The sequence below is a fragment of the Arachis stenosperma genome, chromosome 6 (genome assembly GCF_014773155.1).
Source record: "Arachis stenosperma cultivar V10309 chromosome 6, arast.V10309.gnm1.PFL2, whole genome shotgun sequence".
NCBI classification, from domain to species: domain Eukaryota; kingdom Viridiplantae; phylum Streptophyta; class Magnoliopsida; order Fabales; family Fabaceae; genus Arachis; species Arachis stenosperma.
In genome coordinates this window covers 31,666,917-31,739,005 of record NC_080382.1, presented here as the reverse complement: position 1 = coordinate 31,739,005, position 72,089 = coordinate 31,666,917, and the positions used below count along the sequence as shown (strand labels likewise).

Genomic DNA, 72,089 nt, shown 5'->3' with positions numbered 1-72,089 from the left:
CTATAGCCTGAGGCTGCGTCTACTAAGGCGTCGATGTTTGGTAGCGGATATGGATCTTTGGGGCAGGCTTTGTTGAGATCCGTGTAGTCGACGCACATCCTCCATTTTCCATTGGGCTTTTTTACCAGGACCACGTTTGCGAGCCATAGGGGGTATTTTACTTCCCTAATGAACCCTGCATCTAGTAGTGCTTGTACTTGTTCTTCTATTGCTTGCATGCGTTCGGGCCCGAGCTTCCTGCGTCTTTGTTGGACAGGTCGGGATCCCGGGTACACTGATAGCTTATGGCACATCAGATCGGGGCTTATGCCTGGCATGTCGGAGGCTTTCCAGGCGAAGAGGTCGGAATTCTCCCTTAAGAGGTTTATGAGTTCCTCTTTTAGGCCTGCCTCGAGATTTGCCCCTATGTTTGTTGTTTTTTCAGGTGTGCTCCCAATCTGGACTTTTTCGGTTTCTCCCTCTGGTTGTGGCCGAAGATCTTCTCGGGCTTGAACTCGTCCGAGTTCTATCGTGTTGATCTCTTTCCCTTTTAGGCTTAGGCTTTCGTTGTAGCATCGCCGTGCTAGTTTTTGGTCGCCCTTTAGGGTAGCGATTCCTTTTGTGGTAGGGAACTTCATACAGAGGTGTGGGGTCGAGACTATAGCTGCCAGTCTGTTTAAGGTTGGTCGCCCAATGAGGGCATTGTATGCTGAAGTGACGTCGACTACAATGTAGTCGATGCTTAATGTTTTAGATTGCTCGCCTCTTCCAAAGGTAGTGTGTAGCGAGATGTATCCTAAGGGATGGATCGGGGTGTCCCCTAGCCCAAATAGGTCGGTGGGATAGGCTTTTAGCTCTTTTTCTTCAAGTCCGAGCTTGTCGAAGGCCGCTTTGAACAGGATATCTGCTGAGCTTCCCTGGTCAATCAGGGTTCGATGTAAGTTGGCGTTTGCTAGAATAACGGTGATCACCATTGGATCGTCGTGCCCGGGTATTATCCCTTGAGCATCTTCTCGGGTAAATGAGATAGTGGGTAACTCGGGCAGGGGACTGTCTTCTCGGACATGATAGACTTCTTTGAGGTGTCTTTTTCGCGAGGATCTGGATGTTCCTCCGCCTGCAAAACCCCCGTTTATCATGTGTACGTGCCTTTCAGGGGTTCGCGGGGTTTGTTCGGTCCGATCTTCGTTATCTCCCCTCCTTCTCTTCTTGGTCTCTTCTCCTCTCTCTGCTATGTACCTGTCGAGTTTTCCTTCTCTGGCTAGCTTTTCTATAACATTCTTTAGGTCGTGGCAGTCGTTGGTAGAATGACCGTAGAGTTTGTGATATTCACAGTATTCGGACCGATCTCTCCCCGCTCTCTTGTGTTTTAGAGGTCGGGGTGGTGGGATCTTTTCGGTGTGGCATACTTCTCTGTAGATGTCTACCAGGGAGACTCGGGGGGGGGGGGGTGTAGTTGTGGTACTTCCGTGGCTTGTCCGAGTTGGGTTCTTCTTTCTTCTTCTGTTCCCGATCTCGATCTCGGAGTGGGTAGGTTGATTCCTTCCTAGAAGAGTCTCTTAGCTGGGAGGTTTCCTCCATATTGATATATTTTTCTGCCCGCTCTTGCACCTCGTATAGGGAGGTCGGGTATCGCTTGGATAGGGATTGGCTAAACGGTCCTTCCTTTAGGCCGTTTGCCAGTCCCATGATAGCTGCTTCAGTGGGCAAGTGTTGTATGTCCAGGCAGGCTTTGTTGAATCGCTCCATGTATTCTCGGAGAGTTTCTTGGTTACCTTGTTTGACCCCGAGTAGACTGGGGGCATGTTTTGTCTTGTCCTTTTGAATAGAGAACCTCGTTAGGAATTTTTTGGTTAGGTCTTCGAAGCTGGTGATTGATTTTGGTGGCAGGTTGTCGAACCACTTCATGGCTGACTTGGTGAGAGTGGTGGGGAAGGCTTTGCATCGAATCGCGTCGGAGGCGTCGACCAGGTACATTCTGCTTCTGAAGTTGCTGAGGTGGTGACTTGGATCGGTGGTGCCGTCGTAGAGATCCATATCGGGTGGTTTGAAGTTTCGCGGTACCTTCTCCTCCATGATCTCTTGCGTGAAGGGATCATGGTTGCCTTCGGGGGTGGTGCCGCGTTCCGTCCGGTCTTTCAGGTTGGCCTCTATTTTCCGTAGTTTTTCTTCTAATTCTCTGCGCTTGCGAGCCTCCCTTCTCAGATCTTGTTCAGTTTCTTTCTGCTTCTTTATGTCCTCTTCGAGTTGTTTCAGTCGATTCTGTTGTGCCCGGACTGCTTCTAGAATTTCCGAGCTCTTTTCTTTTTCGGGATTTTGTGGATCTTTGTTTGGGAGTGATGTCTTTGGGCGATTCTGTTTGTTTTCTCCTGGAGTGCGCGGTGATAGAGGGCTGTCCGGTCGTTCTCCGGTGTCAACTTCCTCCTCTTGTTCTGATGTAGCGTGGTCATTGTTGGGAGGGTCGTCCGCCATGGTAAAGGGATGACTTCCAGGTCCCCGGCAACGGCGCCAATGTTCCGAGGGTTACCTGAAACGTGGAGCTCGGTCGTCTGGCAAGACCCGAGGTGGGGGTTCCGTGACCCGAGCTTGGTGCGCTGAGCGGCGGGTGGTTGTACCTGCAATGACACTCCGATGCTTAAGTTAGCATGGGTCCAAGCAGATATGTGTAGAATGTAGAATGTGTCTCATACCTGGGTGCTCCAGTGTATTTATAGTAGTTGGCCGTGATCTTCCCTGGATAAGATATTCTTATCTTATCTTATCTTTTGGGAGTTTTATCTCTATCTTTGTGGAACCGCCTCTTCTAGGCCTTTTCGGCCTTTAGATTTTGGGCTGTGTTCCTTCTGATGGGCCTTCCTTGCATTATCGTCCGAGGTCCGACCTTTAGGCGTGGGCCTTAAGATGAGGTCGGACCTTTTATGATTTTGCCGAGCTGGAGGAGCTCGGTCAGGGTATGAACAGGTAGTATAACCAAGACCCGGCCGAATTCTTCTCAGCAATTCGTTGGATATCTTTTGCAAGGATTTCATGAACTTTGATCTCTCCTCCTACAATGATACAATGCAACATCACAGCTCTCTCCCTGTTAACTTCTGAGGTGTTCACTGTGCCCAGAATTGATCTTTTCATCAACTCATACCATCCTTTTGCTTCCGGGGTAAGGTTACATCTCTTCAAATACTTATATTTCTTCTTGCCATCTCCTTCCCACTCGGAGTTCTCCATACAAATATCTCTAGCAATCTCATCATAATCCTGATCTTCATTCAATCTTTGTTGGTATCCTGGTTCATTAAAGCGGACTGACTTTAGCCCCAAGACTTTCTTTATTGCATCCGAACTAAAGTCTACTTCCACTCCCCGCACATAGCTCTTGTATGTTGGTGGCTCACGCATGTCAAGCCTTGGGATATTGGCATAAAACTCCCTTACAATATTGGCATTGATTCGGGTGGCTGATGATGCAAGCTCCTCCCACCTCCTCTTTTGAATTTTGTTCTTCATTTCTTGGCACCCATCATCCGGCAGTAAGAATGGAATTTCAGGATATATCTTTTTATCGTTCATCCACTCCATTTGCATTTGATGGTATGAAGATTTGAATCTCCATCGGTCATATTCAGGGGTGCTCTCCTCCACCACAGGCTCTTTTCCTTTTCTCCGTTTGGTTCTTGAGGAGGAGGCCATGATCACTTGATCGATTGAGCTTCTTGAAGTTAGAAGGAGTGAAGTGTGTTGGAGATCTTTTGATGTGTGTATGGAGCAAGAGAAATTTTGAGGCTGAGCTTATGTTGAGAAGTGATGTAGGGAATGAAGCAAGAATTCGGTCATATGCATGGCTTGAAGGTGGTGTGTTATTTAAATACACAATGAAGGGCTAGGATGCAATTAGATACTATGTGAATCAAAGGTGTGCATGTAAGGATGGATGAAGACAAAACTTGCTTCTTCAATTGTCTTTGCTGTGATCATATCATGAAGTGGCAGATTCTCTTTTTGATGTGATGAGATTTTGTCCTCATGCTATGCTTTCCTTTGTCTTGTCTCTTTCATTGAAGATTCTTTGACTACCTAATCATCACAACAAGACAACATACATTAGCTTATTCAACCGTGGCTAGAGTGTCTCTTTTATTAACATTATACTAATCATCAATTCTTATATTCACTTAAACCGTGACTTTCCTTGGAGGACACCAAACTTAATGTTTGGTCAATAAGAAAGTTATGCCCCTTCCTCCAATTAGTGAAATCTCAATGTCACATTTAGTTACATGTTTATAAGAATTGTGGAGAAAGATTTTCTATTTATAAGATTTTGGAAAATAACAATTGTATGATTATTGATGCATGAATTTCCAATTTTCATGAACCTATGTGTACACCAAACTTAGTGTTTGGCCATATGCTTTGTCAAAACACTTTACGCATGTAAAACGGAATTATTCGTAACAGTGGTTCAGTGTGCTTGAAAGCACACCAAACTTAGAATTCCCAGCATGTGTTTCAAAATAGTGCATGCAATCAATGGATATGTTCATGAAAAGAGAAAAAAAAATTCATGCTCAAATGATCATAACTTATTGAATTTAAAATGATATGAATCTTAAATCATGGGTTGCCTCCCATGGAGCGCTCTTTTATTGTCATTAGCTTGACGTTGAGGCTTTCTTTCATGGTGGTTGGTGCTTGTAGAGCCTCAATTTGTTTCCCCTGACTGTGATCCTCTTCTTTGTTCTCTGGTGTTCAATTTCAGCATGCTCTGATGAAAGTATGTTGCTGACAGTGTAATAGTCCTCAAGTTGTTGGTTTGTCCTCAGCTGTTGATATATGAGTTGCACTTTGTCACCTTTGGAGAGCCCTTCTGTTGGAATCTTTCTGTTCTTCCAACCCCTTTTTGTTTTGTTTCTGCGTTTCATCTTTCCTTTTGTTGACCTTTCTTTTCTGGTTGTAGGCTTCCCTTGGGTATCTCTTTTCTCAGTGGCTAATACTCCAATGTCTTCTTGGGCTCCTTCATCAATCTGTACAACTCTTATCTTTGGGATGTTGCCTTGACTCTTCTTGTCATTTTCTTCCTTCATCTGTGATTCTTCCTTGTCAATTTTCATATAGTCTTTCTTCTCCTTGCTAAATTGTGCCTCTGGTAATACCTTCAGGGTGACACTCTGATCATGCATCCTGAGGGTTAATTCCCCTTCCTCTATGTCTATGATAGCTCTAGCAGTGGCCAAGAATGGCCTTCCCAATATAACAGAGTCACCATCATCCTCGTTTGAATCCAGAACCACAAAATCAGCAGGGTATATAAAACTGTCCACCTTGACCAAAAGATTTTCAATTACACCTCTGGGGTATACCATTGACTTATCTACCAGCTCCAGAGACATTTGTACTAGTTTGACTTCCTCTATATGCAGCTTTTTCACCAGGGAGGACGGTATCAAATTAATACTTGCTCCGAGATCGCACATTGCTTTAGTGATGGTCACTTCCCCAATGGTGCAAGGCAACAAGAAGCTCCCTGGGTCCTCAAGCTTGGGAGGAAGCCCCTTTTGAATCAAGGCCTTGCATTCTTCAGTGAATAAGACGGTTTCTTTCTCATCCCAGCTTCTTTTCTTATTGATAAGCTCCTTTAAAAATTTAGCATACAAAGGCATTTGCTCAAGCGCTTCACCTAAGGGGATATTGATTTCTAGCTTCTTGAAGGTCTCAAGGAATTTGTGGAAATGTTGGTCCTTAACTTCCTTGTTGAACCTCTGAGGATATGGCAGTGGAGAAGTGATGCTCTTTCCTATTTGCTGCTGTCCCTGAGTCATTTCCCTTGAACTCTGTGGCTGGTTGTCCTTCTCTTTGAATTTCTCAGTGCTTTTATTTGGCATCTCAAATTGCTCCTTAGCTTCATCTGCCTTTGTTTGCTTCTCATCCTCTGTTGGTCCTTTGATGCTCTCTGCTTGCTTTTTTGTAGTGTCATTATTGCTCATCAGTGTTCTCCCACTCCTTAATTGTATTGCCTTGCATTCCTCCTTGGGATTTGGGATTGTGTCACTGAGCAGTGAGCTTGAAGGTCTCTCAACAGAAATTTGCTTGGAGATTTGCCCGATCTGCCTCTCTAGGCTTTTTATTGATGCTTCATGGTTTTTGGTTGCCATTTCCTGGCATTTCATCATTTTGTCCATCAAGGTCTCCAGGTTCGTGAGTCTTTGGGATTCAGGTGGTGCTTGTGGTGGGTTGTGAGTTGTGGGTGGTGGATGGTGGGCATTTTGGTTAGTGGGTTGGTTATTGGATTGGTACTGGTTGAGGTTGGGGTAGTTGTTTTGAGGTTTTCTGTAAGTGTTTTGGTTGGTTTGATGCTGGTTGTAATTTTGGTTGTTTCTTGGGTTGTTTTGGTTTGAGTTCCTCTGCCATGGTTGTTGGTTTTGGTTGTGAGTGTCTCCCCATCTGAGGTTGGGGTGATTCTTCCAGGAGGGGTTGTAAGTATCACCATAGACTTCATTTGGATTAGAATGCATGTACTGGACTTGTTCTTGCTGTTGCTCTTCTTGAACTTCTTCATTTTGCCCCCATGTGGTTGATGGTTGGCTAGTGTTAACTGCTGCAACTTGGAGGCTATCAATCCTCTTGGTCATTTGCTCAAATTGTTGTTGAATTTGCTGCTGCATTAATTTGTTTTGAGCCAGGATTGAATCCACTCCTTCTAGCTCCATTACTCCTCTTCTTTGTGATGGTTGGCGGTTTCTTTGATGAGCAAAGAAATATTGGTTGTTAGCCACCATATCAATAAGTTCTTGAGCCTCCTCTGCAGTTTTCATGAGTTGCAAGGAACCTCCAGCTGAGTGATCCAAAGCTTCCTGGGATTTCAGTGTTAAGCCTTCATAGAAGTTTTGCAGCTTCTCCCATTCATTAAACATGGCAGGGGGCATTTTCTGACTAGAGCCTTGTACCTCTCTCATGCCTCATAAATGGGTTTAGCCTCCATTTGTGTGAATGTTTGTACCTCGGCCTTCAACCTTATAACCCTCTGTGGTGGATAAAACTTGGCGAGGAACTTGGTTACCAAATCATCCCAGTTGTTGATGCTGTCTCTTGGAAATGATTCCAACCATTGAGTGGCCTTGTCCCTGAGAAAGAATGGGAATAGCATCAGTTTGTAACTGTCAGGGGGCACACCATTAGTTTTGACAGTGTTACATATCCTCAAGAAGGTGGATAAGTGTTGGTGCGGGTCTTCAAGTGATCCTCCACCAAAAGAGCAATTGTTCTGAACCAAAGTGATGAGTTGTGGCTTAAGTTCAAAATTGTTTGCATTGACATTTGGAGCCAAGATGCTGCTTCCACAATGTCTAGGATTTGCAAAGGTATAGGAGGCCAAAACTCTCCTCTGGGGTGGATTGTTATTGTTGTTGTCTGCTCCCCCAAGTGGATTGGTTGAATGTTCCTCCATATCTTGGAATTCTTCTTCGGATTCCTCTTCTCCAACAATATTTTTCCCTCTTTCAGCTCTCCTTAACCTCCTGAGAGTTCTTTCATCCTGTTCGTGAACATTTAGTGTGTTTCTTCTTGTACCTGACATACAATCATAACATAAGAAAAACACACACCAATGTTACTTCAATCTACTGATGGATTGAAGTTTTAGTTAATTTAAGCAAAACTTCAAACAGTTAGTGGGTTAGTCAAAAATAAAGAGAAAGTGCTTGATCTAAACTTCCACCTTACTTACTCATTGTCAATCTAATCAATCCCCGGCAACGGCGCCAAAACTTGATTTGCGGAAAACGATCCAACACAAAACTCACCGGCAAGTGCACCGGGTCGCATCAAGTAATAAAAACTCACGGGAGTGAGGTCGATCCCACAGGGATTGAAGGATTGAGCAATTTTAGTTTAGTGGTTGATTTAGTCAAGCGAATCAAGATTTGGTTGAGTGATTTGTAATTTGCAGAATTTAAATTGCATGGAAAGTAAAGGAAATGGGTAAATTGCATGAAATTAAAGAGGAGAATTGAAATTTAAGGTGCTGAATCTTAAAGAGCAAGAAATTAAATGGCAGAAACTTAGAACACAAGAAATGTAAATTGCAGAATCTTGAATTGCAAGAAATGTAAATGGCTTGAATTGTAAAGGGAAATGGGAATTGGATTTGCAGAAATTTAAACAAGGAAAAGTAAATTGCATCAATTAGAGAAGTAGAAGAAGGTGTAGATGAAATCAGATCTTGGAGCAGAGAAGTAAATGAACATGGAAAGCAGTAAACAGAATGTAAATTGGGAATTTAGATCTCAGGACCCAGAGACTAGAAAACCAAGTCTAGATCTCAATGCCTTCCTAGATCCAACAAGAACAATTGCAAGGAAATTGTAAATTGCAAAGAAAGTAGATGAGATGCAAATAACAGAAATGGAAATTCAATTGCAGTGAAAATAAACAAGATCCAAGTTGAGATTGAAACAGAATTCCTTCAATTCTCCAACCCAAGATCCAAGGCAGTTGTAATTGAAATTGAAAGCAATAAAACTAAGAGAAAGAGAATGGAATTCTCCTTCCCCGAAACTAAGAAACTAAAATTCACTCAATACCCAAAGCTCTTCCGAAAACTATTATGAAAATTTAAAAGGAAAGCTCTATGAAAATTAAAAAAAAGAAGCTCCTCGAATAACTTGAATTATAGCCTATTTATACACTTTCTTCAAATGATCTTCAAGCCTTGAGTTGGGCCTTTGCTCTTGGTGGAATTGGGTTGAAAGAGGCCTTGGTTGATTGCTCTTGAAGTTTGGAGAGGAACCAAAGTGAACCAATTGAACCGGGTTGGAGTTTTGTAAAAGTTGGAGTAAAAGTTTGAGTCAAAGTTAGGGCTCTAACTTTGAGGCTAACTTTTCATATTAGCTAACAAAATTTGCTGATACCAACGTTGGTGCCAAAGTTAGGGGTCTAACTTTGGCTCCAACGTTGGCCATTCCTAATGCACCAATGGCGCCAACGTTAGCCCCAAAGTTAGGGGTCTAACGTTGGCGCAAACGTGGGTGGCCCTGGGAAAATTTTTTCATGCCAACGTTAGCCTCCAAGTTAGGGGGCTAACGTTGGCGCAAACGTTGGCTAGCCCTGGAACAAATTTTTCATGCCAACGTTAGCCTCCAAGTTAGGGGGCTAACGTTGGCGCAAACGTTGTGTAGCCCTGGGTGAATTTTTCAATTCCCACGTTAGCCTTCAAGTTAGGGGTCTAACTTTGAGGCTAACTTTTCACCCAAAAGTTTGTGCAAAAGTTTGAGGGCTAACTTCAAGTCCAACTTTATGCTTCCTGGTTCAATTTCACTTGTTTCATTGTCCTCTCTTTGCTTCTAGCCATTCCTTCTTACTTCAACCTTTCTCCAAGCTTTCTTCACCTATCATTAATCAACCAAACACATCAAAGCTATGCTCAAAATCATGAGATATTGAATCTATCATAATATGCAACAATTATAGCATAAAACCTCATGAATTTGCATTAATTCACATATGGTTGATTAAATCAATGGAAGCATGAAAGTCTACCCAATTGGCTTGCTTATGGCTCAAGAAAGTGCATAATTCAAGTGAAAACAAAAGAAAAAGACTAGTGAAACTAGGCTAAGATGACTTGTCATCAGTTGTGCGGGATTGCAAATGTGTGATTACAATTTCGTGCACCAAAATCCTAATCCTAAATCTTAAGAGAGATTAGAGAACCTCTCTCTCTAAAAACTACATCTAAAACCTAAAATTGTGAGTAATGATTGACTGATTGATTCTGCTCTACTTCCAGCCTCTAATCTGTGTTTTCTGGGCTGAGGACTGGATTGAAATGTGACCCAGAATCTCTGCCAGCGACTTTTTTAATTCTGCAAATCGCGCATGTCATGCGACCGCGTTGTCCACGCGTTCACGTCACTCAGCGTTTCTCATACCACGCGTGCGCGTCGACCACGCATTCGCGTCGTTCGTGCAGCTTCCAATCCGCGCGGTCGCGTCAAGAACGCGAGCGCGTCACTGTGATTTCTTCCATTTCATGCGGTCGCATGAGCCATGCGACTGCGTGACTTCTCGTTGGTCATCTCCTCAATTCCTTGTATTCCTTCCACTTTTGCACGCTTCCTCTTAATTCCTTATGCCATTCCTGCCCTATGAAGCCAAAAACACTTAACACACAGATCACGCCATCGAATGGTACGAAAGAAGTTAAAAATATACAACTAAAAGGTCTTTAAGAGAAGTTTTCAATCATAAAATATTTTTAGGAAGGAATTGTAAATACATGCAAATCATATGAATAAGTGGGTGAAAAGTTTGATAAAACCACTCAATCAAACACAAAATAAATCATAAAATAATGGTTTATCAGGTATAGTGTTATTGGATTGTGTGAAGAAGAGAGAAGTGGGGTAGGTGGGGATCCTGTGGGGTCCACAGATCCTGAGGTGATCCTGTGGGGTCCACAAATCTTGAGGTGTCAAGGATTTCTCATCCCTACACTTTTTAGGCGTGTAAAACGCCCTCTGTATGCAATCCTGGCGTTTAACGCCAGATTGATGCTTGTTTCTGGCGTTTAACGCCAGCCTGATGCTTGTTTCTGGCGTTAAACGCCAACTTGGTGCTTGTTTCTGGCGTTAAATGCCAGACAGATGCTTGTTTCTAGCGTTTAAACACCAGATAGCTCTTCCTCTAGGGTGTGCTTTTTCTTCTGCTGTTTTTGATTCTGTTTTTAATTTTTGCAATTGTTTTGTGACTCCACATGATCATAAACCTAATAAAATATAAAAGAACAATAGAAATATAGATAAATAAAAATTGGGTTGCCTCCCAATAAGAACTTCTTTAATGTCAATAGCTTGACAGTGAGCTCTCATGGAGCTTCACAGATGTTCAGAGCATTGTTGGGACCTCCCAACACCAAACTTAGAGTTTGACTGTGGGGGTTCAACACCAAACTTAGAGTTTGGTTGTGGCCTCCCAGCACCAAACTTAGAGTTTGATTGTGGGGGCTTTGTTTGACTCTGTATTGAGAGAAGCTTTTCATGCTTCCTCTCCTTGGTTGCAGAGGAAGATCCTTGAACTTTAAACATAAGGTAGTCTCCATTCAATTGAAGGACTAGCTCTTCTATGTCAACATCAATCACAGCTCCTGCTGTGGCTAGGAAGGGTCTTCCAAGGATGATGCATTCATCCTCATCCTTCCCAGTGTCTAGGATTATGAAATCAGCAGGGATGTAAAGGCCTTTAACCTTCACTAACACGTCCTCTACCAATCCATAAGCTTGTTTTATTGGCTTGTCTACCATCTCTAATGAGATTCTTGCAGCTTGTACCTCAAAGATCCCCAGTTTCTCCATTATAGAGAGTGGCATAAGATTTATACCTGACCCCAGGTCACACAGAGCCTTCTCAAAGGTCATGGTGTCTATGGTACAGGATATTAAGAATTTACCAGGATCTTATTTCTTTTGAGGTAAATTTTGCTGAACCCATGTATTTAGTTCACTAATGAGCAAGGGAGGTTCACCTTCCCAAGTCTCATTACCAAACAACTTGGCATTCAGCTTTATGATGGCTCCTAGATATTGAGCAACTTGCTCTTCAGTTACATCTTCATCCTCTTCAGAGGAAGAATAGTTCTCAGAGCTCATGAATGGCAGAAGGAAGTTTAATGGAATCTCTATGGTCTCTATATGAGCCTCAGATTCCTTTAGGTCCTCAATAGGGAACTCCTTTCTGTCTGGGGAACGTCCCATGAGGTCTTCCTCATTGGGATTCACGTCCTCCCCTTCCTCTTTGGATTCGGCCATTTTGATTATATCAATGGCCTTGCACTCTCTTTTTGGATTCTCTTCTGTATTGCTTGGGAGAGTACTAGGAGGAGTTTCAGTGAATTTTATACTCAGCTGACCCACTTGTGCCTCCAAGTTTCTAATGGAGGACCTTGTTTCATTCATGAAACTTAAAGTGGCCTTAGATAGATCAGAGACTATGTTTGCTAAGCTAGAGGGGCTCTGCTCAGAATTCTCTGTTTGTTACTGAGAAGATAATGGAAAAGGCTTGCTATTGCTAAGCCTATTTCTTCCACCATTATTAAAGCCTTGTTGAGGCTTTTGTTGATCCTTCCATGAGAAATTTGGATGATTTCTCCATGAAGAATTATAGGTGTTTCCATAGGCTTCACCCATGTAGTTCACCTCTACCATTGTAGGGTTCTCAGGATCATAAGCTTCTTCTTCAGAAGATGCTTCTTTAGTACTATTGGATGAATTTTGCAATCCATTCAGACTCTGAGAAATCATGTTGACTTGCTGAGTCAACATTTGTTCTGAGCCAATATGGCATTCAGAGCATCAATTTCAAGAACTCCCTTCTTCTGAGGCGTCCTGGTGTACGAAAATTACACTCTCACTATGTAATTTTGCACAACTAACCAGCAAGTGCACTGGGTCGTCCAAGTAATACCTTACGTTAGTAAGGGTCGATCTCACGGAGATTGCTGGCTTGAAGCAAGCTATGGTTATCTTATTATTCTTAGTCAGGATGCCAATAGGGTTCTTTAGCTTCAATTGTAAAAAGTGAAAGAGCATGAAATGAGTAATTGTTACGCAGTAATGGAGAGTGTGTTGGAGTTTTGGAGATGCTTTGTCTTCTGAATCTTTGCTTTCCTACTGTCATCTTCTTCACACACGCAAGGTTCCTTCCATGGCAAGCTGTGTATTGGTGGATCACTGTTGTCAATGGCTACCATTTGTCCTCTCAGTGAAAATGGTCCAAATGCACTGTCACCGCATGGCTAATAATCTGTTGGTTCTCGATCATGTCGGAATAAGATCCATTGATCCTTTTGCGTCTGTCACTACACCCAACAATCGCGAGTTTGAAGCTCGTCACAGTCATCCAATCCCTGAATCCTACTCGGAATACCACAGACAAGGTTTAGACTTTTCGGATTCTCAAAGATGCTGCCAATGGATTCTAGCTTATACCACGAAGACTCTGATTAAGGAATCCAAGAGATACTCATTCAATCGAAGTTAGAACGGAGGTGATTGTCAGGCACGCGTTCATAGGTTGAAAATGGTGATGAGTGTCACGGATCATCACCATCTTCATATTGAGGTGCGAATGAATATCTTAGATAGAAACAAGCGTGTTGAATAGAAAACAGAAATAATTACATTAATTCATCGAGACGCTGCAGAGCTCCTCACCCCCAACAATGGAGTTTAGAGACTCATGCCATCAGAGAATACAAAGTTCAGATCTAAAATGTCATGAGATCTAAAATAAGTCTCTAAAAGTTGTTTAAATACTAAACTAGTAACCTAGGTTTACAGAAAATGAGTAAACTAAGATGGATAATGCAGAAATCCACTTCTGGGGCCCACTTGGTGTGTGCTGGGGCTGAGACTTGAGCTTCTCACGTGTCTGGGCTGTTTCTGGAGTTAAACATCAGGTTGTAACCTGTTTCTGGCCTTTAACTCCAACTTGCAACCTGTTTCTGGCGTTCAACGACAGAATGCAACATAAAACTGGCATTATCATTTATCTTCACGCAAAGTATGGAATATTAAATACTGCTGGAAAGCCCTCGATGTATACTTTCCAACCCAATTGAGAGCGTGCCAATTGGGCTCCTGTAGATCCAAAAAATCCATTTTGAGTGCAAGGAGGTCAGAATCCAACAACATCAGCAGTCCTTTTTCTGCCTGAATCAGATTTTTGCTCAGCTCCCTCAATTTCAGCCAGAAAATACTTGAAATCACAAAAAAACACACAAACTCATAGTAAAGTTCAGAAATATGAATTTATCCTAAATACTAATAAAAATATACTAAAACTAACTAAAACATACTAAAAACTACATGAAATTACCCCCAAAAGTGTATAAAATATCCGCTCATCACAACACCAAACTTAAACTGTTGCTTGTCCTCAAGCAACTAGATAAATAAAATAGGATAAAAAGAAATCAAGAAGCAATAATATCTCAGAGTTTTAAGTGAAGCTCAGATTCTAATTAGATGAGCAGGACTAGTAGCTTTTTGCTTCCAAACAGTTTTGGCATCTCACTTTATCCTTTGAAATTCAGAATGATTGGCATCCATAGGAACTCAGAATTCAGATACTATTATTGATTCTCCTAGTTTAGTATGTTGATTATTGAACACAGCTACTTTATGAGTCTTGGCCGTGGCCTTAAGCATTTTGTTTTCCAGTATTACCACCGGATACATAAATGCCACAGACACATAACTGGGTGAACCTTTTCAGATTGTGACTTAGCTTTGCTAGAGTCCCCAATTAGAGGTGTCCAGAGTTCTTAAGCACACTCTTTTGCTTTGGATCATGACATTAACCACTCAGTCTCAAGCTTTTCACTTGGACTTGCATGCCACAAGCACATGGTTAAGGACAGCTTGACTTAGCCGCTTATGCTTGGATTTATTTCCTTGGGCCCTCCTATCCATTAATGATCAAAGCCTTGGATCCTTTTTACCCCTGCCTTTTGGTTTTAAGGGCTATTGGCTTTTTCTACTGCTCATTCTCTTCTTTTTTTTTACTGCTTTTTCTTGCTTCAAGAATCAAATTCATGATTTTTTAGATCAACAATAATATTTCTCTTGTTCATCATTCTTTCAAGAGACAACAATTTTAACATTCATAAATTTCAATATAAAAAATATGAACTGTTTAGGCATTCATTCAGAAGACAAAAAGTATTGCCACCACATATAAATAATTAGAATTTTCCTTATTAAAAACTTGAAAAAATATTGCCTCTTTATTCCAAAAAATCTACTATTTTATTCATGTTTGATGATGATGAGAAAAATAAATTATAGCTTAATTGGAGATAAAATCAAAATAGATATACTAATTACTACTACTCATATATAACTTCTAAGGTAAATTCCTAATAAGAACAATTATCACAGAGTTATGGCTAAGATTAGGACTCAACAACCTTTATTTTGGGAGGTGGATGCTCCTTTAATCTGTGGGGTGCTTGGCCCTTCAAGAGACAGCTTCTGACGCTTCAGTTGCTTTAGTTCACGCCCTTGCTCTTCTTGTTCCCTAAGCAGTTTGCAAAGCATGCTATTTTGATTTTTCTGTTCTTCCTTTAGTTACTCCATAGCTTCTTGCAACTTGGTGACATATGCTTCAAGACGCTCCCAGTATTCAATTTGAGGGATTTCCGGGAGGAACTCCTGTGCTTTCCCCTTGATGGGGTCGTCCTGCACTTGTTGTCCTTCCATTGACTTTTTTGTGATTGGTCGCTCAACTGAAATATACTCAGTCACTCCCATCTTCACCCCAGCATCTTTACATAGCATAGAGATTAAGCTTGGATAAGCCAATTTGGCATCTTTGGAGTTTTTGTTTGCAATTGTGTAAAGTTCACAAGAAATCAGCTGATGAACTTCCACTTCTTTTCCCATCATAATGCAATGGATCATTACTGCTTTTTTGATGGTGACTTCAGAGTGGTTGCTAGTGGGCAGTATAGAACGCCCAATGAAGTCCAGCCAACCTCTGGCGATTGGTTTGAGATCTTCTCTCTGAGTTGATTTGGGACACCCTTTGTGCTGGTTATCCACTTGGTTCCAGGGAGGCATATGTCCTCTAGAATTTCATACAAGCCCTTATTTGTTCTTATCATTCTCCTATTAAAGGAGTCTGGGTCATCTTTCAGCTGAGGTAGCTTAAAGATTTCCCTGATTTTGTCAGGGTGGAGGTGAACAATCTTCCTTCTAACCAAAGTCCGATAGTCATAGAAGGCGGGTCCAGCTATTCTCTACCTGTCTGTTTGCCACAGATTAGAGTAGAATTCCTGAACCATGTTTCTACCCACCTTTGTTTCAGGATTATCTAGGATTTCCCAGCTCCTATTTCGAATTTTTTCTTGAATCTCTGGATATTCATCTTCTTTCAGATCGAATTTAACTTCCGGGATCACTGACCTTAGACCTATTATTTTGTAGTAATGGTCTGAATGTTCTTTGGTTAAGAACTTCCCTTGATTTTAAAGTGGTTTTGGAGTATTCACTTTCTTGCCTCTTGGAGTGGTTTGTTTTCCCTTAGGAGCCATGATCTTAGTGAGTATTGGTTTAGTGATCACGGATAAACACACCAAACTTAGAGGGTTGCTTGTCCTCAAGCAAAAGAAAGGAAAGGAGAGGGATAGAAGGAGAGCCAATTTCGAATTGTGGAGGAGAGGAGGGAGGCCGAACGTGGATTTAAAGGGAAGAGGGGTGGGTTTTCGAAAATTTTGAAAAAGATAAGATAGAAGATATGATTTGTAAAAGATAAGTATGATAGGAAAAAGATGTAATTTAAATTGAAAAGTTATGAAAGATATTTGAAAAAGATAAATCTGAATTTTGAAAAGAAGATATGATGAGTTTAAAAAGATTTGAAAAGAATTTAAAAAAAGATAATTGAGTTTTGAAAAAGGTTTGAAAAGATTTTGAAGAAAAATTAAGAAACATGTTTAGGATTAAAAATTTTTGGAATTGAAGTGGAAAGATGAGAGTTTGTAACATGTTTATGCAAGAAATCATGAATTGAAACATGAAAAATGGAAAAAATTTGAAGTGAAAACGAATTTACCTCCTCCCCACAACCCTGGCGTTAAACGCCCAAACGCTGCTTGTTTTGGGTGTTTAACGCCCATTTGTAGCTTCTCCTGGGCGTTTAACGCCCAGCTGTAGCATCTGGCTGGCGTTAAACGCCAGAAAATCCTTTATCACTGGGCGTTTTTCTGAACGCCCAGGATGCTGCAAATCTGGCGTTAAATGCCCAGAAGTTGCTTCTTTCTGGCGTTTAACACATAGATGGCTATCTCTACTAGTGTTAAACGCCCAGTAGATGCTCCTTTTGGGCGATTAACGCCCAAAACAGCTCTTACTGGCTTTTCCGCAACAGTGAGCTTCTTTTTGCTGTTTTATCCTCTGAATCCTTCTGTAACTCTATGAACTCATGCAATTGCTATTTTACCTTGAAGATAATTAGTATGAACCTGTAAAATTCAATTAATTAACAAATAAGCTTTGTTAATGGCTGGGTTGCCTCCCAGCAAGCGCTTCTTTATTGTCTTTAGCTGGACTATTACTGAACTTTAATCAAGTCTCAGTTTTGAGCATTCTTGCTCAAAATTGCTTTCAAGATAATGTTTGACTCTCTATCCATTAACAGTGAACTTTTTGTTAGAATCATTATCCTGAAGCTCTACGTATCCATATGGTGACACACTTGTAATTACATATGGACCTCTCCACTGGGATTTCAATTTCCCGGGGAATAATCTGAGCCTAGAATTAAACAGCAGAACTTTTTGCCCTGGCTCAAAGACTCTGGATGACAGCTTCTTATCATGCCATCTTTTTGCTTTCTCTTTGTAAATTTTTGCATTTTCGAAAGCATTGAGTCTGAATTCCTCTAGCTCATTTAACTGGAGCAATCGTTTTTCTCCAGCTAACATGGCATCAAGGTTTAGGAATCTGGTTGCCCAATAGGCCTTATGTTCCAGTTCCGCTGGCAAGTGACAGGATTTTCCATACACAAGCTGGTATGGAGAGGTCCCTATAGGAGTCTTGAATGCTGTTCTATATGCCCATAGAGCATCATCCAAGCTTCTTGCCCAATCCCTTCTATGGTTAATCACAGTCCGTTCTAAGATTCTTTTAAGTTCTCTATTAGAGACTTCAGCTTGCCCATTTGTCTGTGGATGATATGGAGTTGCCACCCTGTGGCTGACTCCATATCGAACCATAGCAGAGTACAGCTATTTATTGCAGAAATTAGCGCCCCCATCACTGATTAGTACTCTAGGGACACCAAATTTGCTGAAGATATGTTTCTAGAGGAATTTCAGCACTGTCTTAGTATCATTAGTGGGTGTTGCAATAGCTTCCACCCATTTGGATACATAATCCACTGCCACCAAAATATAAGTGTTTGAGTATGATGGTAGGAAATGCCCATGAAGTCAATACCCCATACATCAAACAACTCAATCTCCAAGATCCCTTGTTGAGGCATGGCATAACTGTGAGGCAGATTGTCAGATCTTTGGCAACTGTCACAATTAAGTACAAACTCTCGGGAGTCTTTATGGAGAGTAGGCCAATAGAAGCCACATTGGAGGACTCTTGTGGCTGTTCGCTCACTTCCAAAATGTCCTCCATATTGTGATCCATGGCAATGCCATAGGATCTTCTGTGCATCTTCTTTAGGCACACATCTATGGATTACTCCGTCTGCACATCTCTTAAATAGATATGGTTCATCCCAAAGATAGTACTTTGCATCTGTGATCAATTTTTTTGATTGCTGCCTACTATACTCTTTGGGTATTATTTCGAGGGTTACCTGAAACTATAGGTCGATCTCAGTCGAGATCTTTTGCGTTGGCCAGAGCTGATGTGTATGGCGGGTATATAGTCGCCGGAGCTTATGTGTCCGACTTGTGACACTTGAAAGGGCTGTTGATCCTTCGTCCCCGGAGGGTGGGGGGTACCTGTAAGGAACTCCGATGCTTAAGTTAGCAAGGGTATTAAGCAGGTATTGAGTAGAATCAGAGTATGAGTTATACCTGGGTGCTCCAGTGTATTTATAATGGTGAGATGTGGCCTTTTGTGGATAAGATAAGATAAGTGTATTTATAACCAGCAAGTGCACTGGGTCGTCCAAATAATACCTTACGTGAGTAAGGGTCGATCCCACGGAAATTGTCGGCTTGAAGCAAGCTATGGTTATCTTGTAACTCTTAGTCAGGATATCAAAAATTATCAGGTTTAATTGTGAAAAGTAAAAGAACATGAAATAAGTACTTGTTTTGCAGTAATGAAAAACAGGTTCAGGTTTTGGAGATGCTCTATCTTCTGAATCTCTGCTTTCCTACTGTCTTCTTCTTCAAGCACGCAAGGCTCCTTCCATGGCAAGCTGTATGTAGGGTTTCACCATTGTCAATGGCTACCTCCCGTCCTCTCATTGAAAATGTTCAACGCGCTCTATTACAGCACGGCTAATCATCTGTCGGTTCTCAATCAGGTTGGAATAGAATCCAGTGATTCTTTTGCGTCTGTCACTAACGCCCAGCCCTCAAGAGTTTGAAGCTCGTCACAGTCATTCAATCCTTGAATCCTACTTAAAATACCACAGACAAGGTTTAGACCTTCCGGATACTCTTGAATGCCGCCATCAATTCTAGCTTATACCACGAAGATTCTGATTAAAGAATCCAAGAGATACAAACTCAATCGAAAGTAGAACGGAGGTGGTTGTCAGGTACACGTTCATAAGTGAGAATGATGATGAGTGTTACGGATCATCACATTCATTAGGTTGAAGAACAAGTGGTATCTTAGAATGAAAGCAAGCGTGATTGAATGAAAAACAGTAGTAATTGCATTAATTCATCAAGACACAGCAGAGCTCCTCACCCCCAACCATGGGGTTTAGAGACTCATGCCATAGAAGATACAATGTAAAACGTGTAAAGTGTCATCCGGTACAGATATAATATCAAAAAGTCCTATTAATAGTGAACTAGTAACCTAAGGTATACAGAAATGAGTAAATGACGTAAAAATCCACTTCCGGGATCCACTTGGTATGTGCTTGGGCTGAGCATTAAAGCTTTCATGTGTAGAGACTTTTTTCTGGAGTTAAATGCCAGCTTTTGTGCCAGTTTGGGCGTTTAACTCCAATTTTTATGCCAGTTCCGGCGTTTAACGCCGGGAATTCTGAAGCTGATTTGCAACGCCGGTTTGGGCCATCAAATCTCGGGCAAAGTATGGACTATTATACATTGATAGAAAGCCCAGGATGTCTACTTTTCAACGCAATTAAGAGCGCGCCAATTAGGTATCTGTAGCTCCAAAAAATCTACTTCGAGTGCAGGGAGGTCAAAATCCAACAGCATCTGCAGTCCTTTTCAGCTTCTAAATCAGATTTTTGCTCAGGTCCCTCAATTTCAGCCAGAAAATACCTGAAATCACAGAAAAATACACAAACTCATAGTAAAGCCCAGAAAAGTGAATTTTAACTAAAAACTAATAAAAATGTAATAAAAACTAACTAAAATATACTAAAAACATACTAAAAATAATGCCAAAAAGCGTATAAATTATCCGCTCATCACTAGTCATATGCTTGTGGTGTAAGTGTGTCAAGTAATCCTTAAGACAGAGCACTAAGAGTCAAGATCAAGTGCATTTAACAGAGTATGCCAAAGGCTTTGAGCACCACTGTTTGGGAGTAACTGAAAGAAAAAAATAGAACCAGAAGATAGTTCCCCAGTCAAGTGCTTGTGGTGTTTTTGTGTCAAGTGCAACTTGAGACAAAGCATTTAAGGTCACGGCTAGGCTCAAGGTGTAAAGTACCAAAGAAAAGAGAATGAAAGAAATTTTGCTGTATTCAAGGATTAAACCAAAGTATAAAGGCAAGAGAATTCATAATATTATCCGGACTATATTTCCAAATGACAGTGACATCCCTTAGATTCAAAGGAGAGTGAGACGCCAAAAATTTTTAGAACTACAGTGTATAAACCCCACTTTGAGAAGAGACAGAAGCTTAATTGAGCACTGACTTCTCATTCAAATTCACATCCTAAGTTTATATTAGTTTTGGTTGCTTGAGGACAAGCAACAATTCAAGTTTGGTGTTGTGATGTGTGAGCATCTTTTCTATCTTTTCCTAGTGAATTTGCATCTGAATTGTTAAGTTTAACCAAGATTTAAATATCTTTTAGCCACTATGAATGCTACATTGAGTTGTGTACAATTCTGTTTATTTCAAGTAGCATTTGGATGGATTTTTGACGGAGTTTCTGTAGAAAACGAGAAGAAAGTGAATGATGCTGTCAACTCTGACCTCCTTGCACTCCAATAGAAATAACTTGAGCTACAAATGTCCAATTGAAGTGATTTTAGTGGTATTGGAAAGCTAACTTCCAGAGCTTTCCAATGATGTATGATAGTATACACCTCTTCTCTAGCAATTCGACCATACTGGCCCCTAAATTCAAGTTTCTCAAGTTAGGCGCCAGAAGAAGGATGTATGTTGAACTAGGTGCTATATTGGTGGCGCCTAACTTGGGATTCTCCAAGTTAGGCACCAAGATCATAGAAGCATCCCAATTGCTCACTGCCCACTCCAAGTCTAACTTCAGAATCTTGAAGTTAGGTGCCAGCTTAATGAGAAGCAATGGTCCCTACACTCAATCAAGCAAGCAACGAAGATCCTATTTGATTTTGATTAAAACTTTAATTTATTTATAAATAGGAAAGGTTATTATTTAGTTTTATAAAATATTTTACATTTAATTAGGATTAGATATAAAAGGAAAAAGAATCAGCCTCTCGGATTTTTCTCCTCTCTTGGACCTCATTCCGTACTTTATAGTTTTTCAGAATCCTTATTTTTTCTCTGAACCATGAGCAACTAAACCTCCACTGTTAAGGTTAGGAGCTCTGTTTATTCTATGGATTAATACTATTACTTTTCTATTCTAATTCATGTATTGATTTCGATTTCAAGAATTATTTTCATTCTTCATCTTATGAATCTGGGTGGAACGGAAGTATGACCCTTATTCTAATTGAGTTCTTTTATACCTTGGAAAAGCTCTTTACCTGAACAACAGCTTGAAAACAAATTCTCCTAAATCACTAATTATCTGGACTTAACGGGATATGTGACATATAATACTCTTATATTTCGGTAGTTAGGGTTTCTGTGGCACATAAACTAGAATTAAACTTAACCCTTTAATCGGAATCAAGTGACCATGGAATTGGCGGTTGATGAAGGTTAGAGGAGACTAAAAAGGTCTAAAGAATTAGGGTTTAGTCACGTATAGTTTGTCATGAATTAAATCTTGCATGATTAAAATAGTTGGTAAGAAACGTTAATCCAGAAAATAAACATCTCTGAAATGTTAACTGTTTTACTCATATATTCTTCACATCAATTTACTGCTCGCTTTCAGATATTCTGAATTTACTGTTTAATGCAATTGAACTCTCAAAACACCATTTTCTATTTTTCTAACTAAGCCTATCACTCAATCATTATTGCTTGATCAATCAATCATCATGGGATCGACCTTCATTCATTTGAGGTACTACTTGGTACGACCCGGTGCACTTGCCGGTTAATCTGTGGGTTATAAATTCCGCACCGATAAACAAATAAAATCATCTTATAAAACTAATAAAGATATCTCAACTAAAAAAATTTTGAAACTTTTACATATTGATCTTTTTGGTCCAACTAAAACTCAAAGTTTGGGTAAAAAATCTTATGGTTTAGTTATTGTAGATGATTACAATAAATATGGTTGGAATTTCTTTCTTGCTCATAAAAAGTATGCTTTCAACACTTTTGAAAAACTCATCCAAAGAGTTCAAAATGAATAAGATTGCAAAATTATTTCTATTAGAAGTGACCATGGAAAGAAATTTGAAAAAACATCTTTTTAAAAACTTGCGATCAAAACAGAATATTACACAATTTTTCTTATCTAAGAACACCTTAACAAAATAGTATCCTGAAAAAGAGAAATACGAGTCTCCAAGAGATGGTTAAATCTATGCCTGTGAGAATGAAATTCCTAAATTTTGTGCATTGAAGCTGTTAACACAGCTTTCTATATTTTGAACCATACTATTATTAGAAAATTCTTGAAAAAGGCACCTTATTAGCTAAAGAAAGAAATTTCTCCGACTTTGCATTATTTTCATATTTTTGGAATAAATTTTTGTCTTAAACATCAAGGATAATATGAAAAAAATTTGATTCAAATTCATATGAAGGTGTAAAACACGGTCAAATCGTAATTAATTAAATAATAAACCAAATATGAGTAAATATGGTTAGAAAATTTTTAGCGATCGGAATTTGATGTATTAAATATGATATTTAGACTCAGTGGATTTTTCTGAGTCAGAAAACATAGTTTTCTACGTAAAAACACGCACTCGAAATTTGACTGACAGCACCAGCTGAGATCTGTCTGGTACTACAGTTGAGAAAAGTAATTATAAGTGAGAAAGGTTAGAAAGTTAAATATTTGTTGTTGGGGTGGAAAAAAAAATTAAAGTGCACATTAAAACTCTAATCTTAAAGGTTTTGACCCAAAATTGGGCCAACAGGCTAAATCAAGTGAATCGGGCCGAAGTGGACCCAAACCCACATATATAAGCCTTTACATTAAGCCATTTCAGCATCATTTCTTCCCCTTTTTTGTGTTTCACGGTGAGAGAGAAGAGAGAAAAGGGAAAATCAAAACCCTAACCCCCTTTGATCTTCAAATCACTAGAACTTTCTCTCCGAAGCTCCGATTGATGAGCTGTTTGCGGCCACCCATCGCCCTCGATGGTCTCTTGAAGTTTATCCAAGTATTATGGTGATTATTTTGCTCTCTTCTGCCTAGTTTTTGTTTTTCCTTTTAATTTGAAATTGGTTGTGGGTTTTGAGGAAATCTTGTGATTTTGGTTGTTTAGAAGTGCTCTAGTATGAGCCATTGGTGAGTTTCATCAACCAATTTCATATATTAAGGTAAAAAATTCTCTAACCCTTGTAATTTGTGAGATTTTGTGAGCCCTAAGTTGATGTATGTACGTAATGTGTGTATTAGAGTATTGGATATACTTTTGGAACTTCAATCTTGCTTGTGAAAGTGTTTGGTGGAGCTTGTAGCTGAGTTTTGGTGGAGACTACCAAGTGAGAGCTTTAATTTGACTTCCAAGAGATACGATTTAAGTTTTATTTAAGTACCGTGTGGTGTGATGAGACTTTCTAGGCTAGATGCCTCTAGAATTAGGTTTGAATTGTGTAAAATGGTTGGTATTAATATGTATAGTTGATATGTTATGTAAATTAATGATGGGGTTGAGAATTGTGTGAATTTGCATATTCGGTGTGTTAAGAAATTTGATAAATTAGATAATGATTATTGGTTTGTGGAATATGTATTGAATTGTGAATTTGGGCTGGAGGCCGTGGTTTTTGGGCCTGAGGCCGGAAAAAGATAAGGACGGTAAGTGATAATTAAAGTATGTGATAATGTATGAGATTGAATGAAGAATTGGTATGCAATGTATGAGAATGTGATTTATTGATGAAATAGTGGAAATGAGGTTTTTGAAATGAGGAATGGATGTATTTGAGTTGGAATGTGTAAAAGGAGTAGGTTTAGAATTGGTTGTGTGTGAGTGTGTAACATGAGTTGGTTTGTGTTCATTTTGTTGGTTGAAAATGATTGAGGCTAGTGAATCATTGAAAAATTTGTAAATGTGCATTTTGGGTAAAAATAGATTTTTGGCCAACTTTGGCAGGCCATAACTCGGTCCTTGAAGTTGGAAAAATTTCAAAATTAAATTTTTATGAAAATTCATTTATCGATCTTTCCAACGGTTCAAGAATGGTTGAAAACGAAATTTTGTGGAAAAAGTTATGAGGTTTGGAAAAGTGGACTAAAAAATTGGTTTCTGCAAAATATCAGATTTTCTATTTTCTGATATGCATGCGTACGTGGCCTTTGACATGCGTACGCAGGCATTGACCTTTGCCAAGGACCTCTGCGTACACGGATATCGCATGTGTATGCATCATGGTCCAAAATTGGGATCATGTGTACGCGACATCATGCATGCGTACGCGACTTACTAAATTTTCACATCATGCGTATGCGGACTTTTGCATGCGTATGTGGATCCCAAATTTTTTGTCTGTGCGTACGCCACATGTATGCGTACGCACACTTCCCAAAATATGAAAAAAATGTATTTTTATGGCTTTTAACCATTCTTTTGGTCTTTTAAACCTTTATGAACATTGATAAGAGTTTAGAGCCGGTGAAATTAAGTATAGAGGAGCTAAGAACAAGACCTAAAGAGTGAGTTAATAAATTGAAGTAAAAAGAAACTAAGTGTGAGTTGAAATTATGATGAGAATAACAAAAGTGGGGATCCTGATGAGATGAAGTTTGAGAAGTGTGATGGGCACTATATCTCAGGATGAATAGATGAGTCTGGATTGAGGATTTCTCTTAGTTATTGTGGTTATAAATAAAGAGATACAGTTTTAAAGCCTGCGAGATAAGAAAAGTGATAATGGAATTGTGAATAGTAGAACGATGATATGACAGGGTACTAACCTGCGAGGGATACAGGCTTGCGTCCCTGCAAGGTGTACAAAGCACTTAACTCTGCGAGATTCCCTCTTCTGTGAGGTGTACATGACACTCTCCCTGTGACATATATACAGAGTATTAACTCTGCGAGGAGTACAGGGCACTCACCCTGCGAGGCTATGCTATATAGCGAGTAAACAGCAGAGAGGACAATGTCCAGGTTAGCTACCAGATGTGTCACGTTCTGGCAAATAACTGACACGTGAGCTTATGGCCAGTAGGATAGGCATACATTATATGCATATGTTTGACTTTTTTGGATTTGCCTAATTGTTTTGGATTGCTAAATCATATATGCTATGTTACCTGATTATATGCTACTTGTTCTACTTGTACCTTAACTGTGTATTACTTATCTGTATTGCTTGTGTTTGTACAATTGAGAGGTCCCTCATGCTGGTGTCAGTTGACGCTGAGGGCTGTTCTTGTCTAAATGAAATAATGAGATGATTAATTTAAAATGATAATTATTGAATGAGGTAACTTGAGCTCCCTGGGTAGACACAGTGAAGAGATTTCACTTGCTCCAGGTAGAGAATGAGATAGTTGATATTTAAACGATTAATTCGAATTTACTAGCTATAGTTTGGTTCGGAATTGAGTGTTAAGGGGTTTGGAAAGACGGGAAAGATGAAGAGTTGACTAAATTTAGTATCCCCTAGAACAGTTGCATAATTCATGGATTAGTGAGAACCTAAGACGAATAAATGAATAAAGAAAGTTTAGGATGCTTAGTGAGTTTTTATTATAGTGCATTGTATTTATTTGGCACTTTTACCGTACCAAAACCCATGGGTCGGGAGTTCTCATTCCATATATATCTCTTGTTTTTCAAATACAGGTCCAGGTGCTCAGCAGTGAGCTGTGGTTTATCTGAGAGATGGCAAAGACCTTTGTATTCTATGCTTTATATTTTACTTAGGATCTCTCCACTTTTATTTTGAAAAAACTTATATTTTGTATTGATGTCTTTTGGGACTTGCCTAAAGAGGCCTTTATGTATTACTTGGGAGAGATTAGGAGATATTATTGTCAACTACTTTTATACTGTACCCTAGCCGGCCTAAACTTCACGGGTCGCGACTAGTGGCTATTCACTTATGTTATGTATCTATACTTTGTCTTATTCATACCCCCACTTTATGGCTTTATCTTTTTATCGTTTTCGATTCACGCTTTGTCTTCTAATTGTCAATATTTGAGTGTTACCACTTCGCGATTTTATTTTCACTCTTTTTAGGCTTCTCAATTTATACTTCATTTCAATTTTATATATATATATATATATATATATATATATATTATAATCCACCTGAGAGTTTTACCACCATAATATCATTGACTTATGACTCGAGCATAAGGATTTGAACATTAGAGTGTTACAGAAGGGATTTTTGCTGGTTATTCCACTTCTAACAATGCCTATAAGATTTATATTAAAACCACTAAAACTATTGAGGAGATCATGTATGTTGCCTTTTCTGATACTAATACTTTCTTAAGTGTTTCTAAACATGATTGTGAAGATATTTCAATTATTGATGCTACTCAAGTCATCACAAATCCAAAACAAGTTCCTACTCTAAAAACTCTCAAGAATGTTGTAGGAGACAATTCTATTTTATCTCCTGCTACTCTTGTTGAAATCACTATAACAGAAGGCAATAATGAGGCCTCTGACTCTGGAATAACTAGTACTCAAACTAAACCTAAAAAATGGATATCTCATTCAAAATATCCTTATGAATTTATTATTGGAGACCTATCAATGTGAAGAATTACAAGATCAATACTAAAAATATGAATTCAAATAACATGGCCTTTATCTCAATTATTGAGCTTGATAACATTGAAGAAGCTCTTGATGATCTATTTTAGGTGAAATTAATGGAAGAAGAGCTATGACAATTTGAGAAAACCATGCATATATATTAGTGCATAGGCCAATTGAAAATAAAGTAACAAGAATTAGATGGATTTTCATAAACAAGTTTGGAGAAAATGGAACAATAGCAAGAAACAAAGCTAGACTAGTAGCTCAGGGGTTCAACCAAGAAGAAGGAATTAATTTTGATGAGCAGGTGGCCAGAATAGAAGCTATAAGATTGCTACTTGAATATGCTGCACACCGAAGATTTAAATTATTTTAAATGGATGTAAAATGTGCATTTATAAATGGAGTTATAGATAGAAAACACTACAAAAAAATGCTGAATACCGTTAGATTTAGCGTCGGAGGTTAGCATCGAGTTTACCAGTGGATTCAATTTTATGACAGTAAATTTTCCAGTAATTAGTGGAGGGAAAAAAGAAAAGATGGTCTGATCATTACTGTCGAATTTAGGGAAGAAAAAATCCGACGGTAACGTAATAAAATGAAATGCACCCTTTTGGTCACAGGTTATGCATTACCAGCGAATTTTCTTCACGATAAATCTGCCGGTAAAATTGATCCTAAATTTGAATTTTTAGAACATTCTTTTCCATTTTTACATCATCATCAACCTCGCTTCTCTCCCCTTTCTCTTTCTCTCTTGCTATCAGCCCCCAATTGCCACCATTCGTTGTCATTTTACTGGTCACCGCCGTACTTACTCACTCACTCTCATCACTGGTCACTGTCACTCAGTCACTGTCGCTACCTCGACGTTGCCACGTCCTGTACCGTGCTCATTCAACAGCGTCAGCACCTTCTGCTCCATGCTCGTTCATCATCGTCGCGACCTCTTCTAATTAGTCTTCCCTCATCATCGCCACGTCCATTAAAATCATCAACACCACCAGTAGTGTCATCGCCGTCTCCGGCAGCATCTTTCCCGGTCATTGTTGCTGCCTCGTGCAGCTTTGTCACTGTCGCCTCATCATTTCTTCCTTCTGTCATCGCCACCTTTTGTACAAAATCTCTTTCTCTGTTTAGTTTGTTTTGAATTTTTCAACATTGAGGGGGTTAAGGTTTGTTCAGTTGTTTAAAACTTTTTGAAATTGTTAATCTTTTGAGTTTGTATGTCTATTTGTTCAATTGTTTGTGCAATTATTGCTGAATTTTTTGTTTGGGAGTTTAAGGTTTATTTATTTGTCATATATATATATATATATGTATGTATGTATATTGTTGCTGCTTGTCTCCTTTGCTTAATAAATTGAATAAGATGAGGATACATTTGTTATTTTTTTGTTCTGATTGATCTATTTTATATCGTGTTTAAACCTTTTACTGTTTTAGTGTTCCTAGAGTATTTAATAGGATGATGATACATTTGTTATTGTTTGTTGGGTGATTGGGGACTTTTTAGTGCTTTAGATCTTCCCTTATTTCTTTAGCGGGATTAATCAAGTGTAAATATCTTCTTGATTCTTTAACACTGTTCAGATTTCCATATATACATGTTCTTACTGCAATTATTCTTGTTAAAGCCCCTTCTTTGGAATCGAGTAGGAATGTTTAGTTCGATTAAGCATATATTGTAAGCTTCTCTAGGTCTATGTAACAAGCATGTATGTTGTATAAATATCCTCTTTTATTATTTCTTAAAATCTCTAGTTAATTGTAATTTCATGTCTGATTATAAATTTGAAAATTTCAATTTCAGTTTCCATCGTATGTCTTTATATTCATATAATTGACTACCACTAAAGCAATAAAGAATAATTGTTTTTTTAAATTAAATTTGGTTAATCGAGTTCTCATCAAGTTAGGGGAAATATTATTTGAATTTCGGGCATTCTGAATTTGAAGAAAAGCAATATGATAACATGTCTAAGGGTGTTGCTCATAATTTTCTCACTCTGGTTCTGATCTTGTCTCCAAAGAATGTTTAAAATATGTGACCCATCCCATAAAGTATATGTATAATGGCCTCAAGATTGGGAGACATTGTGTTGTAGTTTCAATCTCATATGGATTTCATGTTTTTGCCTCGAGCCTATAAAGTGTATACAATTTACAAATATATATAGTAGTAATGGACTGTGTGTTCGATTAGTTTTGGGAGTTGTTTAACTGTTTCTACAATTTTAAAACCAATAATAGCCTTAGTATCATAAACAGTTTGGTATGGTTAACTCTTTATGAAATGTAGTAGCATTAGTATAGCCTAATCTCTGCTCATCAGTATTTCTCTTTCGATTTTTGGTTTAATTTTAGTTCAATTTTTGTAATTGATGGTTTGGTACATTTCAAATAATTTTTTTTCAAATAATTTTTCTTTTAAGCATGGTGAGGATACAGAGGATATCTTAACAGAACTAAAATAAGAAAATAAACAAGAAAATAACAAACTACTAAACGTGATCATGAACTTAGAAAAGAAAACAGACAATAAATAAAAGTACAATGAAAACAGAAATAAAACAGATAAAGATGTAATGGGACTCAACAACCTCAGTGATGGCACCTGCTGCTCCCTCTAGAAAAGCCAATGAAGCGTTTGAGCTCCTCTATGTCATGTCCTTGCCTCAGCTGCTCCTCCGTCAGCCTTCTCTGATCTTCTCTCATCTCATGGTGGCGTGCTCAATGTGCTCCACCCTCAGCTGCTCCACATTTCAGCTCAGCTCCCCTATTGAGGTATTCAGTTGATCTCAATATTCACGGGGAGGAAAATACATTCCTTGATGCATCTCAGGGATCTCTGGTGGAGTTGGCTGCACAGGCTCTTATTGTGGTTCATGTGCTGGCTCTCTGACATTCTCCATCCTCATCTTCGTGATGGGCTTATCCTTCTCAATGAGTGCGTCAGCTGCAATGTTAATTCCAGCCGAGTTGCACATGCGATGGATGAGGTGTGGGAAGGCTAGCCTTGCCTTGGTGGAGGCTTTTGTGGCTACCTTGTATATTTCTTGAGGGATTACCTCGTGCACCTCCACTTCATTTTTGAGCATGATAAAATGCACCGTTATTGCTCGATCAATAGTAACTTCGGACCGGTTACTAATAGGGATGATGGAGCGTTGCACCAACTCCAACCATCCTCTAGCCACTGGCTTGAGGTTAAGCCTACTCAGTTGATAGGGCTTGTCGTGTGCATCTAGCCTTCATTGGACTCCCTCCACATAGATGTCCGCAAGCACTTGCTCCAACCTCTGATCAGAGTTGACCCTTTTTACATAGGAATGTGGGTCACCTTGCAATTGAGGTAATTATAACGCCAACCCCATACTTTCTGGGCTGAAGTCCAAGAGTTGCTCTCGAACCATGGTGTGGTAGTTCTTGGGCTATGGGTTTACGCTAGTGTCATGCCCCTTTGTGACCCAAGCGTTGGCGTAGAATTCTTGCACCATTAGTGTGCCAACGGCTGAGATAGGATGGGCTAGAATTTCCCAATCCCTTCTCTAAATTTCTTCAAGGATTTCCAGATACTCATTCTCCTTGAGCCTAAAGGGGACCTCAGGAATCACCCTTTTATGCCTCACCTCAGGAATATCCATGATTCCCAAGGTTCAGAAGAAGAAGCAGTAGCCTCTTTCTCTTCCTTTAGGCTTCACCAATCTTTGGTGCCATATAGATATGAATGGAAAGCAAAAAGTGGCGCTTTTCCAACACCAAACTTAAAACCTTTACTCATCCTCGAGCAAAAGGAATAAAAGAGAAATAGTGCAGAAGAAGGAAGAAAGAAAGGAAGAAGAGGACGAAGTCTTCAGCCAAGTAGGTAGGAAAAAAGGAGGATAAGAAGTTTGAAAAGTGTAATATGTAGAGAGGGCAGAGGATTGTGTAGGTGTGAGGATAAGAAAAGGATTGAAGGGTATTTATAGGGGTGGGAGGGTTAGGGTTCGGTTATGTGGGATGGAAGAATAGGTGGGAAAGGTTTGAATTTGAAGTGGGTGAGGTTGGTGGGGAATTAAAGTGATAGGATTAATTATGGGCTTGGGGAAAAGTGTTTATGGAGAAGAGGAAAAATAGAGTGTAGGTTTCAACGTTTAGAAAAAGTAGGAGAGAGAGAAAAGTGGGGTAGGTGGAAATTCTGTGGGACCCACTGGCTGAGAAACTTGAAACTGCGAGCTGCCTGCCCCCTACTTGGCGTTCAACGCCAGGAATGGGATTTGAATGCCCATAGGGGCGTTAAGATGTAGGCTTGGCTGCTCCCTTTAGGGCGTTGAACGCCCAGTATTGCTCCCAGGCTGGCGTTCAACGCCAGATATTCTCCCTCTAGGGCGTTGAACACCCAGAATGCTCCATGTCTGGCATTCAATGCCAGCAATTCCTCCTCAATGGGTGTTAAACGCCTAAAGGGGATCAAGGAGAGGGTCTTCTCAGCTCCTTAGTGGGCGTTGAACGCCCAGCTCTCTCCTTGTCTGACGTTCAATGCCAGCAATGGACTCTCCCCAGTGTGTTATGTTTTTAGTTTTGAGTGTTTCTGTCATTGTTCTAAGTGATACACATGATCACAAATAGCAAAAAGCAAAAGAAAAACTAAATTATAAATTCAAACTAAAGTAAATGAAAAGGAATAGAAATTACTATACTAATAGTTGGGTTGCCTCCCAACAAGCGCTTTTTTACCATCATTAGCTTGACGGACAGCTCCATTACGGAAGTAGGTAGGGGCTAAGATCCTCACCTCTTATAGTGAACTTTCTTCCTGTGCTTTCATGAATGAGCTCCACATGCTCTAGAGACAGGATCCTACTCACTGTGTGTGGAATGGCTAGACTCTTGGTGAAGACAACTCTCATGCCAGGTGAGAGGCCTTCAGTGGGGATCTTTCTGTCCTTCCAGCCTTTAGGTACATTTTTCTCAATGCCTTCCTTCTCTGTGCTTGATGATGGTTGCCTAACACTAAATTTAGAGTTGGTGTCTGGGGTTCTGCAAAGCTTTGCCCTAAGAGGGAAGGTTGAAACATTATGTGTTGCACAATGGTACCACCTCTGTCAGAGGAAGATTGAGGGTTGGGTATCTTGAACAAGATGCAATCCTCATGAAGTCTCAATACTAGCTCTCCTCTTTTCACATCAATAATGGCCTAAGCAGTGGCTAGGAAAGGCCTTTTAAAGATGATGGATTCATCGTTGTCCTCCCCATTGTTTAGGATTAAAAATCAGCAGGGATGTAAAGGTCTTCAACCTTCACTAGGACATTTTCCACCATGCCATATACCCTTTTCAGGGACTTGTCTGCCATCTCTAATGAGATCTTGGCACGCTGCACCTCTAGAATTCCTAGCCTCTTTATTACAAATAGAGGCATCAGATTGATGCTTGAGCCAAGGTCACATAGTGCCTTCTCAAAGGTGATGGTCCCTATAGTACAAGGAATCAGGAAGCTTCCGGGATCCGGTAGCTTTTGAGGGAGCTTCTTCTGGACCAATGTACCGCATTCCTTGGCCAGTATCACAGCCTTATCTTCCTCTTCTAACACCTCTCTATGAGAAGAATTTGCCTTCAGCCTCTTAAGTATTGCCAAGTACCGATCAATTTGCTCTTCCTTGGACTCCTCAGACTCTTTTGAAGAAGTGTATTCTTCAGGTTCCTCTCTCAACAAAGGGGCATGCAAGGTAACATTATTAGTCTCCTCATGAGCTCTGATTTCCTTGAGCTCCTCAATAGCAGGCTCCTCTTTGGGTTCGGTCACAACCTCCACCATGAGGGCCTTGCACTCTTCCTTTGGGTTTACCTTTGTGTTGCTTGAAAGAGTATTGGATGGGATCTCTGGGATCCTCTTGCTCAACTGGCTAATCTGTATCTCCAAGTTTTGAATGGAGGACCAAGTTTCAGCCATAAAACTGTGTGTGGTCTTGGAAAGGTTAGAGACTATTGCAGCTACGTCAGAGAGGCTCTGCCTGGGTGTCTCCATCTGCTGCTAAGAGGTTTCGAATGGTATGTTATTGAACCTGTTCTGGTTCATTCCAATCTGATTGTTGCTGAAGCCTTGTTGAGACTTCTGTTGATCTCTCCACCCAAGATTAGGGTGGTTCCTCCATTTCTGATTGAAAGTATTCGGATAGGGATTATTGTTGGAGTTTCTGGAGGGGTTTCTCATGTAGTTCACCTCCTCCATGGCGGTCCAAGCGTTATCACCTGTGTCCACCTCATAGGCTGTCTCTAGACAGTAAGCCTCTGAGCTCTGCGTCTCACTCAAGTGCTAAGTGATCATGCTGATCTGCTGGAACATGAGCTTGTTTTGAGCCAAGATGGCATCTAAGGTGCCTACTTCTAGGTGGGCTCTCTTCTAAGTGGCCCCATTGTTTGCAAGGTTCCTCTCAGAAGTGTACATGTACTGGTTGTTGGCAACCATGTCAATAAGCTCCTGCGCCTCTTCAGGCATCTTCTTTAAGTGGAGGGATCCACCTATAGAGTGGTCCAGTGCCATCTTGGACATCTCGGATAGACTATCATAAAAGATATCTAACATTGTCCAATCAGAGATCATGTCAGGAGGGAATCTTCTGATTAGTTGCTTGTATCTTTTCAAAGCTTCATAGAGGGACTCACCCTCTTTTTGTCTGATGGTTTGTACTTCCACCCTAAGCTTGCTCAGCTTTTGAGGTGGAAAGAACTTGGTCAAGAATCCCTTGACCACCTTCTCCCAGGTGTATGTGCTTTCTTTAGGCTGAAAATCCAGCCATAGCCTTGCTCTGGCTATTACTTCAAAAGGGAAGAGCATGAGCTTGTAAACTTCTAGATTTACTACATTAGTCTTAACAGTGTCATATATTTACAGAAAGTCAGATATGAATTTGTTAGGATCTTCCTGTGGAAGTACATGAAACTAGCAGTTCTGTTGTACTAGAGCAACCAGTTGAGGTTTCAACTCAGTTCTTTACACCAATGGCAGAAATGGAGATGTTGCATCCATAGAAGTCAGAATTGGGTATAGTGTAAGATCCTAGGACCTTTCTTACGTCACCCCCATTATCTTCATCTTCTTGTTCTAGAGCTCCTGTGAGATTACTTATGGCTCTGCTAGCTTGAGCTTGTTACAGACACCTTCTTAGAGTCCTTTTAGGTTCAGGATCTGGATCAAAGAAAGGTTCTTTATCCTTGCTCCTATTCATAAACATGAAGAAAGAAACCAAGAAGAGGAAGAGAAAGGAGTCTCCATCTCAGAGTATAGAGTTCCTTATGAGAGAATTAGAAGAAAAGAAAAGAAAAGAAAGATGTCTTTTAATTTAAAATGAATTTTCAAAAATAGAGAGAGAAGGAAGAAGAAAGTTTTCGGAAAAAAGAATAGAGAGAGAGAAGGATTAGAAAGAATCAAACTTTTAAAATTAAAATGGAACAAACAAGTAACTAACAAGGAGAGAATTGAAAATAAAAGATTTGATTTTTGAAAATATTTGAAATTTTAAAAAGTAAGAAGTTGTAAAAGAATCTTTAAAATTTAAAAAATTAAAAAGAGAAAGTTAAAAGAGAGAAAAAAAATAAGATAAGATTTTAAAATTTAAGACAAAAAATTTGATTTTAAAAGGTTTTGAAATTAAAGGGAGAAATTCAAAGAAAGATTTCAAATTTAAAAATTTGAAAAAGTCAAGAGTAAAGGGAGATAAGATAAGATAAGATTTTAGAAATTAAAAGATTTTAAACTTCAAATTAAAAAGAAAAGATAAGATAACAACTTTTTTAAAATTAAAGGGAAAGATAAGATAAAGATTTGAAAAGATAAAAAAGACAAACAACAGAAACAAGATTACTAATCAAGACATCAAACTTAAAATTTTTTACTTTAAATTAAAATTTTTTGAAAAATTAAAATTGAAAAGAAAAGAACACTTGATTGACACCAAACTTCAAAATTTTTGAAATCAAAAACACTAATTTTTGAAAAATTGAAAAGGAAAAACATTAAAAGACACCAAACTTAAAAATTTTGAAATCAAACAAAGAAAAATATCAACAAAATTTTGAAGACAAAGAAAGAAAAACCAGAACAATTTTCAAAATCTTGAGAAAAGAAATGAAAACCAAAGGGATCCTAAACTTAAGAATTGACACAAGACTCAAACAAAAGAAAACGATGACTAAGGATGAACATATTTTTTTTTTGAAAAAAATTTTAAAAGGAAAACAAGAAACACAAAAAACAGTAAAAGTACCTGATCTAAGCAGCAAGACAACCGTTAGTTTGTCAATCTCAAATAATCCCCGACAATGGCGCCAAAAACTTGGTGCACGAATTTGTGACTCGCACAACTGAACCTACAAGTGCACCGGGTCGTCCAAGTAATACCTCAGGTGAGTGAGGGTCAAATCCCACGATGATTGCCAGATTGAGCAAGCTGTAGTTCTCCTGCAGATCTTAGTCAGGTGAATAGAAAAATAGTTGTTTGTTGTAGGCGCATAAACAAGCAATAACAATAAAATGTGGAAACAGTAGTGAGAAATCAGTTAAGGTTTCAGAGATGCTTATTCTTCTGGATTAACATGTCATTCTAACTACTCAAACGATAAATGATTCCTTCAATGGCAAGGCTGTAAGTGATTAAGCCATTGGTCATGGTCATCAATCTCCTTAGATCCAAACCAAACACCCGAATAGTCTAGATCAATCTGGGAGAGGGTGAAGCGTGCACAATTCAATCTCTTGATGATCCTAGTCAAAACGCCACAAACAAGATTGGATCTTCTGGACCAGAGAATGACGCTCTATGATTCTAGCCTTTAGAGCCATAGGAACCTCAATTACCCCTAACTAACAGGATTTCATGTCACATATCCCAATTAGCCCATGTAACTTGTTGAAACCCGTGATGTACTCTCAAACTATAGATCAATACTATCTGGGTCAGGACTCGTAAAGAACTCATGTAGAATAGGAGGTCATACTTTTGTTCCACCCCAAATTTATAAGGATGAAGAATGGCAATGCATCATAGAATAGAATCAAACATAGATTGAAGTAGAACAGTAATTGCATTAATCCATAATAATCAGTAGAGCTCCTAACCTTAACCTAGGAGCTTTAGTTGCTCATACTGTACAAAGAATAATGTGAAAAGTTTGAATATGGTGGTGAAGATCCTTAACAATGGTGATCTTCCCTTATATATACTAATACTAAACCTAAAAAGATATTAATAATAATTAGAAATTACAAAAATAAACTAAACTAGGCTAAAGGTGCAAAAATCCACTTCTGGGCCCACTTGGTGAATGTTTAGGTTGAGCTTGGCGTCCAAATTGAAGGAGTGGGTATTGAACGCCCACTAGATGGTAGATATGCTGCTTCCTTGCTCCCCTTGGAGCGTTGAACACCAGTCTTGGGCATTCAATGCTGGTTTCAGTCCTCTTGGGGCGTTAAACGCGATAAAGGGGGTAGTATGGTCGTTTAACGCCCATTTTGGGCCATCATTTTCAGAGAAAGGTATAGACTATTATCTATTGCTGGAAATCTATGAAAGTTAGCTTTCTAATGCCGTTGAGAACGCCTTATATAGACCTCTGTAGCACCAGAAATGCTCGTTTGAATGCATGGAGGTCAGAATCTGACAGCATCTGCTATGCTTTCTTTGCCTCTGAATCAGACTTTGCCAAAACTTGCCAAATTCACCCAGAATTCACCTAAAATCATAGGAAAAACACAAAAGCTCAAAGTTGTATCCAAAAAGTAAATTTTTCAATAAAACCTACTAAAACAAAATAAAACTTAACAAAATATACTGAAAATATTAAAAAAATAGTATCCAAAAGCATATAAAATATACACTGATCACTGCCTCTCTTTGTTGCTCTCAACTTTTTGGTTAAAAACTCAACTAGTTGACTATAAGTTGAACGCCTCTAATAATATTCCTCTAATGTGTGATAACATGAGTACTATCAACATTTCAAAAGTTTCTGTTTTACACTCTAGAACAAAATACATTGAAGTTAAATATCATTCTATTAGTGAATATATCCACAATGGAAATATTGACATTCAATTTGTCAAGTCTGAAGATTAGCTAGCTGATATTTTTACCAAATATTTAGTTGAATAGAGGTTTTATAAGCTTAGAATTGCTCTGTGAATTATTTGTTTTTCTGATTTAAATTGATTTTTTGGTCTATCACTATATTTCATGTTTTGTCTTACAGATATATCAAAGACTTTTTGTAAATGATGGTTCTAGTTAATCATCCACTGATAAAAAATTAAGCTTATGATTTGGATCATTTTTGTAATGTGATTCATTGATCATTTGGTTGGCGAAATTCCTCTTAGACTTATTTCCACTTTTTTATATCTTTTTTATTTATTTTTTTCTCTTAAAATCTTTTTTATTCTATCTTATATCATCATATCACATTAAATTATTTTTTCCTTTACCTGAAATCCTTATTCCTCTTCTCCTGTCATAGCGCACATTAAATCAACAAACCACCATCCCGTATCTTTCCTGGCTCCTTCTTCCTCTCAAGGTAAGAGGCCCATGCATGAGCCCGATAGCAGTGAGCAACACCACTCTCCTTTTGCTAGCCATGTTATGATGTCTCACTTTTCTCTCCATTCTATTTGAAAACCTCTTCAGTGACACCACTTGCTTACAAATCTTTCTACTTTAAACTTTTTAGAGAACTTTTTGATGAAATCTGTGTTCAAAATTTCATAAACTGGATGTTTTATAAAAAAAATATTTTCAAACGTCCTCTATGTCCTGCCAAACTAGTTAATTTGAACAAATTGGATTTAAACGATTTGAATTTTACTAACTTGTTTGAGTATCATAATTGGATACTGATGTGTGGAAAACGATCCAACACAAAACTCACCGGCAAGTGTACCGGGTCGCATCAAGTAATAATAACTCACATGAGTGAGGTCGATCCCACAGGGATTGAAGGATTGAGCAATTTTAGTTTAGTGGTTGGTTTAGTCAAGCGAATCAAGTGTTGGTTGAGTGATTGGTGTTTAACAGAAGATAAATTGCTTGGAATGTAAAGGGGAAAGGGAAATGTGCAGTAAATTATAAAGCAGAGAAGTAAACTTGCAGAATCTTAAAGAATAAGAAACTAAATGACTGAAGCTTAAAGTGCAAGAAAGGTAAATTACAGTAACTTAAATGGCAAGAAATGTAAATTGCTTGAATGTAAAAGGGAATTGAGGACTGGGATTGCAGAATCTAAACAAAGAGAAAGTGAATTGCAACAATTAATTGAGCAGGAATTGAATTAGAGGCAATGCAAGCTTAAACAGAAAGTAAAGTAAAGTGCAGCAAGGTTCATAGAAGAACCCAAAGTGAATTTTGATCTCAGGACTCAAGAGCTTAGGTAGCAGAGCCTAAAACTCAATTTCCTTCCCAGATCTGAGTTATCAAAGCAATTGACAGAAAATTTAAAGAAGAAGCAGTAAAGGAAATTGAAATTGAATTGAATTATGCAGAGAAGATTTAAAGAGAGTTTGAATGGGAATTGAGACAGAATTTCCTCAATTTCTCACACCCAAAACTCAAAAACAGAAGATTAGAAGTGCTCAGGCAAGAATGAGGAAGAAGAGAGATCAATTCTCCTCCCCAATTCTCAGAATTCTCAGTAAAGTTCCAAGAACAATTGCCAAAGCTTCAAAAGAAAGGTAAAATTCAAAAGTGAAGGTAAAAGTGCAAAAGTAAAAGTTTAAAAAATTAAAGGTCCTAATTACATCAAACTAACTCCTATTTATACACTTTCTATTCTTGGATATTGGGATTTAGATGGGCTTTTGATTTAGTGAAGAAATGAATTCAATTGGATTTTTAATTGAATTTTTCGGCCCAAAATTGTGACTCCCAGGAGGCTGCCCTGCCCTTGTGGAGGGCAGGGCAGAAAATTGATGCTTGGTGCGGAAGATTGGTGCGGCTGGTGCATGCTTGGCGCGACTTTGGTGCGCAAAACACTGCCCTGCCCGCGCGGAGGGCAGGGCAGAAAAATATGGTGCTGCCAGCTTGTGCGTGGTGCGCGTTGGTGTTGCCAGGGACGAGGATTGGTGCGCCAGAATCATTTCTCGATGCGCCAAAGTTGTGTGCCAACCAAATGCTGCCCTGCCCTCGCGGAGGGCAGGGCAGTGTTTCCAAATTGCACTCCCGTGTTCGATTCTTGGCTGGAGCACACGCTCAATTAATTTCCTTGGCTTCTTGGCACGGCACTCAACATTAGTTCCTTGCCCCTTCATGGTTCCTTGTTCGATCCTTCTAGCATGCATGGGTGACATTTTTTCTTTGAATTTCTTCCTTGGAGAGCCCGATTCTGCCCTCCACAAGGGCAGGACAAGGTTCTCTTCCTCTTGATCTCAAGGCACATTTTGTGCTCTGCCCTTGTAGTGGGCAGGGCAGAGTTGCCTTCCTTGCTTGGTCATCTTATGTTGCCCTCCTAGAGGGCAGTGTGCCCTTGTGGAGGGCAATGTTGCCTCCCCCTTTGCATGCGGCACGCTTCTTCTCTCTTTTGCCACACTTTCCTTTCCTTGGGCTACACTTCTTAGGCCACGCTTTTCCTTTTCTTTTCTTTTCTTCACCTATAATAAACCAAAACAACCACTCCAAGTATCACTAAATTCAAGAGGCTTATAAATCAATTAAAATTCAATTAAAATTAGCTTAAACCTCATGATTTAACATTAATTTCATGGTGGTTGCTTGATTTAAAGAAGTTGTGCATTTTCACTCCAAATCACTTACTTAGGATGCAAGAAAGTGCATAAATGCTAACAAAACAAGTGAAATTAGCTTGAAAAATGGGTATATGATGACTTGTCATCACAACACCAAACTTAAATCTTGCTTTTTCCCAAGCAAGCATCAAAACTAAGAGTAAATGAAATGAATAAGAAAAGGACACTTATCCTTATTATGCAGATAGCAGAACTTGATCTATGGGATCTTTGTGCAGACAATGACAACTCATTTATTGTTGCTGCTGCATAATACACATTTTGCATCAAAGGTTTGCTAAACTTGCTGTTATAAGACTCACTTTTTGATTCCTCCCTTGTTAACTTTTCTTGGCTTACAATGCTCAACAAGCTTATTATTCTTTTAGAGGTTTGGTGTCAAATGCTGCAGCATTGCCTTTGGCTTTATTTTCTTTTCTTTTGCTCAACATCTTTCCACCACAGACACATGGCTCATTAATTCTTCCTAGGATCATTGATGCCCAGCATCTCTTTGGATAACTAAATGTTTTGTATCTAAGTTGCTCCTTATTGTGGATTTTCAATTGGCCATCCCAAATCAGTTGATCTAAGTGACCGGGTTTTAAAATACCCCTTAGAATTTACTCATCCAAGCAGATCTTAGTACAAGAACACCACAGGCATATATCCTAGGGTCCAAGCTATTGGTGTCCAACCTTTATTCTTTGTTTTTCTTGCCATTTTGGCTTTTTCTTTCCTTTTTCTTTCTGTTTTTGTTACCAAGGGCTTTTTCATTATTAATGAGAGTCTTTGTAACCGCAAGCTAACTCACATTTGAATGAGAATGATATTATACAACAATTATTTCATGAGTTATGCATTTAATCAAACACATATACCACCACCAACTTCCATTCATGCTTATGCAACATTGGATATTTTACTTTTCAATTCAAACCAAACTCTTTTATTCAAGCATATGGGAAACAAAATTTAAAGCTAAGTGATGGATAACAAGCATTATGCAGGTTTAGCATTTTTCTAGCTATTTATTAACTAACTGAAATGAAAAGCAAAGAACAAAAATTGCATAGAATAAAAGAAATAATTGATGGAGGCATATCATGTTTCAGACATGCATCTCCTTATTAAAGACATGAAAGAGGAAATATGAAAGAACTTTGCCACCTTCTAATGGTCATGGCTGCTGCTTGATTCTCCCTTTCTTTTCTTCCTCTTTTCTGTCTTGGAATAATCTCGGATCTCTTCACCAGGACATCTTCTTCCCCAAACAGAATCTAAGAGTCCTGATAGCCCAACATCTTCCAATCTTTTAAAGGTTGACTCAGTATATTGATGAGATCTTGCTTGTTGCTTGGCTAAGAATTCAGGGCACTGCTCAAATGGCTTGATCTCATGATTGAGTGTTGGCAAATTGTGGGTCAAGTACTCCAACCTTGCTTGCATGTTTTCATCATTCTCCATTCTTTGTACGTGTCTCACTTCTCCCATGGTATGATGAACATTCTTCCATTGATATAGGTTGTGACTATATTCCCCTGCTTTAGCTTGACTAAAATACAGCTTATCATATGATTCTTTGAACTCTTTGTATTGCTCTTTTTGTCCTTCAAGAATCTGTGCTTGAAATTCTTGCTGCTGAGTCATCATTTGTTGTTGCCATCTCTCTTGTTTCTCCTCCATTTGATGCTGCCAAGCTTCTCGTTCCTCTTTTTCTTTCAAAAATTGCTCCATAAATTCTGGATGGGGCTCTAGATATTGCACTTGGCCCCCTTGATTTTGGCCTTGTTGAGCCTGCATGAGTTGCTGAGATAATTCTTCAATTGATCTTTGTAATTGGATCATGTCTATGGCATCATGAGCTTGATTTCGTCCTTCCTCTCTTTGTGATCTCCTTTGCTTGGGAGCTACCACCCCCTCGGGATTATCTTCTTCATTCGTTCCCTCCATGCTCTTCTTGGTAATCCATTTTCCTTTCTTCACTTTTGTTGTACCCTCATCTTCAAAAATTACTCCAGCTTTGTCACATAACCTGAGGATGGTACTTGGATGTCCAAGACCCTTTGATTTGCTTGTGCTATTGGCCATTTCTTGAATACTGTCAGCTATGAGTTGTGCGAGGTTGATCTCACCTCCATGCAAGATGCAGTATGTCAAGAGTGCTCGTTTGATTGTGACCCAAGAGGCGTTTCCAGTAGGAAGGATAGATCTCCTCACTATTTCATACCATCCCTTAGCCACAGGAGTGAGATTTAGCCTCCTTATGTGACTTGGAACTCCCTTTGAATCTCTTTCCCAATTAGTATTCTCCACACATAACCCCTGCAATATCTCATCAGGATTATTTTCCATTTGCAATCTAGCCTCATAACTAGGCTCTGCATAGGTTATGGTTCTCAACTTGAGGGCTCTTGTGATGGCTGCAGGACTGAAGCTCACTTCAACTCCTCTGACATAACTTGTGTAAGGAGCACTATCTTTATTTTCCTTCACAGCATTTGCATAGAACTCCCTAATCATAACTGCACTGATGTCAGTTAGAGGAGCACACAAGAGTTCCCACCTTCTTTCTCTAGTAATTTGCCACATGATGGGGTATTCTCCTTCCCTTAAATCAAGACCTTTCTCATAGATGACATTCTTTGCCTCCATGAACCTATGATATCTCCCTTCATGGAATTGGGATCTAAATTTGGTTGCATCAAAGGATGGAGGTTCGGTTACCATAGGTTCCTTTCCCGGCCTTCTTTTTGAACTTGAAGATGCCATCAGATTTGAGGTAAGAAGAAAGAAAAAGTGAGAGTGGAAGAAATGTGTGTTGTGTTTGGGAAGAGTTTTGGTTCGGTTCTGTTGTGAGGTAAGGGAATATTGTTGGCTTTGGAAGTGGAAGAGAGTATGGTTTTCATATGAAAGTGGCTTGAATGAGAATGTGTATGCCGTGTTGGTGCCAACGGCTACTTATAGGCCAAGTCTTCAAGCTTCCCATCGAAACCACAATGAATGAATGTATGAAGAATCCGTTTGTGCTCATGAAGGGCTGAGATTGAATTGTTCATCCAGAGGACTCATGGAATGGACGGTCTGCATGCATTGTTGAGGCTTGACGAGGATCCTTCTTCCATTGGTTGCATGCATTTAGGTGTTCAATGTTGCATGCATGCAGATTTTGTTCCCCATGAGCGCGTTCTCCTAGGCACATGTGACTTCCCTCACATAGCTTCTCCTAGCCGTGGCCCCTCCTTGCGTTTATCTTAATCTTTTTCTCCTGCAAGAATCAAGATAGCTAGCCTTAGATCATCAATATGGCCGTTGACAATTAATTTGTATTAAATGAAAAGAATTGTTTTGTTTTGTTTATTATTATGAAAAATATTTTCATGGTCAATTGTGTCCCTTAATTAAAGATGTTAAAGGTTGGTGAACACCAAACTTATCTTTTATTGAGGGGATGGCTTAGCAATGCAAACCATTCTTCACAATTGATGCATTTTAAAAGTTTGATGCATGATCCCTTTGTGTATGGTTTTGAATCCATGATTGGGAAATGATCCTCTGAACATTGTTACACATGCAGACACCAAACTTAGTGTTTGGTCATATGCTTCCTCAAGAAGAATTATGCATATGTTCTAAGAATAACTCCCTCTCTTTTTGAAAATCAAAAATTAAGTGTGCCTTAAGGGACACCAAACTTAGAAGTCTGACTTATGCTCTAAAATGTGCATTTATCAAATATGAAAGTTCAAAATCATACTCAGGAAATCATAGCTTATTTAAGAGAAGACAGAAATTTTAAATCATGGGTTGCCTCCCATGAAGCGCTCTTTTATTGTCACTAGCTTGACATTGGACTTCCCTTTAAGGTGGTTGATGTTGGTGATGTCTCAACTTGTCACCTCTCACTGTCAGCTTTCTTCGTGTGCCTTGATGCTCAATTTCCATATGCTCAAGAGAAAGTATTTGGTTGACAGTGTAATAATCTTCTGCTCCCTGTTGTTGATATACTAGTTGCACTTTATCACCTTTAGAAAATCCTTCAGTTGGGATTCTCTTGTTCTTCCACCCTTTATGAGCCTTTTTCTTGCTCTTCATCTTTTTCTTTCTTGTTGATCTTTCTTTCTTGACAGTGACTTGAGTTGTGATACCTTCCTTCTTATTTATCACCCCTGCTTCCTTTTGAATTCCTTTTTCTTCTTGCATCTGCTTGTTTTTCTGTTCTACTGCTTTGTCGGTTGATTACCTTGGAAGGAGATCATCACTCATTTTGCTTGTTTCTTCATCCCTTTGTAATTCTGGAAAGACTTTCAGTATGATGCTCTCCTCATGCATCCTGAGGGTTAACTCTCCCTGCTCTATATCCACAATGGCTCTAGCAGTGGCTAGAAATGGTCGACCAAGTATTATGGAATCACTTCCATTTTCTGAAGAATCTAGGATCACAAAATCTGCCGGATAGATGAACTTGTCAACCTTAACTAAAAGGTTCTCAATTAGCCCTTTAGGATACACTACCGATTGATCCACCAATTCCAAGGACATCTGTGTTGGTTTCACCTCCTCTATGCCCAGCTTTTTCACTAGAGAATATGGGATTAGATTTATGCTGGCTCCTAGATCACACATCCCCTTGTTAATGAATAGGTTTCCAATAGTGCATGGTAAGAAGAAACCTCCAGGGTCTTCAAGCTTGGGAGGGAGTCCCTTTTTAATGAGTGCACTGCATTCTTCACTAAGCATCACCATTTCCTTCTCATTCCAATCTCTTTTCTTGTTGATGAGCTCCTTTAAGAACTTGGCGTACAGAGGCATTTGCTCCAAAGCTTCAGCTAAAGGTATGTTGATCTCCAACTTCTTAAAAGTCTCAAGAAATTTATGGAAATGCTGATCCTTTGTTTCCTTGTGAAATCTCTGTGGATAAGGTAGTGGTGATGCTGAGCTCTTCTCCACTTGATGTTGTTTTGGAATTGGTTCTTCCAGGATCTTCTTTCCTTTCTTCAAATTCTGTGGTTTGTTGTCTTCCTCTGTGAGTTTTTCTGGGACATTCTTGCTTGTGATGTCTTTGTTGATGGCTTCATCATTCTTTGTTGGCTCAGTGTCATTATGCTTGGTTGCTCCTTGGTTACCATCTGTTAACACTTTTCCACTTCTTAGTTGCACGACCTTGCATTCTTCCTTTGGGTTAGGAATGGTATCACTAGGTAGTGAACTTGATGGTTTTTCAACAGAAATCTTCTTGGAGATTTGTCCAATCTGCCTATCTAGGTTCTTCATGGAGGCTTCTTGGTTCTTTGTTGTTAATTCTTGGTTCTTCATCAGTTTCTCCATGAGCAGCTCTAGATTGGTGATTCTCTGTGAGTCTTGTGAGATGGGTTGATTTTGGGGTATTGATGGATGTTGATAAGTGTTTTGGTTAGTTGGGTGGTTATTGGGTGGGTATTGGTTAGCATTTGGGTAGTTGTTTTGTGGTTTTCTGTATGAGTTTTGGTTAGTGTTTGGCTGGGGGTTGTGGTTTGTGTTTTTCCAATTGTTCTGACTTGTGTTTCTTTGCCATGGTTGTTGGTTTTGATTGTGGTTGTCTCCCCATCTGAGGTTGGGATGGTTCTTCCAAGATGGATTGTAAGTATCTCCATAAACTTCATTTGTTCCAGGATTTTGGTTGTGCATGTATTGAACTTGCTCTTGCTGTTGCTCTTCTTGAGTTTCTTCACTTTGCACCCAAGTAGTTGGTGGTTGGCTTGTGGTGCTCACTGCTACAACTTGCAAGCCATCAATCCTTTTGGCCATTTGCTCAAATTGTTGTTGAATCTGCTGCTGCATCATCTTGTTCTGAGCCAGAATAGAATCAACTCCTTCCAACTCCATTACTCCTCTTCTCTGTGATGGTTGGCGTTGTCTTTGATGAGCAAAGAAATATTGGTTGTTGGCCACCATATCAATGAGGTTTCGAGCTTCCTCTGTGGTCTTCATGAGTTGTAATGAGCCTCCGGTAGAGTGATCAAGAGCTTCTTGAGCTTTAAGAGTGAGTCCCTCATAGAAGTTCTGCAACTTGTCCCACTCAGTGAACATCTCTGGTGGACATTTCCTCAATAGAGCTTTATATCTCTCCCATGCTTCATATAAGTTCTCAGCCTCCAATTGAGTGAACGTTTGAACCTCAGTCTTCAACCTTAGGATTCTTTGAGGGGGATAAAATTTGGCAAGAAACTTGCTCACCAAGTCATCCCAAGTGTTGATGCTTTCTTTTGGAAAGGTCTCTAGCCATTGAGTGGCTTTGTCTCTGAGAGAAAATGGGAAGAGCAGCAACTTGTAGCTATCAGGGGGTACACCATTTGTTTTCACTGTGTCACAGATTCTCAAGAAAGTAGACAAATGTTGGTTTGGATCCTCCAAAGGCCCTCCTCCAAAAGAACAATTGTTTTGAACCAGAGTGATGAGTTGTGGCTTGAGTTCAAAATTGTTTGCATTGACATTGGGAGGAAGAATGCTACTCCCACAATGCCTAGCATTTGCAAATGTGTATGAAGCCAAGACTCTTCTCTGTTGTTGATTATTGTTGGCTCCTTCTCCTGGTTGATTGGTATCTCCTTCCATTTCTTGGAATTCCTCCTCAGATTCTTCTTCTCCAACAACGTTCTTCCCTCTTTTGGCTCTTCTTATTCTCCGAAGAGTTCTTTGATCAATTTCAGAGAGGATAGGGGAAGATCTTCCAGTACCTGACATACAAACACACAACAATAAACACACAAACCCAGAAAATCAATAAAACTTCAATCTATTGCTAGAATGAGGTTTTAGTTAGTTTAAGCAAAAATTCAAACAGTTAGTGTGTTAGTAGGAATTAGAATAACAGAAAAGAAAAGTGCTCAATCTAGACCTCCACTTCACTTAATCATTGTCAATCTATTTCAATCCCCGGCAACGGCGCCAAAAACTTGATGTGTGGAAAACGATCCAACACAAAACTCACCGGCAAGTGTACCGGGTCGCATCAAGTAATAATAACTCACATGAGTGAGGTCGATCCCACAGGGATTGAAGGATTGAGCAATTTTAGTTTAGTGGTTGGTTTAGTCAAGCGAATCAAGTGTTGGTTGAGTGATTGGTGTTTAACAGAAGATAAATTTCTTGGAATGTAAAGGGGAAAGGGAAATGTGCAGTAAATTATAAAGCAGAGAAGTAAACTTGCAGAATCTTAAAGAATAAGAAACTAAATGACTGAAGCTTAAAGTGCAAGAAAGGTAAATTGCAGTAACTTAAATGGCAAGAAATGTAAATTGCTTGAATGTAAAAGGGAATTGAGGACTGGGATTGCAGAATCTAAACAAAGAGAAAGTAAATTGCAACAATTAATTGAAAAGGAATTGAATTAGAGGCAATGCAAGCTTAAACAGAAAGTAAAGTAAAGTGCAGCAAGGTTCACAGAAGAACCCAAAGTGAATTTTGATCTCAGGACTCAAGAGCTTAGGTAGCAGAGCCTAAAACTCAATTTCCTTCCCAGATCTGAGTTATCAAAGCAATTGACAGAAAATTTAAAGAAGAAGCAGTAAAGGAAATTGAAATTGAATTGAATTATGCAGAGAAGATTTAAAGAGAGTTTGAATGGGAATTGAGACAGAATTTCCTCAATTTCTCACACCCAAAACTCAAAAACAGAAGATTAGAAGTGCTCAGGCAAGAATGAGGAAGAAGAGAGATCAATTCTCCTCCCCAATTCTCAGAATTCTCAGTAAAGTTCCAAGAACAATTGCCAAAGCTTCAAAAGAAAGGTAAAATTCAAAAGTGAAGGTAAAAGTGCAAAAGTAAAAGTTTCAAAAATTAAAGGTCCTAATTACATCAAACTAACTCCTATTTATACACTTTCTATTCTTGGATATTGGGATTTGGATGGGCTTTTGATTTGGTGAAGAAATGAATTCAATTGGATTTTTAATTGAATTTTTCGGCCCAAAATTGTGACTCCCAGGAGGCTGCCCTGCCCTTGTGGAGGGCAGGGCAGAAAATTGATGCTTGGTGCGGAAGATTGGTGCGGCTGGTGCATGCTTGGCGCGACTTTGGTGCGCAAAACACTGCCCTGCCCGCGCGGAGGGCAGGGCAGAAAAATATGGTGCTGCCAGCTTGTGCGTGGTGCGCGTTGGTGTTGCCAGGGACGAGGATTGGTGCGCCAGAATCATTTCTCGATGCGCCAAAGTTGTGTGCCAACCAAATGCTGCCCTGCCCTCGCGGAGGGCAGGGCAGTGTTTCCAAATTGCACTCCCGTGTTCGATTCTTGGCTGGAGCACACGCTCAATTAATTTCCTTGGCTTCTTGGCACGGCACTCAACCTTAGTTCCTTGCCTCTTCATGGTTCCTTGTTCGATCCTTCTAGCATGCATGGGTGACATTTTTTCTTTGAATTTCTTCCTTGGAGAGCCCGATTCTGCCCTCCACAAGGGCAGGACAAGGTTCTCTTCCTCTTGATCTCAAGGCACATTTTGTGCTCTGCCCTTGTAGTGGGCAGGGCAGAGTTGCCTTCCTTGCTTGGTCATCTTATGTTGCCCTCCTAGAGGGCAGTGTGCCCTTGTGGAGGGCAATGTTGCCTCCCCCTTTGCATGCGGCACGCTTCTTCTCTCTTTTGCCACACTTTCCTTTCCTTGGGCTACACTTCTTAGGCCACGCTTTTCCTTTTCTTTTCTTTTCTTCACCTATAATAAACCAAAACAACCACTCCAAGTATCACTAAATTCAAGAGGCTTATAAATCAATTAAAATTCAATTAAAATTAGCTTAAACCTCATGATTTAACATTAATTTCATGGTGGTTGCTTGATTTAAAGAAGTTGTGCATTTTCACTCCAAATCACTTACTTAGGATGCAAGAAAGTGCATAAATGCTAACAAAACAAGTGAAATTAGCTTGAAAAATGGGTATATGATGACTTGTCATCAGATACCCTTGTTTGATGTTCGTTGTCCCATCTTTCCCTAATTAGTAAAAGAATTCTATGCTAATATCAATTTTATAAAGAGAAAATCATTTCTACTGTAAAAGGAAAAAATATTGTTCTTGACCACCCTAGTCTAAATCAGGCTCTTGGGTTTTTTTATTGTGGTCTTCAAGATTATACTTCTAGAAAATGGGTAGATGAGAAACTTAATATGTCTCTGTCTAATGTTGAGTGTAGTATATGTGTTGGCATTCCTTCGTGTGAAGGCTTTATGCCTTCTCACCATGCTTTAGATCTTGTCCATGTCAACCTCCAAAGAGTTGTTAATGACATTATTGTAACAGTCCAGGCCACCTACTAGCACGATATTGTCCTCTTTGGCACACAAGGCCTCACAGTTTTGCCTTTGACGATAGGTATGATAGCCGAAACCCCTCACACTCACTCGTCAAAACGCGTCATGCTAGGGAGAGGTATCCACACCCTTATGAAGCATGATTCGTTCCCCTTCCCAACCGATGTGGGACCTTACAATCCACCCCCTAAGGGAGTCCAGCGCCCTCGTTGGCACATCGATCCGGGCTCCGACTCTGATACCATTTATAACAGTCCAGGCCACCCGCTAGCACGATATTGTCCGCTTTGGCAAACAAGGCCTCACGGTTTTGCCTTTGACGATAGGAATGATAGCCGAAACCCCTCACACTCACTCGTCAAAACGCGTCATGTTAGGGAGAGGTATCCATACCCTTCTAAGGCATGCTTCGTTCCCCTCCCCAACCAATATGGGACCTTACAATTATCATTCCACAAAGTAGAACCTTTCAAAAGAGTTCCTCCTATGACACTCTTATTTTATTTTCTTTGATCAATAAAATTCAAATATCTTTTTACTACCTTATATATGGTTCGCCACATGCATGAATATGTAACTAGCTTTCACAACATCGCTCTTTCCTATAGCATGTTTCTTACAAAGATATTTGAGCAACATAATAATAATTTCACTAATGAAATTTATGAAGAATGTAATTCCTATTTGAAAGAAGGTAAGGCTATGCTAAGAAGACAAGGCAAGGCAATGCTATTCTAGAGGAAAGGAAAAGCTAGCTATCCAAGGTGCTAGAAGCTCAAGGGATTCTCAGTCCTTAATTGGTTCCAAGTTTTTCGAACTCACTGGAATCATGCAGGACTTGGCTCAAGAGTTAGGTAATTATGTGGGGCCACAACAGATTTACATAGCTAAACAAAGATGAAAGGATGGGATTGTTGTTTCTAATCTAAGAATGACCAAAGGCAGGATTGATATTCTGAAGCAAATTATTAATGATCTACCCTCTAAGCACTATTTTTCTAATAATGAGGATGAAGATAACGAAGAAAATTTTGCCAGTACTGATGCTTAGTGATGCTAGTCACTACTTTTCTACTGTCTTTATTTTAAGATTTTATTTGGATAATTGTAATCCTTTAAACACTTATTTGCTACAGTTATGTTTTATTGTCTCTAACCTATGATTGCAAGTACTTAATTTTCTCCTTTGATGACAAAAAGGGAGAAATAGAAATAGAGAGACTTAAGTTTTAAGTTATTTGTGTTTTATTTTGGTAGTGCTGAAATTATTGAGACTTCTCATTGCTGTCAAAGTTTATATCGGATGATTTAGTTTTATTGTCATATTGGATTATTGGCTACAACTTTTCACTCTTGATTTTATATAGTTGCTATTGTTTATTCCTTTTTGTGTTTCTACTACACTCTAATTTTTAGCGGAAAGACATCATAGCACATATTCAGAACAACTCTAGTTTAATATCTAGATTCAAGGGGAGATCTTTCTACAAATGTCACTACAAGAAAATAGGCTTATGGCCATGAATTTTTCTTGCCATGATTTTAAAGCATGGCCAAAAAGGGTTAATGGCCATGCTTTTATGAGGGTGGCGATTGATTAGAGATTTGGCCACGTTTTCTCCCGCCATGCTTCAAAAGCGTGGCAAAAAGGGTCAATGGCCATGCTTTTGTGAGGGTGGCATCTAGTTAGAGATACGGCCATACTTTTTTCTGCCACGCTTGGCCAAATGGTTTTTTTTAAAAAAACTAATAACCTCAAAGCCAATAACCCCTGAATCGTAATAACCCTAAAACTTGGGCCAAAAGCTTTGAGACTCTCTCACTCTCCGTCATTCACAACCCCTAACCCAAATAACTCCTGAAGAACAAACAACACTAAGTCTCACCTCTCTCATGGCTGGTCTCGCCGTCGACCTCTCTCCCTCCCTGGTATATCGCTTCTCTCGCGGCCGTTTCGGACTTAAGCTCGTCGTGCTCTGTTACTATCGTAAGCTTCTCTGTTAAACTCTGACACCATCGCAAACTCGTATTCTTGCTTTAGCCATCAATGCTTCCTTCACCGTGAGTTGGTCCCTTGACAGGTGAGTTTCATCTTCCTTCAGCTCTATTATTTCTTTTTCAATTTCATTGCTATAAATCATCACTGTATCTTGAATTTGCTATTGAAAGTTTAGGTTGTTAGTGAAATAATGATTCAGCTAATTTTGTTTTGTTGGCAATCATATTTGGAGAATTGGAGTTTAAGTTTTTGTTGCTGAAAGTTATTATACTTTAATTTATTGTTAAAAATTATCAATGAGCTGAATTTGTTGCTAGAAGTAGAATTTGTTGCTGTAAGTAGAATTTGATGCTGAATATATCACAGAGTAATTTTTGTTGTTGCTGGAAGTAGAATTTGTTGGCGCAATGTTCTTGCCAGGGTTCCTCAAGATGTTGTAGCCACTGGGGGAAATGCAAGCTCTTAAGATGGGTGAGTGGTTAGTACTATAACTTATGCTGTTATTCCATTTTTATGTAGCTTCTATAACTAGTATTCAACCTTTTTATAGATGTGACTATTGCCTAACATTTCTCTTGTTTTACTTTGCTTAGAGGATGCCTTGAAGTTATTGCAGGAAAATGAAAAAGAACCGGTTGTACCTGAACCGGAACAAGATCCAACTACTGAAGTGCTTTTTCTTTGCGGCTATGAAGGATATGGAATGACGTTCATTGATGCCGGTGCATTGAGGAAACATTCTCACATTCATGGAGAGAGACAATTTGTTTGTCACTATGAAGGGTGCAAAAAGGCACTGATTTTGTTATTTGGGACACACACATGCATCTCTTCTATCTTTATACTGTTCTATTGATAAATTGTTTATGTTTTAGAAATTTTTTGATAGCTCAAAGTTGAAAAGACATTTTCTCATTCACACATGGGAGATGGATTTTGTATGTCCTCATGAAGGCTATGGTAAGGTATTGATTTTATGAGGACTTCTTTTTTCCCTGGTTATTGTTACATGTACTATTTTTAGTATGACAATTTTTGATGGATGACAAAACTTCTTCAAAGTCTGCATTACTCTTCAGAACGGATAATATTATGTTTATGTTTGTGTATGTATCTTGATTAGTCATTTACTATTTTATTTTATCTTTTGTTAGAATCCTAAAAATCATGTTGTATGTGGTTTTTTAGAATTGTCGAAGCAGAATACTAGAGATTTGGAATGGTATTTCTTCACTGTACACGGTATTCAGCTTACAGATTTTCATTGTGCAAATTTACAATTTTAATCTTATTATAGATTTTGATTTCATATGAATCTAGCATGCTAAAAATATTTTCATAACAACTCTGCATAATAAGTTAGCTTAGAGATTCAGATTGAAGCTGAATTGAGAGCCGCTGCTATAAACTGTGAAATTGGATAGACATTTTAGCAATTTCTGAGATGGCAGCATCTCTAATTGAAGGTACATCACTCACCAAATGTTCATAGGCAACATGAATGCATCTGACCAAAATTACGGCACCTTTGCAGTGATGTTGTAGGTGTAAACCTCCCACATCTGCCGCACCACTTCCTCCCTCTCCTCCACTTCCTATGTAATTCACTTCAAGTTAGTTCTATTAAAATTTTGTTGCCTAATTTAGTTAGTCTAAAAATTGACATAATTTATTATAAAAAGGACTAAATTCATGTAAACAATCCTTAAAGTACTAATTTGATATTATATTATGCAGATCATATTATAAGTACTAAGTGGAATTGAAATATGAATTTTGTTGTTCGATGGATTGATTGAGATATGTTAATTATAAAAACTCATATGTGATCTATGTTGGAATGTCAGGTTTGAAAGAGAGGGTGAACCATCTCAGCTTGCTGCTGTGGATTTCTTTATCAGTACAGTGGATCCATTGAAGGAACCGCCATTGATCACGGCTAACACAGTGCTTTTTATTCTTGCTATGGACTACCCTGTGGATAAAGCATCATGTTATGTATCTGATTATGGTGCTGCAATGCTTACATTTGAATCCCTTGTAGAGACAGGTGATTTTTCAAGAAAGTGGGTTCCATTTTGCAAGCAGTACTTAATAGAGCCACGAGCACCTTAGCACTTCTTCTCTCAGAAGATTGACTACCTTAAAGACAAAATTCAACCTTCTTTTATGAAGAACGTAGAGCTATGAAGGTATTCATTACATTACATTACATTGTTCTTTTTCCAAATCCAAATGGAGTATCTCATAAATCATGATTATCTTTTGGATAGACTATGAGCAGTATAAGGTAAGAATCAATGCTTTGGTAGCCAAGGCATAGAAAACACCAGAAGAAGGATGGACAATGCAAGATGGAACCCCTTGGCCCGGGAATAACTCACGCGATCACCCTTGCATGATTCAGGTATATCAATTCACCATTTGTTGAATCAAATCTATTGGCAGAGTTAAATGCCTAACTTCAAGGACTAAATTATTTTTGCCAGTTTAAAGTGTCCTTTATTCAAATGATTTTTCTCTTATTTGCTATTTGTAGGTTTTCCTTGGAGACACTGGTGCACATGACATAGAAGGAAATGAACTTCCAAGGCTGATGTATGTTTCCAAAGAGAAAAGTCCAAGTTACCAACATCACAAAAAGGATGGTGCTGAAAATGCATTGGTAAGAATGCTTAAAAGTTTGTCTAGATTAATGTTTCATATCCTTATTAAGATCATTGAGATTTCATTAGGCTTGTTGATTCTTGTTTGGATTTATATAGGTGAGGGTCTCAGCAAGTCAACATGATTTTTCTGAGTCTGAATGGATGACAAAATGCATCCAACAGTACTATAGAGGCATCTTTTGAAGAAGAAGCTTATGATCCTGAGAACCCTGCAATGGCAGAGGTGAATTACATGGGTGAAACCTATGGAAACACCTATAATCCCTCATGGAAAAATCATCCAAATTTCTCATGGAAGGATCAACAGAAGCCTCAACAAGGCTTTAATAATGGTGGAAGAAATAGGCTCAGCAATAGCAAGCCTTTTCCATCATCTTCTCAGCAACAGACAAAGAATTCTAAGCAGAGCACCTCTAGCTTAGCAAATATAGTCTCTGATCTGTCTAAGGCCACTTTAAGTTTCATGAGTGAAACAAGGTCCTCCATCAGAAATTTGGAGGCACAAGTGGGCCAGTTGAGTAAGAAAATCACTGAAACTCCTTCTAGTACTCTCCCAAGCAATACTGAAGAGAATCCAAAAAGAGAGTGCAAGGCCATTGACATAATCAAAATGGCCGAACCTAGAGAGGAAGGGGAGGACATGAATCCCAATAAGAAAGACCTCATGGGACGTCTCCCAGACAAGAAGGAGTTCCCTATTGAGGACCTAAAGGAATCTGAGGCTCATATAGAGACCATAGAGATTCCATTAAACCTCCTTCTGCCATTCATGAGCTCTGAGAACTATTCTTCCTCTGAAAAGGATGAAGACGTAACTGAAGAGCAAGTTGCTCAATATCTAGGAGACATCATAAAGCTGAATGTCAAGTTGTTTGGTAATGAGACATAGGAAGGTGAACCTCCCTTGCTCATTAGTGAACTAGATACATAGGTTCAGCAAACTCTACCTCAAAAGAAACAAGATCCTGGTAAATTCTTAATACCCTGTACCATAGGCACCATGACCTTTGAGAAGGCTCTATGTGACCTGGGGTCAGGCATAAATCTTATGCCACTCTCTGTAATGGAGAAACTAGGGATCTTTGAGGTACAGGCTGCCACATTCTCATTAGAGATGGCAGACAAGTCAATAAGACAAGCTTATAAATTGGTAGAGGACATGTTAGTGAAGGTTAATGGCCTTTACATCCCTACTGATTTCATAATCATAGACACTAGGATGGATGAGGATGAATGCATCATCCTTGGAAGACCCTTCCTAGCCATGGCAAGAGCTGTGATTAATGTTGACAAAGGAGAGTTAGTCCTTCAATTGAATGGAGACTACCTTGTGTTTAAAGCTCAAAGATCTTCCTCTGCAACCATGGAGAGGAAGCATGAAAAGCTTCTCTCAATACGGAGTTAAACAGAGCCCCCACAATCAAACTCTAAGTTTGGTGTTGGGAGGCCACAACCAAACTCTAAGTTTGGTGTTAAGAAGCCCCCACATTCAAACTCTAAGTTTGGTGTTGGGAGGCCCTCATCATGCTCTGAACATCTGTGAGGCTCCATGAGAGCCCACTGTCAAGCTATTGACATTAAAGAAGCGCTTATTGGAAGGCAACCCAATTTTTATTTATCTATATTTCTATTGTTCTCTTATATTTTATTAGTTTTATGATCATGTGGAGTCACAAAACAATTGCAAAAATTAAAAACAAAATCAAAGATAGCAGAAGAAAAAGCACACCCTGGAGGAAGAGCTTACTGGCACTTAAACGCCAGTAAGGAGCATCTGGCTGGCATTTAACGCCATAACAGAGCATGAAGCTGGCGTTGAATGCCAGAAACAAGCAGCTGTCTGGCGTTTAAATGCCAGGATTGCACCCTGAGGAGAGCTGGTGTTTAACGCCAGCAACAAGCATCAGGCTGGCGTTAAACACCAGAAACATGCTACATTTGGGCGTTTAACGCCAGAAACAAGCTTCAGTCTGGCATTAAACGCCAGGATTGCAAATAGAGGGCATTTTACATGTTTAATTGGTGCAGAGATGATAAATCCTTGACACCTCAGGATCTGTGGACCCCACAGGATCCCCACCTACCTTCTCCCTCTTTCTCACACCTTTTCATAACACTCTTCCCCAAACATCATTCTCCAATCACCTCAATCACTCTTCCCCATCACCTCTTCACCACTCACTTCCATCCTCTCTTCCCCATAAACCCCACCTACCTTCAAATTCAAAATCTCTTTCCCACCCAAACCCACCCTAAATGACCGAACCCCACTACCATCTCTTCTCCCCCTAGCCAAATACACACCTCTCTCTCCCTCTCCTCTATTTCTTCCTCTTTTTCTTCTATTTTTTCTTCATTTTAAGTTTGGTGTGGTAAAAGCATAGCTTTTTTTGTTTTTTCATAACCATTTATGGCACCTAAGGCCGGAGAAACCTCTAGAAAGAGAAAAGGGAAGACAAAAGCTTCCACCTCTGAGTCATGGGAGATGGAGAGATTCATCTCAAAGGTCCATCAAGACCACTTCTATGAAGTTGTGGCCAAGAAGAAGGTGATCCCTGAGGGCCCTTTCATGCTCAAGAAAAATGAGTATCCGGAGATTTGACATGAGATCCAAAAAAGAGGTTGGGAAGTTCTCACCAACCCCATTCAACAAGTCGGAATCACTAGGAACCATGATCAAAGTATGAACCTGAATTCAAAGAATTGGCTTACAATGGTTCGGGGGAAATACTTAGATTTCAGTCCGAAAAATATAAGGTTGGCGTTCAACTTGCCTATGATGCAAGAAGACGCACGCCCCTACACTAGAAGGGTCAACTTTGATCAAAGGTTAGACCAAGTCCTTATGGATATATGTGTGGAAGGAGCTCAATGAAAAAGAGACTCAAAAGGCAAGCCGGTTCAATTGAGAAGACTGGAACTTAAGCCTGTGGCTAGAGGATGGTTGGAGTTTATCCAATGCTCCATCATCCCCACTAGCAATCGATCCGAATCAACTGTGGATCGGGCCATCATGATCCATAGCATCATGATTGGAGAGGAAGTAGAAGTTCATGAAGTCATCTTTCTAGAACTGTACAAAGTAGCCGAAAAGCCCTCCATCTTGGCAAGGCTAGCTTTTCCTCATCTCATTTGCCATCTATGCTACTTAGCTGGAGTTGTCATAGAAGGAGACATCCTCGTTGAAGAGGACAATCCTATCACTAAGAAGAGGATGGAGCAAACAAGAGAGCCCATTCATGGATCTCAAGAAACGCATGAGGAAGCTCATGATCAAGAAATTCCTGGGATGCCTCAAGGGATGCATTTTCCTCCAAACAACTATTGGGAACAACTCAACACTTCTCTAGAAAGATTGAGTCATGACATGAACCAATTAAGGGTGGAACACCAATAGCACTCTATCATCCTCAATGAGATTAGAGAAGATCAAAGAGCTATGAGGGAGGAGCAACAAAGGCAAGGAAGAGACATAGAGGAGCTCAAGAACACCATTGGTCCTTCAAGAAGAAGGCGCCACCATCACTAAGGTGGACTCATTCCTTAACTTCCTTGTTCTTATCTCTCTGTTTTTCGGTTTTTTGAGCTTCATGTTTGTCTATGTTTGTGTATTCATGACATGATCATTAGTGTCTAGTAACTATGTCTTAAGGCTATGAATAATTCCATGAATCCTTCACCTTTCTTAAATGAAAAATGTTTTTAATACAAAAGAACAAGAAGTACATGAGTTTCAAATTCATCCTTGAAATTGGTTTAATTATATTGACGTGGTGACAATACTTTCTGTTTTATGAATGAATGCTTGAACAATGCATATTTTTTATCTTGTTGTTTATGAATGTTACAATTGTTAGCTCTTGAAAGAATAATGAAAAAGAGAAATGTTATTGATAATATGAAAAATCATAAAATTGATTCTTGAAGCAAGAAAAAGCAGTGAATAACAAAAGCTTGCAAAAAAAATGGCGAAAAAAATTATAAAAGAAAAAGAAAAAGCAAGCAGAAAAAGCCAATAGCCCTTAAAACCAAAAGGCAAGGGTAAAAAGGATCCAAGGCTTTGAGCATCAATGGATAGGAGTGCCCAAGGAAAGAAAATCCAGGCCTAAGCGGCTAATGAAGCTGTCCCTAACCATGTGCTTGTGGCATGCAGGTCCAAGTGAAAAGCTTGAGACTGAGTGGTTAAAGTCGTGATCCAAAGCAAAAAGAGTGTGCTTAAGAGCTCTGGACACCTCTAACTGGGGACTTTAGCAAAGCTGAGTCACAATCTGAAAAGGTTCACCCAGTCATGTGTCTGTGGCATTTATGTATCCGGTGGTAATACTGGAAAACAAAGTGCTTATGGCCACGGCCAAGACTTATAAAAGTAGCTGTGTTCAAGAATCAACATACTTAACTACGAGAATCAATAACACTATTTGAACTCTGAGTTTCTATGGATGCCAATCATTCTAAACTTCAAAGGATAAAGTGAGATGCCAAAACTGTTCAAAAGCAAAAAGCTACAAGTCCCGCTCATCTAATTAGAACTAATTTTCATTGATATTTTGAGATTTATAGTATATTCTCTTCTTTTTATCCTATTTGATTTTCAGTTGCTTGGGGACAAGCAACAATTTAAGTTGGGTGTTGTGATGAGCGGATAATTTTTATGCTTTTTGGCATTATTTTTAGGTAGTTTTTAGTAGAATCTAGCTACTTTTAGGTATGTTTTTATTAGTTTTTATGCAAAATTCACATTTCTAGACTTTACTATGAGTTTGTGTTTTTTTCTGTGATCCAGGTATTTTCTGGCTAAAATTGAGGGACCTGAGTAAAAATCTGATTCAGGCTAAAAAAGGACTGCTGATACTGTTGGATTCTGTACTCGAAATGGATTTTCTGGAGCTACAGAACTCCAAATGGCGCACTCTCAACTGCGTTGGAAAGTAGACATCCAGGGCTTTCTAGCAATATATAATAGTCCATACTTTGTTCGAGCTTAGATGACACAAACTGGCGTTCAATGCCAGTTCCATGCTGCATTCTGGAGTAAAACGCCAGAAACACGTCACAAACTAGAGTTAAACGCCAAACAAACGTTACAACTTGGGGTTTAACTCCAAAAGAAGCCTCTACACGTGTAAAGCTCAAGCTCAGCCCAAGAACACACCAAAGTGGGCCCCGAAAGTGGATTTCTGCACTAATACTTATTTCTGTAAACCTTAGTAACTAGTCTAGTATAAATAGGACATTTTACTATTGTATTAGACATCTTTGGTCTCAGTTTTAATTAGTTGTTCATCTTAGGAGACTATTGATCACGTTTTGGAGGCTGGCCTCTCGGCCATGCCTGGACCATCACTTATGTATTTTCAACGGTGGAGATTCTACACACCATAGATTAAGGTGTGGAGCTCTGCTGTACCTCGAGTATTAATGCAATTACTACTATTTTCTATTCAATTCAGCTTATTCTTGTTCTAAGATACTATTCGTACTTCAACTTGATGGATGTGATGATTCCTGACACTCATCATCATCCATCCTTATGAACGCGTGCCTGACAACCACCTCCGTTCTACAAGCGAGAGCTATAGTGTGTATCTCTTGGATTCCTGATGCACGATGCATGGTTTCCCTCTCCTAACAACCGAGCCTTCTATTCCGTGAGATCAGAGTCTTCGTGGTATAAGCTAGAATCCATTGGCAGCATTCTTGAGAATCTGGAAAGTCTAAACCTTGTCTGTGGTATTCCGAGTAGGATTCAGGGATTGAATGACTTTGACGATCTTCAAACTCGTGAGTGTTGGGCGTAGTGATAGACGCAAAAGAATCACTGGATTCTATTCCGATATGATCGAGAACTGACAGATGATTAGTCATGCTGTAACAAGCATTTGGACCATTTTCACTGAGAGGATGGAAAGTAGCCATTGACAACGGTGATGCCCTACATACAGCTTGCCATGGAAAGGAGTATGAAGGATTGGATGAAAGCAGTAGGAAAGCAGAGATTTAGAAGGGATAAGCATCTCCATACACTTATCTAAAATTCTCACCAATGAATTACAAAAGTATCTCTATCTTTATTTTATGCTTTATTTATCTTTATATTTTCGAAAACCATTATAACCATTTGAATCCGCCTAACTGAGATTTACAAGATGACCATAGCTTGCTTCATACGAACAATCTCCGTGGGATCGACCCTTACTCACATAAGGTATTACTTGGACGACCCAGTGCAGTTACTGGTTAGTTGTGCAAAGTTGTGACAAAGTGTGGTTCACGTTTGAGAGCTCCAAGTCTATTGGCGCCATTATTGATGATCACAATTTACGTGCACCAGTTAACATGAAATGACTTGATGGAATTCAAGGACCTATGTATGTGGGAATTGGATGTGTTTTCAATAGACAAGCTCTTTATGGTTATAGTCCACCTTCCATGCCCAACTTACCAAGATCTTCTTCATCATGCTGTTGTTGCTGTTCCTCAAAGAAGGCCAAAAAATATGTCTCTGAGCTTTATAAAGATGCAAAAAGGGAAGAACTTCATGCTGCTATTTTTAATCTTAGGGAGATTAGGGAAAGAGTGAAGAACTTGATTCTACTGTTTTCTTAAAAAAATAACTAATTAAGTTTAATTATTTAACATAGTGTAGTGGATCCGTTACTCTGATTCCTTAAATACCCTATTTTGCTGAAACCTGAAAGCATAGAATTGAATTGAATTGAAAGAGAGAGAGAGTGAGTGAGTGAGAGATATATTTTATATTTTAATGTATAAAACAATTATAGCAAAAATTATATATGTCACTAACTATTGTTTGATTTGTCTTGTAATAAAAATGCATACTATATTTATTAGTTTGGTAATAAAAAAAGGACTAAAAATTTATATTGTGCAATGATGAAGGTAAAGTTAGAAAAAGAATTTTTTTTTAATTTGATAAGGCTATTGCCATGCTTTAAAAGCGTGGCCGCATCTCCCTCTATTGCCACACTATAAAAGCGTGGCCATGTCTCCCTCTATTGCCCCGCTTATAAAGCATGGCCATATCTCCCTTTATTGCCACACTTTAAAATTGTGGCCATATCTCCCACATATGGCCACACTTTTAAGCATGGCAATCTGTAAAAAGTGTGGCAAAGAAAATGTGGCGATAGGTCACCAAAAGCGTGGCGATAGAGCAACCGCCACGCTTGTAGACGTGATCCTTTCAAAAGCGTGGCGGTAGCTCAAAAAGCATGGCAAAAAGCTATCGCAACGCTTTTTTCAGCTTTTTGCCACGCTTTAAAAGCGTGGCAATAGAGTTGTTTTCTTGTAGTGTGTAAGCGAAGTTATCCTATTATTATTCCTCTTATTTAAATGCTCTCTATTTTAAAATGTTTGTAATCAAGGAGGAGATTGTTGAATTTGAAAATAGATTATATTATTTATTGTGATTACAAGTATTTGGTTGGTTAATTGTAGTTAACTGTAGATTGATTATAATTTGTGATTTGATTGAATGTGCTATAAAGTTTCAAGATCGTTAGTGGTTCAAATACTGATTTGATTATTATTGGAAAGTATCAAATATTAAGAGAAAAGATATCAGGTTCATATGGAAATGATTGCTACTACAAATAGAAAAGAAACAATCATGACAATAATGGGGATGAATGGACAGCAACTGCTAGTGAATCATAATACTTTAGCTTTTACTATAAAAAGAAGATGAGCCTTTAAGAAAAAATTTAGAAACCATACACTACACATTTGAATGTCATTCCTCTTTATTTTGGTCTCAATTTAATATATCTGCTTTTGTTTGAGTCTTTTTTTCATAAAGAGAAAAATTCTTGTGATTTTGAGAGAGATTATTTGAAAAAGTCTATGATTAAAAAGTCATGAACGTAACTAGGAAGAAAAGCCAAAACAATTTCCGATTCAGTTTGAGTTTTTGTCATTGGTGTATTTGTTTGGTCTTGGTGATTTCTTTTGTCTTGCGTCTGGTTGTGAAGCACGAAATTGTTGCTTCATTTGACGTAGAACCAATTTGGTTTGTTTGTCTTTGTCTTGGTTTTGGCATTGGTGATTATAATCTTAAAATTGATAAAATAAGATTTTTCTATTATTATGGTAGACACTGGATAGAGACCTTATTGCACTTTGAGGTTAAACCATGATATATAATGGTGTCTTTCTCTCTACTCTTTCCTTTTTTATCTTCACTATAAGAATATCGCCGATTAGCTACCACAAAAGTAATTGTAAAATCATCGCTAATCCGACGCAAAATATAATTTATGACGGATTAGCTACTGCCTAGTAACTAATGCTTTCCTCACTAATTACAAGTCATAAATAAGTGAGGCAAACATAACAGTCGCTAATTCATAAGAAATTTTTTTAGCTACCGAATAGATAGTTGCAAATCCATCACTAAAGTAAAAGCTGATTCTATAAAAGAAATAGACTAAAATGTAGTCGCTAATTAGAGACAAACTCTGTAAGATCCAGAACTTTTGAAAAATCTTATTATGAGCCAATTTCGAATTAATTATTCATTAAAGACTTTATTTTCAGAGATTATTTTATTAAGAGTAATTAAAACAAGTTTCGATGATTAAATTGAAAATTTCATTTAATTTTATAATTATTGAATAATTTTCTATATTTAAAATTATAAAGCTTAATAATTGTAAAATAATAATAATTTTATATGATTTGATTTAAATTGATATTTTTTGAAATTTAACACTTTAAGTTTTACGAATAAAATAGATTAATTATATTATCTTATATTTTAAATTAGAATACTTAATACAACAAATAATATTCTTAAAGTGATTTTGAGAAATTAAATTATATTTCAAATTAATACTCTATAACCTAATTTGATTAAAATTAACCAAACCCAAATTAATCCCAAAATCCGTTGCTTTATTTCTCTTTAGCTACAATAAGTTATTCTTGCTTTGAACCCCTTACCGTTATTATTCTGCTATAGATTATTGAGAATTTCATGATGTTAACATTCTAGGGTCGAGTTTTGAAAATTGTATGATTAAAATAGAAGCTGCTGTGGTGTAATCCTGCTTCGTTTCTTGTGACAAGTCATCATTGCTGTGAACTTTGACTGTCGCTACTGGTATTGCCTAGGAATTAATGAGTTTGATGCCATGAGTTAAGAATAGAAATGGTGATTATTTAAAAAGATTTGGTTTTAAAGATTATATGTTTTAAGTTTGATTTATTTAGAAAAGAATTAATTATGTTTTGAATTGGAATTATTGATGAACGGAATGGGAGGATGGATGATGATGATTGAAGTTGAATGAAGGATGATGAGGAATAATTTTAAAGTATAATTTTTGAATGAATGTGGATATTGAATTGATGATGATAATGAATTAAAAATATATGAGACTTACAAAATTGAGACAAATTGTTGACCCTCTGTATGTAAGATGTGACCGCGCACTTTAACTCCCCGAGTTCTCCAATGGGCATGCATATATATATATATATATATATATATAAATTTGAGCTTAGGGCTTTGTCTCTTCCCATGGATGAGCTTGGGAATTTTTTCATGGATATTATTGAGCTTGGGGATGCGCATACAGAAGGACTGTCCAATGGTTAGCTACTAGGACATGTCGGGCTGGCTGTATAACCGATAGATGAGCTCATTAGCTATAGGGCAGACTTGCATCATATGCATTTCCATGCTTTGTTTGAGTGTGAATATGTTTTAGTTTGCCTAATTGTATAACTATTATTAACTGCTATCTAAATTATGTGTTGTAACTACTATCTATACCTGTGCTTTCCTTGTCTATTTTGCCTATATTTGCTCTGGTGTGGTACTTTGTTGATTGAGTATTGGTGCTGAATTGATGATAGTGTTGATTGATTTCGTGGTTGTTTTCTGATTAAGATTTAGAAAAGTAAGAAATATCATGCTGGTTCAGCATAGACTTAATGAACCTATGTTTGGAACAGGTTGGTCATTCATACTATTAGGAAACTTTTAAGATTCTTTTATAAGAAAAGTAAGTTTGGATTTCTGGATAATTAACTGATTTCTTTTAAAGAGGTTTTGGATTTTTGGGTAGTTAAACCGTCAGTTTTCAAAAGATTCATAAGACAACAATAATCACTGAACTTGAAAATAGATTTTTCTCTAAATATCTTCTTATGACAATTATGAAATTCTGTGGTGAGACCATGTGGTTAGGTTCTCACCCCCTACAGACTTTCTTTTTCAGTGGCAGGTTCAGAAAGATTTGGCGCGAAGCCCGATTGATCTACAAGCTTTATATGAATGTTGTATGATGAGCGGATAATTTATACGCTTTTTGGCATTGTTATTAGGTAGTTTTTAGTAGGATCTAGCTACTTTTAGGGATGTTTTCAATAGTTTTTATGCTAAATTCATATTTCTGGACTTTACTATGAGTTTGTGTGTTTTTCTATGATTTCAGGTAATTTCTGGCTGAAATTGAGGGATCTGAGCAAAACTCTGATAAAAGGCTGACAAAAGACTGCTGATGCTGTTGGATTCTGACCTCCCTGCACTCGAAATAGATTTTCTGGAGCTACAAAACTTCAAATGGTGCTCTCTCAATGGCTTTGGAAATTAGACATTCAGAGCTTTCCAGCAATATATAATAGTCCTTACTTTATTCGAGATTTGACGAGTAAACTGGCGCTCAACGCCAGCTCTATGCTGCATTCTGGAGTCAAACGCCAGAAACACGTCACAAACCAGAGTTGAACGCCAAAAACACGTTACAACTTGGCATTCAAGTCCAAGATAAGCCTCAGCTCGTGTAAAGATCAAGCTCAGCCCAAACATACACCAAGTGGGCCCCGGAAGTGGATTTATGCATCAATTACTTACTTCTGTAAACCCTAGTAGCTAGTTTAGTATAAATAGAACTTTTTACTAGTGTATTATATGTCTTTGATTGTCTAGTCTTTGATTGTATTTTTTGATCTTTTGATCACGTTTGGGGGCTGGCCATTCTGCCATGCCTGGACCTTCATCACTTATGTATTTTTAATGGTGGAGTTTCTACACACCATAGATTAAGGGTGTGGAGCTCTGCTGTACCTCAAGTTTCAATGCAATTACTACTATTTTCTATTCAATTCCGCTTGTTCTTATTCTAGGATATTCATTGCACTTCAACATGATGAATGTGATGATCCGTGACACTCATTATCATTCTCACCTATGAATGCGTGACTGACAACAACTTCCGTTCTACCTTAGACCGTGCGCATATCTCTTAGATTCCTTAATCAGAATCTTCGTGGTATAAGCTAGAATTGATGGCAGCATTCATGAAAATCCGGAAAGTCTAAACCTTATCTATGGTATTCCGAGTAGGATTCCAGGATTGAATGACTGTGACGAGCTTCAAACTCGCGATTGTTGGGCGTGATGACAAACGCAAAAGAATCAAGGGATTCTATTCCAACATGATCGAGAACCGACAGATGATTAGCCGTGCCGTGACAGAGAATTTGGACCATTTTAACTGAGAGGATGGGATGTAGCCATTGATAACAGTGATGCCCTACATACAGCTTGCCATGGAAAGGAATAAGAAGGATTGAAGGAAGACAGTAGGAAAGCAGAGATCCAACAGGGACAAGCACCTCCACACACTTATCTGAAATTCCCACCATTGAATTACATGAGTAACTCTATCTTTATTTTCTGTTTATTTATTTAATATTCAAAAACTCCATAACATTTATTATCTACCTAACTGAGATTTACAAGATGACCGTAGCTTGCTTCATACCAACAATCTCCGTGGGATCGACCCTTACTCACGTAAGGTATTACTTGGACGACCCAGTGCACTTGCTGGTTAGTTGTACGGAGTTATGACTAAGTGTGATTCACGTTTGAGAGCCCTACCAAGTTATTGGGGCCATTGTTGATGATCACAATTTTGTGCACAAAGTTTTTGGCGCCGTTGCCGGGGATTGTTCGAGTATGGACAACTGACGGTTCGTCTTGTTGCTCAGATTAGGTAATTTTCTTTTTATTTTTCTTTTCAAAAAGTTTTCAAAAATATTTTTCAAAATTTTTTCTTTGTTTTCGAAAAATTATTCAAAATTTTTAAGAATGAATTCTAGTATTTCATAAAGTATGTTGAAGCTTGGCTGGCTGTAAAGTCATGTGTAACTCAATTGGATTGAGGCTTCAAAACCATCAGCATAGAGGTAAGTTAATTGGAATATCAGTTGTTACATGCCTGATTTATATCTTCTAAAGCTGGCTGGCTATTAAGCCATGCCCAACCCATGGATTGGAGCTTTAGGCTAATATTGAAAGATTCCTGGAATTCTTATTAAAAATTTTGGATTTCTTATTTTCTTTTTTTTCTATATGTTTTTCGAAAAAATTAAAAGAAAATCCAAAAAAATCATAAGATCATAAAAAACCAAAAATATTTTGTGTTTCTTGTTTGAGTCTTGAGTCAAGTTATAAGTTTGGTGTCAATTGCATATTCATCTTGTTCTTGCAATTTTTGAAAATTCATGCATTCATAGTGTTCTTCATGATCTTCAAGTTGTTCTTGGTAAGTCTTCTTGTTTGATCTTGATGTTTTCTTGTTTTGTGTCTTTTATTGTTTTTCATATGCATTTTTGCATTCATAGTGTCCATGCATTAAAGATTTCTAAGTTTAGTGTCTTGCATGTTTTCTTTGCATAAAAAAATTTTCAAAAAAATGTTCTTGATGTTCATCATGATCTTCAAAGTATTCTTGGTGTTCATCTTGACATTCATAGTATTCTTGCATGTATCATGTGTTTTGATCCAAAATCTTCATGTTTTGGGTCATTTTTATGTTTTTCTCTCTCATCATTAAAAATTCAAAAATAAAAAAATATATCTTTTCCTTTCTTCTCTCAAAATTTCAAAAATTTGGGTTGACTTAGTCAAAAATTTTTAAAATTAGTTGTTTCTTGTAAGTCAAGCCAAATTTTCAAAATTTTAAAAATCTTATCTTTTTAAAACTTTTTCAAAAATTAAATCTTTTTCATTTTTCTTATTAATTTTTGAAAATTCTTTAAAATATTTTTCAAAAATCTTTTTCTTAATTTTATCTTTATTTTCGAAAATTATGCTACCAATTAATATGATTGATTCAAAAATTTGAAGTTTGTTACTTTCTTGTTAAGAAAAGGTTCAATCTTTAAATTCTAGAATCTTATCTTTTAGTTTCTTGTTAGTTAAGTAATTAATTTTAATTTTAAAAATTAAATCTTTTCCAACCATATCTTTTTAATCATGTCTTTTATATCATATCTTTTTCAAAATTTTATCTTTTTCAAAAATTTGATTTTAAAATATCTTTTCTAACTTCTTAACTTCTTATCTTCTTATCTTTTTAAAATTTGATTTTGATATCTTTTTCAACTAACTAATTAACTTTTTGTTTGTTTCTTATCTTTTTCAAAACCACCTAACTACTTTTCCCTCTCTACTTTTCAAAAATATCTCATCCCTTTTTCAAAATTCTTTTTAAATTAACTAATTGTTTTAAATTTTAATTTTAATTCTATCTCACCTTTAATTTTCTATAATCACTAACTACTTTTTCAAAATTTATTTTCGAAACTCCTTCCCTCTCCTCTTCTTCTATTTATTTATTTATTCACTAACACTTCTCTTCATCTCAAATCACTACCTCTATCCTTACCCTTGTGTTTGGATTCTCCATTCTTCTTATTCCTTCTCTTTTTTCTGTTCCCTTCTTTCTCATATGAGCAGGAACAAGGAGAAAGGCATTCTTGTTAAAGCTGATCCAGAACCTAAAAGAACTATGAAGAGGAAACTAAGAGAAGTTAAATTATAACAATCCAGAGACAACCTTATTGAAATTTTCGAACAAGAGAAGGAGATGGCAGCCGAACCCAACAACAATAGTGCAAGAAGGATGCTTGATGATTATACTACACCTACTTCCAAGTTTGATGGAAGAAGCATCTCAATTCCTACCATTGGAGCAAACAATTTTGAGCTGAAACCTCAACTAGTTGCTCTAATACAACAAAACTGCAAGTTTTATGGACTTCCATCAGAAGATCCCTATCAGTTTTTAACTGAGTTCTTGTAGATCTGTGAGACTGTAAAGACGAATGGAGTAGATCCTGAAGTCTACAGGCTCATGCTTTTCCCTTTTGCTGTAAGAGACAGAGCTAGAACATGGTTGGATTCACAACCTAAGGATAGCATGGACTCCTGGGATAAGCTGGTCACGGCCTTCTTGGCTAAATTCTTTCCTCCTCAAAAGCTGAGCAAGCTTAGATTGGATGTTCAGACATTCAAACAAAAAGATGATGAATCCCTCTATGAAGCTTGGGAAAGATACAAGCAGATGACCAAAAGGTGTCCTTCTGACATGCTTTCAGAATGGACCATTCCGAATATATTCTATTATGGTCTGTCTAAGTTCTCTAAGATGTCACTGGACCATTCTGCAGGTGGATCCATTCACCTAAAGAAAATGCCTGCAGAAGCTCAAGAACTTATTGACATGGTTGCAAATAACTAGTTCATGTACACTTCTGAGAGGAATTCCGTGAATAATGGGACGCCTCAAAGGAAGGAAGTTCTTGAAATTGATGCTCTGAATGCCATATTGGCTCAGAACAAAATGTTGACTCATCAAGTCAACATGATTTCTCAAAGTCTGAATGGATGGCAAAATGCATCGAACAGCACTAAAGAGGCATCTTCTGAAGAAGAAGCTTATGATCCTGAAAACCCTGCAATGGCAGAGGTAAATTATATGGGTGAACCTTATAGAAACACCTATATTTTATCATGGAGAAATCATCCAAATTTCTCATAAAAGGATCAAAAAAGCCTCAACAAGTCTTTAATAATGGTGGAATAAATAGGCTCAGCAATATCAAGCCTTATCCATCATCTTCTCAGCAACAGACAGAGAATTATGAACAGAATACCAATAACTTAGCAAATTTAGTCTCTGATCTGTCTAAGGCCACTTTAAGTTTCATGAATGAAACAAGGTCCTCCATCAGAAATCTGGAGGCACAAGTGGGCCAGCTGAGTAAGAAAATTACTGAAACCCCTCCTAGTACTCTTCCAAGCAATACTGAAGAAAATCCAAAAAGAGAGTGCAAGGCCATTGATATAATCAATATGGCCGAACCTAGAGAGGAAGGAGAGGATGTGAATCCCAATGAGGAAGACCTCATGGGACGTCTCTCAAGCAAGAAGGAGTTCCCTATTGAGGACCCACGGGAATCTGAGGCCCATATAGAGACCATAGAGATTCCATTAAACCTCCTTCTGCCATTCATGAGCTCTGAAGACTGTTCTTCCTCTGAAGAGGATGAAGATGTAACTGGAGAGCAAGTTGCTCAATATCTAGAAGCTATCATGAAACTGAATGCCAAGTTATTTGGTAATGAGACTTGGGAAGGTGAACCTCCATTACTCATTAGTGAACTAGATACCTGGGTTCAACAAACTTTACCTCAAAAGAGACAAGATCCTGGAAAATTCATAATACCCTGTACCATAGGCACCATGACCTTTGAGAAAGCTCTGTGTGACCTAGGGTCAAGCATAAAAATCTTATGCCACTCTCTGTAATGAAGAAACTGGGGATCATTGAGGTACAGCCTGCCTTATTCTCATTACAACTGGCAAACAAGTCAGTAAGACAAGCTTATGTATTAGTAGAGGACGTGTTAGTAAAGGTTAAAGGCCTTTACATTCCTGCTGATTTCAAAATCTTAGACACTAGGAAGGAGGAGGATAAATGCATCATCATTGGAAGACCTTTCCTAGCCACAGCAGAAGCTATGATAGATGTTAACAGAGGAGAATTAGTCCTTCAATTGAATGGGGACTACCTTGTGTTTAAGGCACACGGCTATCCTTCTGTAACAAGGGAGAGTAAGCATGCAGAGTTTCTCTCAGTACAGAGTCAAACAGAGCCCCCACAGTCAAATACTATGTTTGGTGTTGGGAGGCCACAACCAAACTCTAAGTTTGGTGTTGAATCCCCACAACCAAACTCTAAGTTTGGTGTTGAGACTATACAACATTGACCTGATCACCTGTGAGGCTCCATGAGAGCCCACTGTCAAGCTATTGACATTAAAGAAGCGCTTATTAGGAGGCAACCCAATTTTTATTTATCTAATTTTATTTTTTATTTTATCATTCTTTTATGTTTTATTAGGTACATGATCATGTGGAGTCACGAAAAAAAATATTAAAATTAAAAACAGAATCAAAAACAGCAGAAGAAAAATCACACCCTGGAGGAAGGACTTATTGGCGTTTAAACGCTAGTAAAGAGTATTTGTCTGGCCTTCAACGCCAGAACAAAGCATGAATCTGGCGTTGAACGCCAGAAACAAGCAACACCCTGGCGTTCAAATGCCAGGAATGCACCCTGAGGAGAGCTGGCGCTGAACGCCAGGAACAAGCATGGAACTAGCGTTCAACGTCAGAAACATGCTACACATGGGCGTTGAACGCCCAGAACATGCATCATTTCGGCGTTTAAATGCCAGAATTGCATGCAAAGGCATTTTACATGCCTAATTGGTACAGGGATGTAAATCCTTAACACCTCAGGATCTGTGGACCCCACAGGATCATCTCAAGATCTGTGGACCCCACAGGATCCCCACCTACCATATTCTCCCCTCTTCTCAACATTCATCCTCTCTTTCCAATAAACACTCTTCCCCAAAACCCTTCACCAATCACCTCAATCTCTCTTCCCAATTACCCCATTCACCACTCACATCCATCCACTCTTCCCCATAAACCCCACCTACCTTCAAAATTTAAATTTCTTTCCCACCCAAACCCACCCTAAATGGCCGAACCTACTCCCTCTCCTCTCCCTATATAAACCCCTCCATTCTCCTTAATTTTCACACAACACAACCCCCTCTTCTACACCTTGGCCGAATACACCTCCCCTACTCTCCTCCATATTTCTCTTCTTCTTCTTCTTTTCTTTCTTCTCTTGCTCAAGGGTGAGAAATATTTTAAGTTTGGTGTGGTAAAAACATAAGCTTTTTATTTTTCCATTACCATTGATGGCACCTAAGGCCGGAGAAACCTCTAGAAAAGGGAAAGAAAAGACAAAAGCTTCCACCTCCGAGTCATGGGAGATGGAAAGATTCATCTCCAAAGCCCATCAAGACCACTTCTATGATGTTGTGGCCAAGACGAAGGTGATCCCTGAGGTCCCTTTCAAGCTCAAGAAAATGAGTTTCCGGAGATCCGACATGAGATTCAAAGAAGAAGTTGGGAAGTTCTGACCAACCCCATTCAACAAGTAGGAATCTTAATGGTTCAAGAGTTCTATGCCAATGCATAGATCACTAGGAACCATGATCAAAGTATGAACCCGAATCCAAAGAACTATCTTACAATGGTTCGGGGGAAATACTTAGATTTTAGTCCGAAAAATGTGAGGTTGGTATTCAACTTGCCCATGATGCAAGGAGATGCACACCCCTACACAAGAAGGGTCAACTTTGATCAAAGGTTGGACTAAGTTCTTAGGGACATATGTGTTGAAGGAGCTCAATGGAAAAGAGACTCTAAGGGCAAGCCGGTTCAATTAAGAAGACTGGACCTCAAGCCTGTAGCTAGAGGATGGTTGGAGTTCATCCAACGCTCCATCATCCCCACTAGCAACCGATCTAAAGTTACTGTGGATCGGGCCATCATGATCCATAGCATCATGATTGGAGAGGAAGTAGAAATTTATGAAGTTATCTCCCTTGAATTCTACAAAATAGCCGATAAGCCCTCTACTTTGGCAAGGCTAGCTTTTCCTCATCTTATTTGCCATCTATGTTACTCAGCTGGAGTCATCATAGAAGGAGACATCCCCATCGAGGAGGACAAGCCCATCACTAAGAAAAGGATGGAGCAAACAAGAGAGCCCACTCATGGAACCCAAGAGACGCATGAGGAAGCTCATCACCAAGAAATCTCGGAGATACCTCAAGGGATGCACTTTCCTGCCAACAACTATTGGGAACAACTCAACATTTCTCTTGAAGATTTGAGTTACAATATGGATCAATTAAGGGTGGAACATCAAGAGCACTCCATCATTCTCCATGAAATTAGAGAAGATCAAAGAGCAATGAGGGAGGAGCAACAAAGGCAAGGAAGAGACATAGAAGAACTCAAGGACATCATTGGTTCTTCAAGAAGAAAGCGCCACCATCACTAAGGTGGATTCATTCCTTGTTCTTATTTTTCAGTTTTTTTCGGTTTTTATGCTTATTATGTCATCTATATTTGTGTCTCTGTTACATGATCATTAGTATTTAGTAACTATGTCTTAAGGCTATAAATAATTCCATGAATCCTTCACCTCTCTTAAATGAAAAATGTTTCTAATTCAAAAGAAC

The 72,089-nt window shown here is 38.6% G+C and overlaps 1 protein-coding gene, 1 non-coding gene and 2 pseudogenes across 2 annotated transcripts; 2 read left to right on the top strand and 2 right to left on the bottom strand.

Annotated features, from left to right (window-relative positions):
* Positions 1-32,201: 32,201 nt before the first annotated feature.
* On the bottom strand, positions 32,202-32,963 carry LOC130933949 (uncharacterized). The gene has a single exon (XM_057863542.1). It carries the CDS (start codon positions 32,961-32,963, stop codon positions 32,202-32,204), a length of 762 nt encoding a protein of 253 aa, XP_057719525.1.
* Positions 32,964-50,882: 17,919 nt separating this feature from the next.
* On the top strand, positions 50,883-52,412 carry LOC130933947 (zinc finger transcription factor YY1-like; annotated as a pseudogene).
* A 73-nt stretch (positions 52,413-52,485) lies between these two features.
* On the top strand, positions 52,486-53,779 carry LOC130933946 (cellulose synthase A catalytic subunit 8 [UDP-forming]-like; annotated as a pseudogene).
* Positions 53,780-67,960: 14,181 nt separating this feature from the next.
* Positions 67,961-68,068, bottom strand: LOC130938167 (small nucleolar RNA R71). The gene has a single exon (XR_009069342.1). It is a non-coding gene; the product is annotated as a small nucleolar RNA R71 (small nucleolar RNA).
* Between the last annotated feature and the right edge of the window lie 4,021 nt (positions 68,069-72,089).

What these genes read in the sequence shown, in the direction of transcription:
- LOC130933949 (XM_057863542.1), bottom strand. Translation starts at nt 32,963, where the DNA reads ATGGAGACACCCAGGCAGAGCCTCTCTGACGTAGCTGCAATAGTCTCT.